General features: G+C 34.3%; 8 protein-coding genes across 17 annotated transcripts in view; 3 read left to right on the top strand and 5 right to left on the bottom strand.

The window, feature by feature from the left end:
* Positions 1-607: 607 nt before the first annotated feature.
* LOC18105171 (uncharacterized) lies at positions 608-5,570 on the top strand. Its single transcript, XM_006375205.3, has 9 exons — positions 608-922; positions 1,051-1,096; positions 1,192-1,269; positions 1,579-1,631; positions 2,338-2,421; positions 3,420-3,472; positions 3,584-3,648; positions 3,744-3,802; positions 4,926-5,570. Exons 1-9 carry the CDS (start codon positions 653-655, stop codon positions 5,013-5,015), a joined length of 798 nt encoding a protein of 265 aa, XP_006375267.3. The 5' UTR covers positions 608-652; the 3' UTR covers positions 5,016-5,570.
* A 1,003-nt stretch (positions 5,571-6,573) lies between these two features.
* Positions 6,574-8,459, bottom strand: LOC18105169 (GATA transcription factor 4). Of its 3 annotated transcripts, none has more exons than XM_024584886.2 (3): positions 7,639-8,459; positions 6,985-7,537; positions 6,574-6,824 (listed from the first exon to the last, which is right to left on the bottom strand). In XM_024584886.2, the coding sequence occupies exons 1-2, from the start codon at positions 8,089-8,091 to the stop codon at positions 7,019-7,021; spliced, it is 972 nt and encodes a 323-aa protein (XP_024440654.2). In that variant the 5' UTR covers positions 8,092-8,459; the 3' UTR covers positions 6,574-6,824; positions 6,985-7,018. The 3 variants fall into 3 exon arrangements, with proteins under 3 accessions (XP_024440654.2, XP_024440655.2, XP_006375265.2); XM_024584887.2 differs by having other exon boundaries at positions 6,990-7,537; XM_006375203.3 differs by lacking the exon at positions 6,574-6,824 and having other exon boundaries at positions 6,844-7,537.
* A 5,610-nt stretch (positions 8,460-14,069) lies between these two features.
* On the bottom strand, positions 14,070-19,862 carry LOC18105168 (T-complex protein 1 subunit alpha). Its single transcript, XM_006375202.3, has 17 exons — positions 19,551-19,862; positions 19,390-19,454; positions 18,841-18,930; positions 18,641-18,727; positions 18,467-18,526; positions 18,277-18,327; positions 17,878-17,973; positions 17,152-17,217; positions 16,696-16,913; positions 16,389-16,485; positions 16,042-16,128; positions 15,748-15,882; positions 15,474-15,578; positions 15,242-15,370; positions 15,042-15,145; positions 14,606-14,696; positions 14,070-14,506 (listed from the first exon to the last, which is right to left on the bottom strand). The coding sequence occupies exons 1-17, from the start codon at positions 19,621-19,623 to the stop codon at positions 14,420-14,422; spliced, it is 1,641 nt and encodes a 546-aa protein (XP_006375264.1). The 5' UTR covers positions 19,624-19,862; the 3' UTR covers positions 14,070-14,419.
* Positions 19,863-20,391: 529 nt separating this feature from the next.
* Positions 20,392-23,863, top strand: LOC18105167 (probable plastid-lipid-associated protein 11, chloroplastic). Of its 6 annotated transcripts, XR_002977668.2 has the most exons (6): positions 20,392-20,938; positions 21,017-21,082; positions 21,195-21,297; positions 22,876-22,969; positions 23,142-23,374; positions 23,482-23,863. XR_002977668.2 is itself a non-coding variant. In XM_024584749.2 (4 exons), the coding sequence occupies exons 1-3, from the start codon at positions 20,469-20,471 to the stop codon at positions 21,292-21,294; spliced, it is 636 nt and encodes a 211-aa protein (XP_024440517.2). In that variant the 5' UTR covers positions 20,392-20,468; the 3' UTR covers positions 21,295-21,297; positions 23,142-23,396. The 6 variants fall into 6 exon arrangements, 3 of the variants coding, with proteins under 3 accessions (XP_024440517.2, XP_052302737.1, XP_024440516.2); XR_002977669.2 differs by lacking the exon at positions 23,142-23,374; XR_002977667.2 differs by lacking the exon at positions 23,482-23,863 and having other exon boundaries at positions 23,142-23,396.
* A 16,337-nt stretch (positions 23,864-40,200) lies between these two features.
* LOC18105166 (uncharacterized) lies at positions 40,201-42,687 on the top strand. Of its 3 annotated transcripts, none has more exons than XR_002977679.2 (3): positions 40,201-40,510; positions 40,940-41,320; positions 42,448-42,687. XR_002977679.2 is itself a non-coding variant. In XM_006375198.3 (2 exons), the coding sequence occupies exons 1-2, from the start codon at positions 40,413-40,415 to the stop codon at positions 41,235-41,237; spliced, it is 396 nt and encodes a 131-aa protein (XP_006375260.1). In that variant the 5' UTR covers positions 40,201-40,412; the 3' UTR covers positions 41,238-41,451. The 3 variants fall into 3 exon arrangements, 1 of the variants encoding a protein (XP_006375260.1); XR_002977678.2 differs by lacking the exon at positions 42,448-42,687 and adding an exon at positions 41,676-42,350; XM_006375198.3 differs by lacking the exon at positions 42,448-42,687 and having other exon boundaries at positions 40,940-41,451.
* Positions 42,688-52,454: 9,767 nt separating this feature from the next.
* On the bottom strand, positions 52,455-53,901 carry LOC18105165 (metalloendoproteinase 4-MMP). Its single transcript, XM_006375197.3, has one exon. It carries the CDS (start codon positions 53,793-53,795, stop codon positions 52,722-52,724), a length of 1,074 nt encoding a protein of 357 aa, XP_006375259.1. The 5' UTR covers positions 53,796-53,901; the 3' UTR covers positions 52,455-52,721.
* Positions 53,902-56,223: 2,322 nt separating this feature from the next.
* The window catches only part of LOC18105163 (uncharacterized), a 9,215-nt gene continuing 4,490 nt past the window's right edge, over positions 56,224-60,948 (bottom strand). The window contains exon 7 of the mRNA XM_052446794.1: positions 56,224-56,596. The gene's annotated coding sequence lies outside the window, so the exon portion shown is untranslated. The remainder of the gene's footprint in view (positions 56,597-60,948) is intronic.
* Positions 56,978-60,082, bottom strand: LOC18105164 (ankyrin repeat-containing protein ITN1). The gene is made up of 5 exons (XM_024585003.2): positions 58,658-60,082; positions 58,267-58,389; positions 58,026-58,070; positions 57,477-57,946; positions 56,978-57,305 (listed from the first exon to the last, which is right to left on the bottom strand). Exons 1-5 carry the CDS (start codon positions 58,686-58,688, stop codon positions 57,066-57,068), a joined length of 909 nt encoding a protein of 302 aa, XP_024440771.2. The 5' UTR covers positions 58,689-60,082; the 3' UTR covers positions 56,978-57,065.

Raw genomic sequence — 60,948 nt, 5'->3', positions numbered from 1 at the left:
TAAGTTACGGATTTTACAAATTGACTCGGGTTGTTTCTTGTTATTTTTTAATTGATTTTTTTTTCAATTTCATTCATAAATATGAAGTTGAATGAGAATTGAACTTCATAATTTGTTTTGCATACATTTTATATGAGGTTATTATTATATCATAATTTGAATTTTGAGTTTGACAAATTGACCCGAGTTGATCAAATATATTATTATCTTAATATTAAAAAAATAAGGATAGTATATTGATTTTTTTTTGTCAAACTATATTTTTTTTGTTCAATTTATATTTAAATCATCAAATCAATTAAATTACATTACATCAACTGTTACATACTTTAATTTTTATTTTTATTAAAAAATATACTAGAAATGTTTGAATATTTTTTTACGTATAGAAGTTTTTTGATCTTGATCCACCGTGTAATACGGGTGAATCTATGAAAAAATCTGAATTTTAGTCGAAGTCCGTCTGGTCCGTGCAGATGAGCAAAAAATGGTCGTTCACGGGCTCACGAACTAATTTATGGCCCAAAATATCATCTAGACCCGAATAAAAATGAGGGCGGGTCATCCAGGCCCAAATCACCACTAACGCAAGCGAATCGATAAAATAAACTCAGAACATCGTGTTTGATCGAAGCCAACCATCGCTCCCAAAATGGCGACAGACGTCGAATCACCATCACCACAGGAGAAGCCTAGCACCCAGCGGCCACCACCTCCATCAGCAGCAGCAGAAACTTATTTGACTTCGATAATAAAATCGAAGCCAGTAGAAGAAACCGCGCCATGGATCGATAACGCAATGCAACAAGCTCTTATTTACCAAAAAAACATCCAAGACTCCCTTGACACTGCCATAGAAGCTTCAAAATCTCGCTTTTCTGAAATCACCTCGACTTCTCAAGCTCATTTCAGCCAAACGATTGTAAGCTCATTATTTCATTCATAAAATTTGCACTCATAAATGTACATTATATATATAAATATATAAATTTATACGCATTTTTTTACTTGACTGTGAATTAATTGTATGATTCTTTGCAACATGTTAAGTCAGAGATTGGTGTTTATGAGGGTAAATTATTTGGCAAGGTTAAAGGTATAAAAGAATTCACCGTTCACGTTGTAATTGGAGTTCAGGATTTTTATTTATTGTTTGAGGTTTTAAAGTTCGGTGAAATTTTTTTTTGGTAGAGGAGATTAATGTTGCAGCTTCGCATCCGTTGATTACGAGCGCTGTTGCTGTTGGATTGGGACTTGTGGCTCTTAAAAGTATGATCCTCAAATTATTTGCTCAATGAGTCAGAGCTTACCTTTTTTTGTTATTTTATGAGATATCTGCCATATAATGCAATGAGTTGTTAATTTGTTGTGTAAGGAGCTGGAACAAAGCTAGCTAAGATTGAATGTGAAATGTACTGAAACTTTGAAGTTAGATAATGTTTCTGATTTGTAATTTAGTGTCAAAGAATGATTAGGTTCAAGAACATATAAGAAGCAGTCTGTTTTTTCCTCTGATTGTCTCCGAAACTTGTTGGTTCTCTCACTCTGATGGTTATTGCTACAATTCATGCCATGCAGGACCAAGACAAATTTTGTACTACAAGACCTTGCGTCTTTTTACGAGTGAAGAGGTGAGCACAAGACTCCCCGCCTTTTGTTTTCTTTTTTCTGTCCCTGTAAGAGGCATGTAACAAAAAAGGCAACCAATTAGGCTCTAAATAGCCTAATTAACTCCCATCGTGCTCCTTCAATAACAACTTCTTTGTTTAGTAACCTGTTGTAATGGGGTTTCTCTGCACCCCTTCACTGGCAGATGGCAAACCTGCTAACGCGAGGACTTACACTCCAAAGGTTGCTAAGATGGTCACGAGTCATCTGGATCTCAGTTCCTCCATTGTGAACTTGTAACTCTTGAACATGTACATGCACACTTGTATAGGATATGTGTCAGTAGGATATGTAAGGCTCCATGTAAAGGATACTAGGCTTGAGTAGACATCTCCCTGCAAATGTAACTAAAACTACCAATGTTTGCATTATGTGAACCATTAATGCTATGCTACAAAATGGAGTTCACTGCATCTTACACAATGTTTTTCAAATTCCCTTATTGATGATGGGACATGTAGTTTTGGTGACTTTATCCCTCTAGTCAATATTTCTTTACTGATTACTATTCTGATATACTTTTGATCCAATAATTCAACTTGCTATCCGTTATGTTTACAACTCTACAAGTGCAGAAGCACCGTCCTAATGTGTAAGCAGTTGTGGTGAGTGCAGTAAACATGTCTGTACTGAACAGAACTTTACTTGCAACCCTATTTCTTGCCGCAGGCCTTGCTTTCCCAAGCTGATGCTAAAGTAAAGGAATTGCAACAGTCGATTAGCCTCCTGAAGGCTGAAAGTGAGAATTTGAAGGTAATCTTTCCCTCACCTATCATTTTTTCATGATATGTTATCAATTTTGTGTTCAAAGTGCCTTTTTTTTCCTTTTAATCTTTTTGGTTCCATCGTGTCTGAACTCTAAAAGCAGATAGCTGTTTCCTGTGAGATTTTTCCTTAGTTCAAAAATATCTCCCTCTCAACATTCTTTTCATTTTAATTTTTAAGAACAACCAATGTATGGTGACATCAACTATGCACTCGGGCATTTATTTAGTGGCTATTCATGGAAGTGAGGGCTCCACTTATGAACTATAATTACATTTAATGGAGAAAATGGAATTTACATTCCATCGCATCATGAATTTGTGATGCATTGTATGCCTCAGTGAAAATTTGACAGGAGCCAAATATACTGATTTTTATCTGTTGCAACCTCCCCACTTCAATAAGAAAAGACGAACGAAGAACACATTTTGACAGAAAAACAAACTGCTGAAGAAGTTTTATATACCAACAGAGCTCTGTCATTAATCTGTATGGAAGATGTCATTATACCAAATACATGTGCATACATTAAGATAATGCATTAGTATTTGCAATCATGTCAAAATATCAGCAGGAATGGAAAGATGCTCCATCTCAACAGCGTCCCTGCAATATAAACAGATTTGAGGGAAATTCTTTGCCCTACCAGGAGGGATGGAAGACAAGATTGCTCCTGATAGGGCTTGGTGTTGGGAGTGGGCTCTGATGGGATACAGTACATAGGGGAAAATTAACGTGGTCTCTCTTTGGGGGTGCTAGTTGACAATCGAACTCTTTAAGAATTAATTAGTTATTAGATTTATGTTGGTGAGGAATTCCAGTCTTTGCCCTGTACCTGCTGGGGACATAGTACAGGATGAGGATGGGAAAAGAGTTGAGAATAGGAGTGGGGACAGATAATGCATTCCTCATCTCAATCTGTCTGCTGCTATTCTTAGTTATACTCTTCAACTAGTATCCCGTGACATACAGTTACTGATTTTCAGAGGAGGGCATCGTTAGCTGAAGAAGAATTGATTAGGGGAAGGACGAAGCTCAGGTTTGTGATTTCAGAGAAAGGGTTTCTGATGTTCACTTTTGAAAAGCATGGAAGGGAAATTTTCCATCTGGCTGATCTATCCTGTGGAAACTTTGTTCTTTATTGTTACAGGCAAGCAGGGAAGCAGATCCAAGGTGTAATTTGCTCAGCTTACAAGATTGAAAGACAAGCTACGGGTATGTAAATGCCACAGCCCCCTTAGTGTTGTCATTAAGCAAAAAAGTTGGACGGATAAAACATTTGTTAATTCAAATATGCTTTGTTGCATCAGGTTTGAGGGATATTCTTGGGGAGTTGCCTAGAGCAGATGCATCTAGATTTCAGTCACAAGTAAGTATTTCAGATAATAACCCTAGACATGCTTTCCACATGTATACATATATATATTCTATCAAGATTTGAAAAGGGTATACAAAACTCCTGCTTGGTGTTCTGTTATTGCTGCTATGGGAAAAAGAGCCTTTCATAGAGGTCTTACCTCCAGAAATGGTCTCCCTCTTGTTGCTGTTGGTTCGCATACATAATAGGGGAGGGGGTTGCGTGTTTGTAATTTATCATGGTTTATATCTTAATTTGAATGAAAAAGAAAACAATCTTGCTGAACTCATATTCTTATACTCTGCAGTGAAGTTAAAATGCAAGAAAAATCTGTTAGGTATGCATTTGCACATAAATATGTTATAACATCATCGGATAAGTGACGATGCATTTATGTGCAAATGCATTACCGTAATTTTACCGTCTATACAGATTTTTCTCACATATTACTCCATTGCAGTACCGCTAAAAGGCAAGATTTTAGAATTCCAGGTAAAACCTATTTGGGCCTTAAGGAGTAGATCTAATTTAAATACTCTAATAGAATAAATGCCATCCTGAAAACAAACTACTAAATGTAAACGTTGGTTTTGTTTTGACTCCAGCAGTTGTTAAATCCTACCCTATACTTTTATGGAATGACTAATTAGTAATTACCCTTCATTTTAACTTACTTTTTTTTTTAATATCAACTTGCAATCTTTAACTACAGTTAAGATTTTATTCATATCAATTCTAAATGTATAGGCCCAACAAAAATTTAGTAACATGCGTAGTTTAGTAAATGATATTTAATGTGATGTTTTAATTAGTCAAGTTATTTGTGAAAATTATTATAATAGATTTTAAAATTTTCGTAATTTACAAGTACATAAATAGTTTAAAGCTCATAAAAAATATATAAAATCATGTTCATCATAAAAACATTTGATTTACATTTTTTTTAATATAATTTTGTATTATTTTAGTATTTTTTTTTTATTCAACTACACTATAGCTTCTCAAGCTGGTATAAATAAAACGGCAAGTTGATTTGGCTTACACTTTTCTTTTCGTTTCTTTTCCTTTTTAATTATTTATTTTTAAATCTAAGCTATTAAATTTGTTTTTAATGGATGATCTGATCGGCTTGCAGGTTTCCAGCTTAGCTTCTGAGGCAAAGCAAGAAAGGAATGCTTTGTCCAAGATGATCACAAAAATCAGTAACTATAGAATCTCAGTTTGAGAATGCTATTTGCTCGCTGTCTATGTTTGCAATGTATTGGAGTTTTAACATCACAATTCACAATCACGTATCTTCCATGCAAGATATGGCATCACTTCTTGGAGATTTTTGAGTTTCGATTCTGCTTTTTGTTAGAAGCAAAAGCACTGTCGATGGCACATCTTTCATCGGCCGGGAATTATTTCAGTGTATACATTGGATGAATACAGATGTGAAAGAATTCCATTGCGAATGGATATACTACAGGAGTACAGCGTAGTCTGTCTTCCCAAATTGTATTTTAGCGTTCGTACCTGAACATTCCGGTGGATGTTTCAACTTGCTACCGGTCCACTAATATCAGGCGCGATGCTTCGGCAGGCTTCAATATTTATGTTAGTGTATTTTGTAGTCTGAAAGCCCAGATCTGTTATAAAAATTATATTTTTATGCGGGAGAAAAGTGTATAAAACATCTCAGACATGGTAGGTACGCACGCTTGTTTACCATGCGTGCGGAAGAAATCTGTCAGCAAGATGGTTAAAAAAGTTTTAATCAACCTGCCACTTTCATTTTTTTTTTTATATTCTCATAAATAAAATCATGTTTTTTTTATATATATATAAAAAAATCATATTACGGCATGATTGATGTTTCAAGCATGTATTAATACAGAAAAACTAATCAAATTGATGTCTTTGTTTTGAGACATGTTCTTGTTCTTCGTAATTTATATTTCTGGTTGGAGAGCTTCTTGAGGTTGCCTATCCTAAAGGGCATGGGAAATTTGGAATTTCTGTCTTCCAGAATCAAAATATTTGTATCACGCTATTACTGTTATTGAAAAACATGTACAGGCATAAATGAGATGCAGTTGTTGTTAATTAACTCATGCAAGCATATTTCCCTTCTACCCTATGACAACCACCCTCTCTCAAAACTGGTTTCCTACTCTAACGTTAGACGCATGTTGGTTTTGGTCTCTTTTGACGTTCATATACTAGCTGAGATGTTATAGACACCCTAAGATATAACGCGTTTTAGAAATGTTTTTAAAATTTATTTTTTTTATTTTAAATTATTTTTTTGATATAATTATGTCAAAAATATTTTTTTAAAATAAAAAATATATTATTTTAATGTATTTTAAAAAAAAATACTTAAAAAAATAACTTTTACCACACTTCTAAATACCCGTTTAAAACATATGGGTACTAGTTGGTACACTACACTTGAATGTACTACTTTCATCTACTAGATGAGATTTGATAGATAGACTAAATTTTTGACTACTGCTTCATAATCAAACTTGATCCATTGGGCTTGATGTCACTACGAGGGTGTTTGGCTTGGAGGTGTGGTGATTTTTTTTCAAATGTACAATATATTTAAGTGCAAACCACACCTAACCACATCTTCAAAAGCTAGAAAAACATCCTTTTTATTTAAAAAAAACACAAGCTACCTCTCCTTCAAACACACCCTCCATACTCTTTTAAGTAGTTCAAAATTACAAATGAAAAACATATTGATTATGCATGAACACATTGACATTAATTCAAAGCTATTTAGATAGCAATAACCCAATGTAAAAGTGATATTATTCTCTTGAAAAATAAAAGACTAATTACTCTGTAGATGTTTCAATTGTTAAAGTTCAGCTCTTTACACTTTCTAACTCATAGCAACCTAAAAAAAAATTAAAAAAAAATAAAAGAGTTTTTAAACAACGCCATCAATTTCTATACCAACTTTCTTTATTGTGACCGTTAAGGTTGTTGTATTGGAATCGATCACTTGCAGAGCAAATCCATTTCCGTCCGAGTAGAGCTGCCATCATAAATAACAGTTGAAACTTTAAAACCAAAATTATGTTAGAAATGATTAAGTTCAAGATCCAATTACCAACAACTGACAACACTAGAGTATTTTCTTTCTCAATTCTTTTAACAATAGAAAGGAGCTTGATAAAATAACCAGCAGTTACTACCCTACAGATTTCAAGCCGCTGAGATCATGACACGTTAGCAAACTTCATAGCCTTGGTAACCGTGCTGCTGCTGCTGCTGCTGCCGCCCCACCGTCATCTCTTTCTGTCTTCGGAGCTCCAAAACTTTACGGTGCGAGTTCGAATGCCGAGTCAACACAAAAGTCGGACTCGCTGCGGGTCGATATTCTGGTACAAGCCGACCCGACTTATACCTGACTCCACAGGCATTGCATAGCGTTTTTGGACCCAGCGGACCCGTCCTCCACTGAGGAGTCTTCTCAGACGCGCAGTGCGTGCACCTCCGCACTGTCCCCTCCTCCGCCGGAGAATGCGGCGCTCCGTTGTTTTCCTTCTTCAATCTCGATTTTCCGGTCACCGCAGTTTCGAGCTCCGGCGAGGAGGACGTCGCGGTGGTGGCGGTGGCTCGTGAGCGTTTGCTGCGAGATTTGTTGCAAAACGACGTGTCGGTTGGGATATTAATGATGCTCGGAAAGTCGGAGAACGAGTCCTCCACGAATTGCGATAGCCACTCTAGCTCTGCCACGTCATCGGTCTGCGCAACAAAAAAAAAAACAGAGATAATAATAAAAACATTTCAGTAAAATTATATTGTTGTATATAGTTTAATTAAAAAAGAGACGAGGAGTGGCCTACTGGGACTGAGAGATGGTCAGTGAAGTCAGTGGAGAGAGAAGAAGGGTTATTAATATAGGTGGAGGAGGGGAAGTGGTGGTGATGAATGGAGGAGGTTTCAGGTGGAGGAAGGTGGTGGTGGTGGTCGATGGAGGAGGAGGGTGAGGAGAGGAGGTCGTCATTAGAGAAGTCTAAAAGGTCATCAATGTGGAAATAATCAGGTGCAGTGGTGGTAGACAATCCTCCATAGACATCCATTTTTGGTGTTTTTATTGACGCGGGCTTAATTTTCTCTCCCTCTAGCTCTTTCCTTTTGGAGAAGAAAGACAAGCGAGGAAGAGAGAAACCCAGAAGAGAGATTAGCCAGAGAAAACTGAAGATGGGTTGCTCTCTCTCTCTCTCTCTCTGAGGGGTGCAAGATGGCAGAGAGATTGGAGGAATTTTAAAGGGTGAGGTAAGAGTGGAGTTTTTCATGCAACGATGGACACATGGATACACATGGTGGCTTGACTAATGTGAAGGTACGGTGGTTAATGCATTTATGCTGCCTCTAGGCAGGCTTTTTAATTATTTTAGTTTATGAGCTGACTTGATTACGGTGTAATGCCAGTTATGGGTGGCATTAGTTTCTGTGATTAAATAATTAATTAGTTACTTAAATATAAGCACTGAAAACAATGGTCGCTGATTGGCTATAAGTAGTGTTGCCATTGAGGGTTAGGCTGTAGTTTTTGCTCAAAATATGGTGGCCTGTACATTTTTAACTGCGAATGCCAGTCTATGAGCTGACTTAATTATGGTTTAGTGGTGTTTTCGAGTGGATTTTTATGCAGGAGGATTAAATACAATAAAGGTAATAGCATTGTAGGTGTGATTTTATTTTATTATAAGCTTAAATAATACTATTTAATGGAGCGGTACGTATTTCCATCACTTTTAAATCTAGCTGCTACATCTTTAATCTAATTAAATTAAAAAAAAATACTTTCTAGTAAAAAAAAATTTGGTTTGATTTATAAAAAAAAATTTTTCTTTTATTTTAAACGGAAAATACTTTTTAAAAGTTATGAAAAATTTAGAAATGTCATATTATTTACTGATTATATCAAATTTGGTCCTCAAACTTTTGATTGCTATATATATATATATTTTGTTTTGAATATTTGTTTTTCAATTTCATCCCTTAGAATTTAATTTTTATATTAATTTTGGTTCTATTTTTATAATTTTTATTTGCTTTTTCCTTATCATTTTTTAATTGAAAATTTTTATCTATCAAATTTGGTCCTCATTTTTTTTTATTACTTATTTTATTTGAAATAATTTATGAAATGTTAATTATTATTTTTTAATTTCTTCATCTTTTAATTTTTTTTATTTTTTAGATTTGATCTCTATTATTTTGATTATTATTTATTTTATTTGAGATAATTTATGAAATTATATTTTTTTTCAATTTCATTCTCATTCAACTTTTTAATTTGTAAGATTTGTTTCTTATTATTTTAATAAATTTGAAAAAAATAAAACATTAATAAGTTATTTTCCAACTTATTTTTCATGACATAACCAAACACTGAAAATTATTTTTTAACTTATTTTTCATTACACTACCAAACATCGAAAAATAATTTATTTTCTTGAAATTCATTTTTTTAGAATTTACTTTTTTAAAAAAAAATTATTTTTCAGTAAACAAACTGGGTCTTAATTATATTATATTGATGCCTACCCTCTCCTACTTAAAAGGATACTTATCAATTGAGAAACGGGGAATGGATCTAAGTGCACCTACAAGAAGTGTCCAAGAAAATAAAGAAACTAGCGAGTTCTTTTCCTGTTTTTTTTTTACTATAAATATGCGTTTTATATTAATGTTTTTTAAAAATGATTTTTATCTAAAAAAATATTAAATTGATTTATTTTAATATTTGATATCAATACATCAAAATCATTAAAAAATATTAATTTAATATTTTTAAAACAAATATATTTTAAAAATATTAAAAAACAAAAACTATCATATTCTAAAATGAATAATAAAAAAATGAATTCAAAACAAAGTTCAGATTTAAATAGGTTAACCAGATAATTCAGTAAAGCTATGTGAATTGAAAATTTTGAGTTTTTGTTTTTATAAAAACAATTTCTTTCCAGGTTTTGTTTTTTAAAGGGTAAGATCACCAAATCAATTCTCGATTCACACCTGAGCCTTGAATTGAATGAGCATCAAATTATATATCTTATAAAAATGGTTGAAATAGATAAACTCTCCGCCCCCTTGACGAGATACACACACAGGCATTAGAACTTTATCGTGGCAGTTCTATATTTTCTGCGTCCACTCCATCTCCCTTGTTGCTTATCTTATTATTAATCACCCGTCACTCATACACCTTTCTTGCGTCGGCTATAGAATTTAGGAGGCCAGACTACTTGTACAACAACGTACGTATGTGTAATTTTACTTCACATTTACTGTCGGGGATTTAGAAGAAGTACTCATACACAACGACAGTAACAAGTTATGGGGTTGTTTGCAAACGTGGTTTAACCGTGTTTTTTAATTTTTAATTAATTCTTTATTGTTAATAAATAGTCCTAATGTGCTGTTTGAAAGATGAATTTTAAAAATAAAAAAAATATAATTTTAATGTATTTTTAAATAAAAAATATTTTAAAAAATAAATCTTACTCTCTGTCCAAAACAGACCCTTAATCTCCTTTCTTCTAAAAAGCAAATACAATTTAATTAAAAATCATTCGCTACTAACCACTGCATGATCATAGATATATAACCTGTAACAACTAATTAAGCAAAAAACCTCAGTACCATCCTCTTTTTTGAAACAATGTCTCGTGAACAATCTCAGGAATTTGAAGTCTGCAACAAATGTTGGACATTGCAGCAACATGCATTACGTTCTCCATGCTATATGTTAACGATTATGTTACACTAACCAATCGACTACGCATATATAAATTCGATACATTTTCAGTGCTCTCAAAAATCTGTCACTGCCCCAGAGTAGCAGAGTTGACTGGACTCACCAGATGAAACAAGAAGAAGGAACCCTGCCTGCTTCGAATTGAATAGGAGCTCTTAACGAAGCAAACGAGCCTGTGTCCAATATTGCCGTTGCGTTCAGCTTTATGGATGCCGACGCCGTCATGCCAGTCCTGTCTTTCCCAACTACGTACATTTTCATCAAAATAGTTTGACCGATGATCCCTTTTGATCTTTATATTCCAGTTTCGATCCTTGTCTTCCGTTGGCCCCAGCTGGTTCTTTAAAAGGAGGATCCACTTTTTAAATTATGTTTTGAATTTTCCTTGAGCTACTAGTTTTCGGATAGAATTACATGAGTGGGGAGCTAACTACGAGGCAAACCAATGTGGATTTCATCTATACCAGAGAAGTTTAGCTCCTAAATATTTATTCATTAGAAAATGGAGAAAAAGAGAGGATAATCTATGAAGTGTTTGATGGGAAGGAGTCATTGGAAGTTTCTGGAATTAGCATGGGAAATTTAAAATATAACACCAAAGTGAAATATTGATGTTTTATCTGGATAAAAAAGGTTTGGAAAACCTCTAATTTAACCCCCTCTTTTCTTATTTTTTTCTTCTTTTTTTTTAATAGTCACTACACCACTATACAGACTATCAAATATTTAGATATAAAAAATCTAGTTAAACCTTTTGATTTTGTCAGTTTTGAAATTTTTTTTGTTATTTTTAGAACTGGTCGACCGATTAAAACAAAAATAATACAGTTTCATCATGTCGCTTTTCAGAAACGTACGTAATATAATAAAACTATTCTATTTCACCGAAACTTTTTACTTCTATATCAATTCACCAATATTTTTAATTTTATATGCTAATTGTCTAATTTATCGAAATAGAATCAATATCTTACAACTGCAACCAGCTAGCACTGTCTTTGTCTAGAGTTTGAAGTGGGGGTGATGTGTTGTGAGAATTATTCGATTTTGAAATTGTTGAATTCTTTGAATGACTTTGGTAGTTAGTATAAAAAAATAAAAGTGCATACGTGTAAGAATAAATTACATATGCGCAGTCTCAGCACTAATCTAGCCTTGCCATGAGCAAGATTATTGATTGGCACTAAACTTAAAGATTATATCGAGTCCCTCGAGCTTGGGTTTCGATAAAATACCGAGTGTTCGTCTGTCTGCATGTAGATGCTAGAAGACTTTGCAGCTAACTTTGGAATTGTTTTAGAGCTCAGACATGCATGCGAGTCAGTCTTGTCCCCTTCCAAGCAGAAGTGATCGCAGAAAAGTTTTGCAATTTGTTACATGATGGCAACAAAACAACGACATGCACAATTATTTCAACTCTAATTTGAAACAACCTGACATTGATATAGATTTGAGCTCCTTCCATGGATTCTTTCTTCCTTTCTTAACCTACACGCAAAATTTGCTAGCCCCATTTCCTACAACTAATGCTTGGCTGCCTCCATGGAACCTTCATTTTGAGTTTTCAATATCAAGTAAGTGATTCCTTGAATTTTTATTTTTTTGACGATAATGCAAGCCCACTTTAAAATAATCAAGAGACAATCTAGCCCTGAATTACAACTCTTCTTGCATAAATTGTCTCTTTGTCTATTAGCACTGCCACACAGAACCAGTAGTTGGAGATCCATGCTTAGAGTATAGAAAAAGTCAGAATAAGAAATACTTAACAAGGCTTTGGCATTGATGGGAGAAGACCTTGAATCACGTGACATGATAAGGTGCGTTGATCCCACAGCAAAGGCAAATGCACGTGGATGATCATGTGCCTCTGTATATAATATAAATTCATCATGGTTTATATAAGGCAATCCCTAACCTGTAATCTGACAATGTCGAGTGTGATAAATAGAACAATTAATTAAAGATAAATCACTAATTTATCTTTAATTTCCACAATAAATATCATTATTATTTAACTCGATTCAATATGTCGATCCATCTATAATCTAGGCTAGTATAAAAAAAATTAACTCGAAATTGATTTAGTTTAACTCGGTTAAGTGACAAGCCAACTTGTAACCCAATATAATTCCAGATTGATAATTAAAAATAATAATATTATTAGCCAAGATTAACTAATCAGAATTATGATCTTGATCTTGCTCCGAATCAATCCAAGTAAATATAAGGAGAATATCATCATAGCTAGAAAAAAAAAACATGGAAAACAACGAATTTAGTGCATATCATCTTTACATGTAGCATAAACACAGCAATTTATAACAACGCAGTGGAGAATTTTTCAATTATGTATCTTATTCGAAATTAGCTGTCCAGATCCCAAAGGAAAATTGCTGCAAGAAAGGGACTCCATGTGTGGCTTCACTTGTAGTATATTGATGAACTCACATGAACCATGTTTAATGGTTTTGTCGGTGGATATGGGCCGTGACTTCCTTAAATAAAATATAGGAAGCATAATACATAAACTTCATTCGAAAACAACTCAAAAAAAAAATAAAAAATCATTGATGATTTGATTCCTCAAGTTGCTACTTATTACATCATCCAGATCAATTGTTTTTATTAAAATAATATTATTTTCTCCTCCTTTTTTTTTTACTTGATGCTACCCAATTGAGTTTATCATGTCAATTAGGTTATTATCAACTGAATTTTAATGGATAAGTATCTCATCTTATTTAATTAAACATGTAGCTAGGATTAAACTCCAGATTAAAGATCAACCTATCCCTCCAAAATACATTTAAAATTTCTTTTCAACGAACGAATGATTCCCTTGACAGAAACATGATCAGATGGCAATATTTTTTTGCTAACGAACAGCTGGACACGAGAATCTAGCGACTATCATAATCACCTTTATTTGGTGCTGGGTTTTTGAGTTCAAATACAAGAAAGTGCTGCTGATAAATGTCAGTAATTTAACAGAGGTGGTCACGTGAATCAGCGAGTTAAGTAGCAAAACAACGCACGTGGAGGCCTTTATTATTTAGACGAGATGGATTCTAAATGATAATGCTGCGCGCAAGGGTTCTTTCAGTCTTACTTGCCGATCCTTTATTTGAACAGTGGTCAGGCCAGTAGTAAGTAAGCTTATTCAAAACCAACATCACATTTCACTCCACTGGCAAGACTTACAAAGGTCTTGAGATTTATGATAAAATACACGGGCCGGAGACCATGTGAACTTGTCTTGTTCAAGAGACAGGCTTCAACATCACATTTCACTCAAGCTGTGGTGACGAAGAGAAGAGGCATGGTGATTGCCAGTGAAAACAATGAAAGGGGTAAAGAGGCGACCAAAAACAGTTTTGCAGAGGATATGCAGACTCTAAAAATACAATATGCATATTCTAATAGTTGTTGGAAGACCTGCTCAAGGCTTTCTTTTCTTTCCTTCTTTTTTCAGACAACAAATCGTCAAGATGCACGAAGTCAGACAAGGTAAAAGAGCTCCAGCTTATCATAAGCCGCGATCATCAGTCAACACCTTTCAAATACAGAACAGGTTCCAGGGTCCAAAGGACCTTCGGCTACATCTAAGCCTACAGCACTACAGCTTCAGAGTAAGAGTAGAGACTAGGTTGCCACAAAACCAGCACAAATAAATTCAAGGGCGATAACAAGGAACCAAATGCAAACAGATCCCTTTCAGTGCCATGCCAATTACAAACAACACAGAACCCATCGCCCACAACCCCCTTTGTCCTCTCTCCATGGACAGGAAAATTTTAAGAAAATAAAGGAAACCGAGAAAAATGATATATGGATCTTCAACTAGACTGTCCCTATTGCTCATCATTCTGGCTCTCATCTTTGACAAGCTTGATCATGTCATCGATCCGAAGAATAGTTATCGCTGCTTCAGTGGCAAACTAGCAAACAAGAGAAAATCATTAGAATTTTGTGGTGTAGCTTAATGGCAAGACTTCACTTTCAACATATTACTGCATTTGCATTTCCACAATTGTTACCTGAATTATCTTCACTTTGCTCATGGCAGGCTCAATTACTCCAGCTTCTAAGTTGTTGCGAACAGTCCCCTTTAAAAGATCTAGTCCCATGCTGCAAAAATGCCATAAAGATTCAGCAAGCAAGCACCCCAAAACTATAAAAAAACGCAAAGGTGAAACAAAGGAAAAATAAAACAAAAATCCAACTTTTCTACGGATTTTCTTTCTCCATTAATGGAAGAGGACATCATATACAATTACCTAAGCTGACAATAATGCGATTGAAGATCTAAATTTAACCCCTTACCCATCCCCTCTCTGTGCCTAGAGAAGTGGGTTGAGGATGATGGGAACAAATAAGTGAATCAGAGAATACTGCTCTTAACATTCTCACACTAGAACTTTGCCAGGCTTTAGAAAACAGCAAATATATCTGAGAGAATAAAACTAAGAGAACCTGGACAACTGCTTTTTATCAGCCTTTGTTTGAGCTGTGTGGTGGTAAGCGCGTAGTTTAGCAACTAACTCGGTGGCATCCTTAGCAGCATTGACAGCAAGCACCTGTACTAAAACCAGTCAGCATTTCTACAGAAAAGGTTCCACATTGGCGCCGTTAGGAAATTGATTATCATATAGTAGCAATAATCGATGCCACACCTTTGGTATAATTAATAAAGATTCAGCAAACTCAGCAATTGCCAACTGTTCTCGTGATCCCAGAGTTGTAGCAAGGTACTCCAAATACACAGATAAGGCAGACTCAACCGCCCCTCCTCCTGCTACTACCTGCAATGGCAATGCCAGGGCAAGGCTTTCATTTTTCAAGCGCCTAGCTTTTATGACTCCTAAGCAGAATTCAAAGATGTGATTAGACAGAATCCAAATTTACCGTATTAGATTCAAGTGTCCTCTTAACAATAGATAAGGCATCATGAAGTGCCCTCTCCATCTCATCAAGCATATAATCGTTTGCACCTCGGAGAACCAAGGAGACCTAGGTAAAAATAATAAACCAATAAATCAGACAGCTTGTTAAAGAGGATCATGTTTTCCATTTGCCGTGTACAACCATTCTATGTTAATCAGAGCTCCAAGGATTTAGTATAGGCCATGCATAAATAACTGTTCAAGTTCATAAGGCTTAAATAAGTGGAATCACATACTGCACTAGTATTTTTTGTCCCCTTAATCAGAATAACATCATCATCAGCAATTCGCTCCTCTACAACTTCATCAGCATATCCCAGAAATGATGGCTCAAATGTTTCCTCCCCTTCCATATCAGCAAATGTTGAAACCTATGGACCAACCAGTGAGAGCACAGGGTCAACAAGATAATATTGGTATTAAACAGCATACTCGGAGTGGCTGAATGATCTTTCTTTGAAGGACAAACAGCCAAAAACTATATATGTAAGATATTGACTGGAATGATTACTCAGAGCGGAAGAACATACCAATGTTGCACCAGTTGCCTTGGCGACATGGCGCATATCCTCCTTCCTAACACGTCTCACAGCAATTGCCCCAGCCTCCACAAAATACTGAAATAAATAGTAGTGAAATTACATTAACAAACAAAAAGGTAAATAATTACCAGATCGGAGTAGCACATAGATTTACAAGCATATAAATCTAGGTAGTGAATATCTGCTGAGCCAATTATGGGCAAATTAATCTATCAGACAACATACAGCTCCCAGAAACTAGCCAATATCAGAATAAAGTAAAGCACAACATGGTGATTAGATAACAGTTGTAACAATGCTGACAGCATTGGGAAGCACAATTCACAAATGCTTACCTTAAGGGCCATGTCATCAATTCCTTTTGTAGTTAATACAACATTTGCTCCAGCTTTCAAGAGTTTCTCAATGCGTTCCTTTGTCATATCAGCTTCTCTGTGAAGAAAAGGGTAACATCAAGTCCATGTTAATACAAAATAAACAAAAAAATACATGACATGATCATTATCATTATTATTTTGATTGCCAACAACAAACAGCAGGGTTAAAAAATCAATTACACAACTCCAAAGACCAATTACCAAAGCAAACTGGATATTGTAGTACATCTATTAACAAAGCAACTGAAGTCTATAATCTAATTACCTTTGACGAATTTTATCAAGCTCCCTAGGATCAGTGACCAAGACTTGTACACCCAATTGCATCTTTGTCTTCTGAAGATTGAAGTCAAGGCACGCAACTCTTGCAGGTGCGACTTTCATAAGCATTCCTTGAGCAGCACGACCGGTATTTAGAGCATATCCATTCAAAAGGTAGCTATCCTTCACACTCTTGCCATGAGCTTTCAAAATATTGATGCCCTAAGAAATCAAAACAAGCAACTGGACATTACAACCATCACTAAGCAATGCAGATTGGCCAGAATCATCTTAGTGGGATGAACATAAAAATCAACCGGTTTCATAAAACAATGTACAAACAGGAAGCTCAATGTAAAGATTCGCAATATCACATATTGTCTGCATACATTATAAGAGCCAGTTACAAGATATAAAGAGTCCTTCACAACCAGCTTATAGTACAAGAAAAACTACTGACCTTGATGGGGTATCTGACTTCCCCTCTTACATTGGTCATCTTTACTGATTGTACAGCGTCAACAACCTGTAACAAAATGCAATTTATAGATATGTCAATGTAAAGACATTAATTTTCCAGGCCTTTTATCTTGTCTAAGCCAGCATAACATTGAAAACAAAGTGTTCTGTCAGTTCTTTCCAGAAAGTACTATACAAAGCAAGGCCAAAACTACAAAACATCTATGAGCAGGCATTTCAAAATCAAACATGCACAACTAGACATATTAAGTTGCAAAGAAATTTAACATAATAACAAGTAGGAGTTGTATTCACATGCTTCCACCCAAAAACAAGAGAAAAAGGAAGAAAAAAATTGCTAAAGGAAGGACCAGCAAACAAAAAAGACACTGGCTGCAGTAAAATCCAATGTTTTATGGAGCTATCAAATGCTGCAAACTAGAGAAGTTAGTCTGACAGAAGACAGCAAAGTACAACGGCCAAAGTAGGAAAGTAGGTGTCTACAAAAACACATTAGCTGCAACAGAAGGTCTCCAATTAACTTTTATCCCAGAGTGTTAATCCATGCTAAGGCACTATGGAATTTGGACAAAGAAAAGCCCAGCACATCCAACTGGTTTCGGGCAGATGAAACCATACAGCTCCTTAATATAGAATATAAACTCATTAACAAGTATCAGTTATGACCAAATGTATAATTCTCAGGAGAGCTCAAAATCAAGCATACCAAATTAGCAAAGAAGTCACTGTCACCGCCTATCAGCTTTGAGGACATACTTGTCTTGGCACAGTTTACCAAAGAGTCTTTTCCAAGCTTTTCAACCTGATAAAATCACAGAACAATGTAATTAAGAACATGACATAGTGGACAGATTGCCCAGTGCATGCTGTACCAGTTGGAATATAATGCATCAAATTCCATAACCAACAAATGAAAAAATAAACGCAGAAATTCTATTCAATGTTCACATGTTAAGAATGAACAGTGTTTCATCTATTCCATATTGTGTGGTAAGTGTAACACAGCTTATATTGCTGATGCATCAATATTCAAATCAACACTATTTGTGCAATTCTCACTACTCTTTAGTTAAAAAAAAAAACAATATTGAAGGGAAAGGATTACCTTCACTGCCAATTTTTCTTCAACATATTTGCATGCTTCCCTCATAGCAAGCTGTCCAGATTAGATACAAACAAATACAGGTGCAATGTCAGTAACAGACACAAGCAGAGATAAGATATAGTAGCTCTTGGTGTTTGCACAAATAGATACACTTTAAGAATGCTATTCATGCCGGAAAACAATCACTTACTCTATATCCACTGATTATAGAAGTAGGGTGAATCCCATTCCTCACTAGATCATTTGCTCTCTGCAAAAGAATATCATCCAATCATATACTTCAACAACATCATCCTTTTAAATTATAACACACAGGAATAATTTCAACAGAAAAAAAATGAAAGGGTCTGCTAGCTGCAATTACCTTAAGCAACTCTGAAGCTACAATAACAACTGAAGTTGTCCCATCTCCAACTTCTCGGTCTTGAAGCTCAGCCAACTCCACAAGCACCTGTAAAGCTCAAAATTGTAAATATTAAACAAACATGATAAGGGTAATTAAACAGAGCAGTAACTTCATACACGTTATAAAAAAAGAGCAGAATGTGGACTATATCCATCCACCTTAGCAGCCGGGTGCTCTACTTCTAACATCTTAAGAATAGTCGCACCGTCATTGGTAATCGTTACATCTCCAATATCATCCACCAGCATCTGCAGTGGCCCAATCATCAACAAATAAAACACCAAATAAGTATTCCATCCCCTAAAAACTATATAGAATAAAAACACAAAAACAAATTTATTCATTGGTGCAACTTTTTCCAGTGACTTCAACAGCTTTTTTATTTCATAAAATTGGAGGGTCATTTTTTACAGTTCACTTCAAAGAAGTTGAATAGCATCCATCAGCAATGAATAAATGCAGGGAAGATTAGAAAACTTTATTTTACACAAAACTAAAAATGGTTAGAAATGCTGTTGTAAAATTAGACTAAAAATAATCTATTTTATATAATTCTCTACCGAATTCGATGTCAGTTTCAATTTCAATAATAGAAAAACAAACAAATTATATTTTTAGGTTTACAAAAATAGCAGCAGAGGCAACAGCAGAAGTGAAAAGCAAAAAACACAATAAAGTAATAGAAATGAAGAGAAATGCGATCATACCTTGTCGAGGCCAACAGGACCGAGGGAAGATTTAACAATATTGGCGACTGCTTGACAAGCCATCACTGTAAATCGCCAAAAAAATTAAAAATCGTCAGTGGAGTGGAGTTTAGTGACGAATAATATAGTGGTAGTTAGCTAAAAAGAGAGAAAGAGAGTACCGTTTTGAGTGCGAACGTCCTGGCCGGACTGTCTATCGCCGAGAATATCAAGTGTCTGAGCGGCGATTGACATATTGGTGGAAAAAATGAAACCCTAGATCGGATCTGTTAGCGAGTAGGGAAAGAGAGAAAGAGTGTGGTGTGATTTTTAGCAAGTGAAGAAGAAGCACGAAGTTCTCTTCTATAACTCTACTGGAAAGGAGGAGAAGAGACGGCTCTCTAGAAAGGAGAGTGCGAACTTATTTTAAGAGTTTGCACGGTGTCGTTTTACAGTGAGCTGCTGAGTAGCGTTCCAAGTTTTAACCCTAAAATAAAAGGACGAAGGGGTTTCTCAGGACGGTTTCTCGAGCTTTTATTTAAAATCGTCCTTTTGAAATTCTTGGCTTCCCTCCAAGGCCCAAGCCCATTCATCCACGACAAGTGTGTATGTTTTTTTCTTTATAAAACAAATATTTCATTAAATATAAATAATAATTCTTCTTCCCTTTTATTTAAATAAATATAGAAATAGGCTGGTCATATTTCATTAAAAAATGGCTTTCCTTATTTTTTAGAACATAGATAATATCAATTTCATTATTTAATTTCAATCATGTCATTATGAGTTTTTTTTAACATTATTTCTTCAATTATTAAAATTTTATTTTAATCCACTTATTTTTTTTATAGATAATAATTATGGATATTTTGGAAATAAAGGAGTTATTTGCCGAAAGACGGGCTCTATTTCGAAAGGTGACTTGAATTTTATGAATGTCAGTGGGCCCTACTGGGTTTGTTTGGGCCTTGAACCAGCTGATCCATTAATGAACAAAATATCGTTTTTTCTGGTATGGATTCAACCGCCATATTCACTTCATAGCGCTCAACGGCTCAAGTCTAAACCACTCTCCCCTTGTAGGCTGTATCCCTTTCTCCATGGCCACATGTCATTGCCTCCTTCTCCCAGTTCCCTTCAAACCTACCATTATCCCTCCTAAACCCATCTCCAAAATCACCTGCTCGTCAATCACAACCCAGTCACAATCAGCCAAGCAACACCTCCTTACTCTAATCTCCGATCAACACCGTGGCCTCAAAACCCAAAATGATCCCATTAAAAGATCCTCAATTATCCAAGCCATTGATGCAATGGCTGATCTAGGAAAAGATACAGTCACCACTGATGACTCACTTTCTGCCACTTGGCGGTTGCTTTGGACCACAGAGAAAGAGCAGCTTTTTATCATAGAGAAAGCTCCATTGTTTGGTACTCAAGCTGGTGATGTTTTGCAGGTTATAGATGTTGAAAAAAGGACTCTTAATAATGTTATCACTTTTCCACCTGATGGGGTTTTCTTTGTACGCTCAAGTATTGAAGTTTCTTCCTCTCAAAGAGTGAATTTTAGGTACTCTAGCGTTAAAATTTAGTCTTTGTAACTGTTTCAATATTGATTGATAATTATTTTCTTTTAATTTTGTTTTAGATTTACAAGTGCGGTTTTAAGAGGGAAGAATTGGGAGATACCGTTGCCGCCTTTCGGCCAGGGATGGTGATTGTTCTCCAAAACTGGAATTCTTTTTACTACGTGAATATGATTCTATGAATATTAATATGATGTTTTTTTTTGGTTAAGTGATGTGTATTTGTTTTGTTCTGTAAAGGTTTGAATCGTTGTACATTGATGAGGAGATTAGAGTAGTGAAGGATATCAGGGGAGATTATTTAGTTGTTGACAAAGCTCCTTATGCTTGGAAAGAATGAAAGGTAAAAAAATGTGGTGATTTACTTCAATCTCACTGTCATTAGAATTGCGAATGGCTTTATCTCGTTGATTATTTCCGCAAACAAAACTTTTGTTTCAAGATGGGATTGCAAGCATCTCAGATTAATAAGGTTTTAATCCTCACAGTCCAGCTACTCGAACATTTTTTTGCTATCCAAATAGGCCACTGATTGTTGTGCTCGAATTATGTATTTATGTGGATAATAGAACTCTTAGCTTGTTCATGTTCTTGTCACTTGTTTTTTTCGAAATTCGAGTGTGCGCTCATTTGTCATTGAATTGTCATGAAAAAATTGTGCTTGGAGTGCTTTCTTTTTTCTTTTTTCGTAATTGTTGCGGTGGAATGCATAAATTCTGTGGTAATTTTACTCTTTAATCTCACACTGAATAAGTGATGTAATGTTTGGAAATGGCAATTTATTGTCCTATTGGTGAAGGAGAGCTTGAACATATGTTGCCTAAAGAATTTGGAGTGAGTTGGGAAGTGGAATGTGCCATGGACTCAGCACATGTAAATTCAGGAGAAATTGAGAGAGGTATCTTTGGTCTGTGACCTCAGAGTTGAAATAACGAAGGGATAATATTTTGTAGACGACTGTTGGATGAATGGTAAAAGTTGTCTGGAATTCTTATAAGAGTTTGCTAAAAATGATTGGCAATAGATTTACTAAAAGGGAAAAAAAAACAGAAGACTGGTTTCATCAATAGCCAGGAAGGAAAGAATGATGGTTTGTTTTACAGTTTTTCTCTCTCTTTATTTTCCCCTTAATTGTTTCAAGCAGTTTTGTTTGTCCATGACTTTCATTTACACTATCTGGTATGGATCTTACTGTCGAAGAGTTCTGAATCTTCTATTTTACCTTTTAGAGCTCCTGCTCACCAAAAGCTGGTATTACTTTCACCCCATCATCCTGAATCAGTGAACAGTGGGGTGTGATGATAGGACCCTCCTGAAAATTTATCTCACGTTGAAATTATGCAATGGAAAAAACACATTCTCTAGGATGATCCTGCCGTTTGACCATGCTTCTCCCCATTGCTGCTGTTGTCTCTCTCGAAGCTAGTCTGACATTTAGAACCTACATTTAATTGCCATTCTGCAGTTTCTTTGTTACTGCTTGTGATGTATGTTTCTGCACTGCAATTTTGCCTGATGTTGCTTATTGATTAACCACAGTGATGCTTGAGATTGGTTGGAATTCAGGGGAATTTGAAAGTTAGGATTTTCTAGCTGTATACGACAATTCATACCGGAAGAAGTAATATGTCCTTTGGCTCTAAGGACTGAAGCTTTTAGAATGAAGAATTTTTATTTTCCTAATCATGTTTGTACCTAAACTTGATTTTTTTTAGTATGCATGGTGCACGATTTCTTTTCGATCCGTGGCATTTATTATCAGATACCCACGTGTTAGCAATGTCTATATACTTTTAATGCTTAATACAATCGAATAGCATCCTATTTTTTTTTTTATCACTGTGTTTCAGGTTATATCTTTCCCTTGCCCTGAAATTTAAAAGAAATTCCCCAAAAAATTGAAAATGCCGAATATTTTCAGGTTCTGATCTGAGTTGTGAAAGGATAATCATGGAAACTATTCAGTTGTGGAACAGGCTTCTCATAATTGGACAGAGCTGTATTGTATTAATTTGGTAATTTACCACTTCCATGCTGCAGCTATTATCTCCATGAAACTATAAATGTTCTGACATGCATGTACACTCATTTACAAGGCTTGGTTGTTTTATGCAAGTGCTATAATACCTCTATTTAATGCCTTTCTGTTTTTACTATGCCATTTATTTCTTGTTTATGTGTTTGTAGTGAATGTTCTGCTTCTTTAAATTCCATCTCGCCTCCAGCACCTTCCAAACTTTCTGTCTGAAGATAGATGGAGATGGTTGAAATCAACTTTGGAGACTCCTTGTATCACACTTTCTCTCTTCACTATACTGTAATCAGATTTTAGAGCCCCTTCAGCCAAGTCAAATCAAAGCAAGCCATGGATAATTTATTTGCCTTGGACTCTGTACTTGCAGATGCTTTATGCATTACTAGTATGAGTGCATCTTTTCTTTTTTTGTGTGTCTCAGAAAAGTAGACATTGTCTTGTAGGATCAGTAGAGGTTAAACTTGTTCATATTGGGTCTTCTTTTCCATGCAGTCATAATTTCTTATGATGTGTGAATGAAGCGGAAGATGATGTCTCTATCTCTCTTGCTGGTACGTGTGCTTCTCTCCCATGTGTCTCTGGTTGTTGCCATCTCATCTGATTCCTTGACAGTTAAGCCGAATTTCACAAGTAGTTTTGGGCAGTCTTTTCGAAGATGGTTTTATTTGTGTTTCAAGGCTATTCTTTCTGTTGAGAAGATTATAACATTTCATTATTCTCGGCCTATTTTGTGTCCCACCACCCTTTTCTTCGGTCTAAAATGTGAACCTCACTGCTCCTGTCGTTCCCATGTGTTTCTCAAGACCATCGAGGAGGAGTTCTGGCTGTGATCTTCCTTCTAGGTTTAATTTCAAATCAATGCAAATTTTTGGTCTTTCCATCTAAATATTGAAAAACTATCAGGAATATGGATGCCCGCATGTCCAAACAGGTCCGACCACATGACAATCCTTTCTGCTTATGGATTAGGTTGCTGCATAGCTAGGAAACCATTGTCTCGTGACCTGTTGCCAAGTGCTTAAGAATGACAAGCTCTTTCAAGGGAAATTTAGATGTGCGTCTTGCGCCGATATATATTTCTCTCTCAAACCTGCTGCTTTTTTGATGACTTCCCTCTCGTTGAGTTGCTTGAATTAGTTGAAAGAAGGTTCCTGAGTCGGCTGTGAACACAGTCACAGATTGGCATTGCTGTGCTTTAATGGCACAATTCCAAAACTTGGATACAGTACCCTTAAGCAGTTGACCCCAGGTTGCTTTTCGGAGGTGCATATACGAGGCCCTTGCTGCATTTAATGGCTGTGCCGTTTATCTTGTTTGATCCCAGATAGGTATTTAACTTTCTAGTTCCTAATCCCCTGAAAAAGCACCTTCATAAAGTTTGATGCAGTGAAAGGCTTTCTTTTCACGTGGCTGTTTTTGCTCTCTTTGGGGCTTGGATCGTTCTCCTTATGCTGGGATTCTCTGTTTATATCCATGAAGTGCTTTCCTATTGAACCTATCCGCATGTATTATCTTTTGCTTTTCGTACCCTTTTATGATTTCTTCACCTCACCTTCTATAATGGGAGCAAATTCCTGCCAATGAAGTTGTAAATGTACGAAAGCTGGAGCTACTTATGTCCAACCAGCGGAAATCACACAAAACCCAAAGGTAGAACTTGAATGATAGTTGTCTAACTATGTTTTTTTTTGAAATATTTGATTTTTTTTTATGTTTTTAAATTGTTTTGATATATTGATATCAAAAATAAATTTTTAAAAATTAAAAAAATATATATTATTTTGATATATTTTAAAATAAAAATATTTTAAAAAACAAGACAAACACATTATATGCCACCAACTGTTAGATTCACCATTTGAATTCTAGACACTTGTAGGGGTAATAATAAAAAAAAAAACCAACATAAAATTAACTAAAAAAACCAACTTGATACATAAAAAAAAACCCAAGTCTATTATATCAAAACCTATAAAAGAATTCAAAATTTCCAACTGAAAAACCCATATATTAATTCAATTATTTTAAATAAAAACCAAACCAAACCGTTCATTTTAAATTGTTGAGTCCGGTTCATTTTTTTTTTTAAAAAAACTCAGTTTAGTTAATTTTTTTTTTTTGTCTAAACTAAATCAAACTAACCTATGCACACTCCTGAATTATGGACAGCTGGTTACTCGTGGCATGGTTGTAGTACCATGCCTCGTCAAATCTTGATGGATTCGAATAAACTTGGAATCTAAGCATATTTTGAGCATGTCGACTCTCAACGAAAAAATAAAAAGTTTACATTGATCAGAGAATAATTAGTTATTAGTTACATCCTGGATTTATAACCCATCAAAAATAATAAAAATATTTTTTTCTTATAAGTATATCTATTTAAAAAAAAATAAATCCAATAAATAACTAACAGATATGCATAAAATCACTCCCGAGAATCTTAAAATTTATACATGGACTCTCAAGAATTCCTTGCACCTATAATTCGTGGATGCATTGCATTTTGTACGGAGAATCTGGATAGGCCCGAAGCTTTCACGAGGCCGAATCCAGTGGGCCCCGCCACTGATGTATGATTCACATGTAATGCGGGTAATGGGCCCAGATTGCATGAGACATTTTAGTCAATTCTCCTGGTAGGTATTGTGGACCCGTGAAGACATAAGAACTTTATCAATAACTTTGCTCGGGTCGGGTCCCACCATGATGGGTGCAGGGTATACTCGGAGGGTATTGGAGTACGGAATAAATCCCAGAAATGCGAAGCAAAGCGTCCGGCTGTTGGGCTTGTGGGCACATCATGGCAAGTGATGAGGAAGGAAGGAAAAGTTGTGAATAGAATTTCTGGAAGGGAAGAGGCCAGCAGAGTGGTGGGTGGATGTGGACCTCAAAAAATGAGTGTTTTTCTTTAAAGGATTTTTTGTGGGGCTGACTTGTTTCTTAGCCTCATATATATGTCAGGCCCAAGGACTTTAATAGCAGGAATGCACGTCTGCCTGTAATAATTTATTTTTTTGCTGTGAAGTTGCGTTCTGTCGACAAGTTTGAATTCAGATGTTCGAGCCTGAAAACGCGAGCAAACTCATATTTTTAAAATTTATTTTTTTTTTGTTAAAAATTAATTTTTTTTATATATTTTGAATCGTTTTGATGTGCTGATCTCAAAAATAATTTTTAAAAAATAAAAAATATCATTTTGATGCATTTCGGCACGAAAAACACTTTGAAAAATAACCGTAACCACAGTCCCAAATAGACCAGATTCGTTCTTATTTGGACTGCGTGAATAATATCCATATGGGATATTTGAAAATGAAATATGTTTCTTAAAAGTTTTAATTTTTTTAATTTAACATTAATTTTTTTTATGTTTTTAGATCGTTTTGATTGTTGATGTTAAAATTAATATATTTTTTTTAAATTATTATTTTGATGTATTTTCTAGCAAAAAATATTTTAAATCGCAACCGTTACCACACTCTCAAAGATTTTCTACTTTCTACACTACCTGTGTATTTTTTTTAATATAAAAATTTAATTTTAGGTTAGAAATTTTATGATAATTTTTAGTATTGTTATTAAATCAAATATAGCAAATCAAACTTGAAAAATCTTTGTATCATGTTGTATGCTTTGAAACAATTTTTTATTTAATAATATATTAAAAAAATATTTATATTAACTTGAATTAACAGATTTAGTAATTTTTATTTTATTTTAATTATATGATAAAAATTTCAAGCCTAAAGATTTTTTAATAGTTATAAATCTTATTTTATTACAATATAATATTCTTAGACATTTTTAAAAAACTATAACAAAAAAGAACTTGAAAAGTGGTCCACGTGGAAAAAGAATAAACATTGAAGAAAAAAAAGAACAAATAATTTTTTTAAAAAGAGAATGAAAAGAAAGAAAATTGGGCAAACATGGACATCAAGATTCAACCATACTTGGGGAGACGAACACACTTGAAGTTTATCACTTTAACCGCTTGGATATATGAGCAATTACTAATTCGCCCTTCTTTTATTTAAACAAAACCATTTGTTTTTTTAAAAAAAAACATACGCACACGTCATATATCAACTTAAATTTTGGCTATTACAATTTTTTTCTTTAAAACCTCACTTTAAAACCCATTTTTACCTACAAAAACCTAATAAACACTAAAAAATCAATTTATAAACCTAAAAAACTCAAAACATGGTCAAAAAATATAAAATCAAAGTAGTTAATATCTTTCTTTCTCGATTTTGATATTTTTTTCAAGAAATATTAAGGTTTGAAACAATCATCATTGAAACCTTCTCATCGGATAAAACTTATATATTGATATTTAAATTAATTTTTTAAGTGGTTGGAATCATTGAAAACTCACTCTCAAATTCAAAGATTAAGAAAAAAAATAAAATTAGTAACCATACTCGACTAAGTCACGTTAAGGTTTTCCTTTCCATGTAAACAAACCAACTTGTTTGAACATTTTAGCTAAGAAACATGGTCATTTACACCTCCCATTAGTCACTACCTAAAGAGTGACTGCTCAAGGCAGCCCCCGATTGTATCTATTTACGGCCCGTTGCATGATGGATCTTAGATGATGTGAGCTGCGCAGATATTGGCAAGACACGTGTAATCACAACTGCACCAGGCTTTTTCCTTTGAATAATAATTATGATCGAAAGTAAAGTTCTTATTAAACCCCGTGCTGACTAGATATAAAAAAAAATCTAATCTATGATTGATTTAGTTTAATCTAATTGATTCAATGAACTATCACATAACATAACACATTGTTTTGATTTATTTTTAATTTTTTTAATTGATATGATCAACATACTAACCTGTATTTCAAGTGTTGTATCGAGTTGATCCCATATCAGGTTTAATAACTGATGGGTCATGATTTCTATAAACCAAGTCCATTTAAAAAGCCATCGCACGAAGTCACAACCCAAAATGAGGCTATGTCTTTTTTGGTGCCCAACCCAACTCCACATTGGGTCATGCATGCGTCGGCGCCCAGGACCCTGTTGGGTTAGGGACCCAACAGCACCCAACTCCACGTTGGGCTATGACGCGTTCGTCCCCGACCATTCTCGAATACAGTCACAAGCTGAACCCAACTCATACTGGAAAAGTGTGTGAATATTGAACCTAACGCTCCTCAGGTTGAGTGCATGGCTAAAATATATCTCCACATTGAGCCTCTCATACTCTAGGTTTGGGTTAGTAATTATGATACCCATCACATCCTATTAAATATGAACAAACAACCTATGCTTATATTAATTAGATATGATGGTACAAGCAATAGAATAATATTATTTTACTATTATGAGATTACATCTCTATCCCTCCTACGTTGTATGAAGTAGGTCAAGCCAGGTAATATAAAAGAGGAGTGAAATATACAGAAAGGGGTTCGAAACCTTATACTCTGAGACAAAAACACATTCTCTGCTTCTTCTTCCTTAATTCTACATCTTCTTAATTCCCCTTCCTCTTCTCTATCTTCATAAAAACTCATTAATACTTTCATTAATGTCTTTTGCTACATAAAAATACATGGTACTGACTTGATCTTCGGCACACCCACAGGGGACTTTGTGCAAACATTTATTCTAGAAGAGTTGATATTTTCCTAGAGAAAGATTTGTCCAAGAAAAAGCCTACGTGTTCTTGAAGTGGAGGTCATTGAATTCACCATAAATGATGTAGGGGATTCTAAAAAATAATTCATCCTAAAATATTCCAAGTAACTCCTTCGATAACTATATTTGAAATTCATTTACCACGTATGACACATGTATATAAAGGTTAAGATGACACTTGAGATTGAATAATGAATCTTAGTTACCGCTATTAAAAAAACCTTATTTCTCTATCTTGAAACAATAAACCATGCAAGGATACCTTCAAAATTATTGATGCATGACAACTGTATCTTAATTGATGTTTTTTTCTTAAAAAACTGGTAAATTGTTGCTATCAAGCTATTGTCATATAGGCAGCTGTAAAATAGCTTTTCTGGATTTCTGAACTTCCATTGATTTGTTCTTTTCAATCTGGCCTCATGGGGTCTTTATAGAAGTCATTTGATTTGTGCCATGATCATGACATTGCCTGTACCATAAGTCTGATTTTCAATTAAAAACTGAGGCAGTTCCTTCCTTTCATTATTAACTTCAAGACCTGGGATTTTTTTAAAATTAAAAAAAACCCTACTCCACGATTTTTCTTCATTGCAATTCATTTCTTAATTTGATTTCGTCGATCATCATTTAATTCGAAGAATGGAAATGCAAAATAATTTATGTCATGAAAATATTATTCATGCATTAAAGTGCAGTCCGTCCTTGTTAGACACTACAGTTTTAAGGTAATGATTCATCATTTGAACAAGACAAAAAATCTGGGATATGGCTTTTCTGCTTAGGTTTGACTTATTGGTTGGAGATGGGATAATAACTAGTAAAATCACAGTTAAAATCCTATTTCTGATGAAATGTGCAAAAATCGCTCTCTTCCATTTCTATGAGCTATCAATTAAGTTCATGAGTTCTGTTTCAAATAAGAATGATAATCTTATTAAGTTAGCTATGATTGTCTGAGACTTATCTATACTGTATAAAAAAATGGATCCGAGTTCTCAAGAAAAATAATAAAAAAGGAACTTTCTTATGTGCTTTCTAGCATAGTTAAGATCATACTCCTGTGTGTCCAAAATAACAGAATATCGTATTATTTTATTTTTAACTAAAATGACTTGTTTTTTAAGTGACTTAAGTGATTCGTGGTCTGGAACTTGTTAAACCAGGCCACCGGGATGACCTACGTGGGCTGGTTTCAGAACAGTGCTTTCTAGTAACTTGTTAAATCCATTAGTAGCATTTCGTTTTACAGTACCTTCTGCCTCGTTTAGATGTTTGGAACGACATGAATCGTAACTTGAACGGTAGAGGGCTCTCTGAAGTTACAGATGTGATAAATATATATATGTGAGTGGAGATAGGACAGCAGAGGCTAGAGAGAAACATTTGTGGAATTCTGGTGCAGATCTTTGGTGGTCCCGCTGATCCATGGTTATGGGGAGTGAGGGAGGAGAGATTAAAGGAGTGGTGGGGTTTGTGTTTTTCTTTAAGGACACCCTTGCCGTGTGGTTGCCGTGTTCTATTGTTTAGTACACATGCATGGTGTCCTTCTGCCGAGAGATTAATTGCCCTCATGTTAAGTTGCCAGCAAGTGCTTGTATTTTGAGGACATGGCGACCTCAAAACCTATTTCTATTTCATAGTCAATTAAACTTAGTGCCCCTAGCTAGTGCCTGTCTCCCTGCTCACATGGCTTCGATTCGATGGAGTCGTGCCCATGTAGCATTTCACTGATGGTATCTATGTCAAAATATATAATCCTATATGCTCAGAAAAAAAAAATATTAACTTCTTAGTCAGTGAAAACTTCGAAGTTATACAATGGATTTCAAGTTATAATTGGTATAAAAAAAAGGCACGAATCCATTCCAATATAGTACAAGTTAAAGGCGCTAAGATCTTGACAATGAGTCTAATTACCCCATCATCTGATGCAGGGGGCCAGACAAACAGCGACGGCTTATAAATCTTTAATCCCTATATCAGCTTTGACCTCTTCTGCTTCTTCATCCTTGTTTCTGTTTGGTCAGCCTTTTATATATAGTTACCTTGCTCCACAGTTTAGTAGATCCTTTATCATAGTTTCAAGTTTTAACTGAAAATTTATCGTCAAAAAATAGACTTGGTGATATAGCTAGCCTCTCATAAATCAAAACACGGGGACAAAATGTTAGCTGGTGACTCGGATCCTACCTGTTCATTTGCTTTTTCATGACTATTAAGCTGCTCTTTTTAGCCAATCGTTGTATAACCTTGATCTTCTGTTCCTTGGCATCCATTTTCTTGTAACAAGTTGTTTCTTTCATAAAAAAATGGAAACGAGAACACATTTAACGCATGGCCATCTAAGTTCTTGGCACCTATGTGATCTTTTGCATATGCGTGACTTGTTTCGTCAGCTTATTGTTGGGACGACTCTGGCGCCATTCAGAGACCAATATATGGTCCCGCCGCTTCAATTCAAGGATAGTAAATTCTGGCTTGTCTTTTCTTTTCTTTTCTTTTCTTTTCTTTCCCTTTTCTTTTTAATATATAGAAAGTCCAATGGATCGACCCCTTATTGAAATTACTCCATGATTGAAGAAAAAGAAACCAATGCTCAAACCTAATTTTATGAAAGCTACCGAAAGCAGAATCTTTAGAATAAATCTTCTTGCATTGCTTGTCATTATAATAAGACAAGATTAAACGGTTTATTAAAAGATAATTGTGGCGGTCGTTTCAAGCATGTAACTTATTTGGCCCCATTAGATTTTCTATTCGATTTACATCAACCTTTTTGTCTTTTGGTGGTTCTTAATCTATATAATTAAAGCGTTTGTCTTCCTATGATATTAAGCACACGTCAAGAACTAGTTGTTCCATTTCCAAGAGGGTGTTTTGTTATAGCCATTAAGAATCGAGGGAGGCTTTATGTTCAAACCATAAAAAAGATATCAGAATTAGGATGATCAATAAACAATCTAATTATAAACCATGGCGACTTCATCAATTGCAGCTAGTTTCTCTTCTTACTTGGGATCTGTGTCTTTCACTCATATCCTATGTGAAATAAATCATATGACTGATGGTCTTGCAAAACAAGATGTGACTAGAAATTATGACTTCATGGCATGACTTCGATTGTTATGTATATTTTCTTGCTGGAATTAATCGATCCATTGATGCTGTCTGTGGAAGATACTTCTACGGTCTTTCATGTTGCTACCGGTGTGGAGTTTCAAGCATTGAAGAAGTAATGGCATGGTTTTTTGATTTTGTTTTCCTTGTGATGTTGTGTTTTCTGGTTCTAAGTCTGCTTATGTCTTCTGTGGGTATCTGCAGATTGTTTTGGTTTTCTTGTACGCCTATCCCCAGGCGTTATCATGCTTTCTCCTGCTTATAAAATAAAATAAAATAATAATAATAATAATAAGAGAATTGGCATACCACTAAGGATAAGAGAAATAATGGTATACCACTACTCTCATTAATTATGCCTTGTACTTTTCGTTTGAAGGATATTCACGGATGATATGAGAAAATTTAATATTATCGAAGTTATAATTACTTTTTAATGTGGGTTTTAAAGGCATATTTATTAATTAATTTATACAGGATATACGATAATCTTTAAAACATGAAAAGGCCAAGCAAGATAATACAAAAAATAAACAGTTTGAAGTGTGAAGTCCCCCCCCCCTCTCTAGCTATAAACTTCTCTAAGAGTTTCAGCTGGGGGCTGCCATTTTTATATTTTTTTTGTTAGAAAAAAATGATTTGATCGACGGCATACTAGCTACATGTTAAATAACTAGTTTATAAAGCTAAAAAAATGATAAAAAAATCTCGTCTCACAAACTTATTATCTCTTAAGATCTCGTATGATATTTGAGATCCGATCAGCTCACCAATTCCATAGACTATAGAGTTCGTCCTACCGTCTCTTACTTTTTTATGCAAAATTTACTGTATACGGACTTGACTTTTAAACACCATTTCAAAATTAACTTTGTATATATTTTTTATTTAATATTTTTCTCCATTTATATAATGCTTTGTATTTATACTTTCGAACTTGGGTTTATCTGATGACGTGTGATATCTTTTCTGTTCAAAAAAGAAAAGAAAAGGAGATGCACAGGTTTAGATATGGTAGCTCACATATGCATTATGCTTTTGTCACCTGTGAATTCGTTTTCTAATCGCACCTGTGCTTGAGCTGTGGAAGTTGATAACTGTCTACTATGTATGGAGCCCCATACATGACGTCCTCACTGCGTATGCATCGAAGGAAGATGTAAAAAATATGCTAAAGGCCTTCAACTTTGTATGTTTCTATTGGCACCCTAACTCATTTACTAGAAGAACCTAATTTGTATTGAATATTTTATTTTATGGGCCATTTGTATTTTGATCAATAATTTAGGCAGTTTAACATATTTTATTTTAAAAAAACTGGATGAAAACTAATGAATTCAAATATAACGGGTCTAAAAACCTCTCGAAAATTTAAAAAACCTATAAGCATGGTCTAGGAGAAGAGTTCAACTCCTATCAGAATCCAATCCTATAAGCTTAGTCTAGGAAAGAGTTCAATATTATGGACTCAACTTAAAAGAAAAGTTCAATTCTCATGCGCTCAACCTAAAAAAGAGCTCAATTTTATGGGCTCAACCTTAAAGAAGAGCTCATACCTCATGGGCTCAGCTTAGAAAATAGTCAAATCTTATAAGCTCAATCTAATAGAAGATGAAAGAGTTCAATACCTTGAGCCAAACATAGAGAAAGAGCCCAACCTCAAGGGATTATTCTTAGGGAAGAGCTCAACGCTATGAACTAAGCTAGATTATGAATCCTACTCTCTCTACACCTTCACGTGTATAAAAATCATCCAAGATCATATTAACCCTCATTAATACTATCAGGATAAAATTACACTCTAACCCCTCATCTCCATAAAAAGACAAGATTTATAAGCTATAAATTACCTATGAATTCTTCAAGCTCCAGGTTCACAGTCTTTTTATTTTCAACTTTTTAGCATATATATTTTCAGAGTTTATATCTCTAAAATATCATTTGGGTTTAGCGGTGGTCACACACCCAACAACACTTGGGTCTAGCCAGCGCCAGTCCTAATAAGACCTGGGTCTGCCAAGCGTTAGACCTATAGCGCGCCTTAACCGGGGCGTGTTTGGTGTTGACGCATGCTAATCTAATGCACCCGAAAATATAAAAAAAAATATATTTGTATGTTTTTTCTTGATTTGATATTTTTTTTATACACACACTGATAAAATCTTGATTTATCATATAAGTAACTGTGTTGCCAGAAACATACAAGGCAGACATATGTAGAAATTGGATAGATTCTAATTATCAAGTTCTTAACCTTGCATAATTCCGTACTTGTTAAATTAAATTAGAAATATTAACAAATTCCGATAGATAAAAAATTAAGACTTTAAACGTTTGAAGATACACATGTAGGTACGTTAATTAGAATATGGGATAAGAATCTAAGATTTTAAAATACTAATGAGAACATAAAGTACTTAGTCCATCCAATTTCTATCATATACTAACTATTTTCAATTTTTATTGCCCTCTTTTACTGTACTGTTACTAGATAATATGTAATAATTAACACATATATTAGCTTGATGACTGTGTTTTTGAGTAAAGTCCGAAAATCCCAGTGACTTCCGATATGAATGTCCGCGACTCTCTATACTAACTAACGGCTTTAGCAGTTCTGTCGTTGGATTTGTTAAAAAATAATATAAATTATATCTTGAAATCTTATCTAACAGCTTAATTTTTTTTAATATGGTATCAGAGCCTTGATAACCAAGTGGTCACGAGTTCGAATCTCACCACCCCTATTTATTTGATAAAAATTAAGCATAAGGTAATGTGGACCTGTGCAAGTTTCAAACCCGAAAGACTTTCACTTGAGGGGATGTGTTAGAGAATAATATAAATCATATCTTGGGACCTCACCTAACAACTTAAACTATTGGGTTGAGATAGTTTTTTAACAAGATTATTTTCGTATATCTTTCGTAGTATAGATTTTTTTTTTGTTTATATATATATATATGTGTGTGTGTGTGTGTTTGTTTAAAATGATTTTTTTTTGTATTTTCAGATCATTTTGATGTGCTGATATCAAAAATAATTTTAAAAAAATAAAATAATTTTATTTTAATGCATTTCTAAATAAAAAACACTTTAAACCACTATCGTTACCACAATTCTATTATAATCCTAGATACACCCTAAATCTATAGGCAGGTGTGGCTCAAGCAAATGCATATATACTCTATATTATCTTTTTATGATTCTGGGGAGGGGTAGATAGAATATAATCCTGCTTGTCTCGATCAAGGTCGGGGTGCCTGAGCTGTATATTTCCTCGTCATGATAAATATGCCACATGAAACTAGTTACTGAAAAAGGAAAAGTGCTGTATCTTTCGATCGGGGGCAAAGATGGGTAATTAAGAACCTGCTTTCAATATATAGCATATATGCCAATAATTAAGTTATATATAATTGAAAAACAGCACCAAAGTGCCAAGCCCTCTTGGCGAGAACAAAACAAAGCCAACAAGAGGGCCACAAAAGAAGACGACATGAAAAGAAAGAAGAAAAGAACACTCTTAGCAGGGACCAGCAACTTGAGAAGGCGCCTCATCAGTTGCCACGCAACAGAACGAGAGGCCAGAAAACAATGAGTCGAACCAAGAATCCAGAAAAGAGTATGAGCAATATTATTGGCAGTAGTTTATCCTCTTGTTCCTTTTCTTTTTTGATGAAGATCCCTGCGCCAGACGCCAGTACTGGTCTGTTTTGCCTGCAGCATGCATGGTTGGTGTATGTTCCCTATCCATGTCTTCTACCTTCTGGGTTGCCCTCTTGAAGTGCTTCAATAATTCTTCCATTATATATATAATTCATTCTTTTCCTATGATTATGAATGGTTTTCTTATAATTGTAGACGAATAGATATACGTGATTGCCTTGATGATGGCAAGTTGCAAAACTTAGGGAGGTTGTACAGCTCGTAGGGATGAAAACAATTATAGTTAACAATGATAACCGTGTTAATTAGCTTTGGCTATGAAATGTAAACAACAATTAATTTTTTTTGTCATCAATCGCCAATAATCTCCCTCCTAACCGCTAATTAAAAGCAGATGTTAGCTTTGCCAAATCCACCTAGCTAAGCCTTTTTTCAGCCTCCATCACAATCGCACCATCAGTGTCCATCGATCGGCCCCACTTGCATCTGCCCATTTTCATCAATGTCCTCCTCGCATCTACAGAACCTGATGCAATGCCTTTACTGGCTAACAAATAATCAAATAATAAATCTGATCCTCTTCGATCTACCCAACTTGTCACCACGTTTTTTTCCTTTCAATATCTTGATGCCTAGGTAAAATTTACATTTGTAAGAGTTTAAGTTTCGTTAGGTACTGTTGTTATTGAGTTCACATAAAATAATTTTTGAGCTTTTATTTAACAACATATATGAGTTTTTTAATTGAAATAAATCTGATATATATCAAGATTAATTTACAAGCTACGCACGCTAGTATTAGAATATGCAGTTTAAAGAGAAGTGGAAGTTTAAGGAGAAATAACTTTTACGTAAGAGAGTATATTAAGAAGTTAATATAAAATCATTATTTCTGGATTTTTACCTATGAACTTATATTTTTTTAATTGAGATAGTTATTTGATATGTATACATATTTGACTGGATTATGAACAAAAAAAAGAAAGTGAAGTGTTAATTAATATACAAAATATATAATTAGATTCTAATATCCAGGGATAAAGTCAGAATATTGGGTTTGGGCCGGAGGGTCAAATTAAAAACAATTTATAAATATGTATTAATTAATGACGTGAAGAAAATATTAGTGTTCATGCAATAGCGTGCCGTGCACCTCTAATAAGACTAAAATAAGACAAACCCCTGTTTGAAATGAGATTTTTATTTATAATTATAATCATAATTGATCTTAGCCTCATCTGAGAAACTTTAAAATATTTTGGGTGTAACTAGCAATGAAATGTTAAAATTGAGTGTTTGGAAAAATCTCTCTTTTGCCAAATTTATCAGGCTTTTAATTTCTTTTTCTAGAAGAACGATAATTCTAGCCTAGCTACCAAAGTGTATATATATATATATATGGTATGTATTTTCCAACCCAAGCCTAGCTAGCTATGCTAGGCTAGGCAACACATGAGCGAGGATGGCAACTTATTGGATGCTCATCAATACGATTAAACAAAAAGCAATATATCAGGGAATTCCTTTAGCATTTGATCAACTAGACAGGAGATAGCCGTTTCGATGAAGACTAAAAGTTACAAGGATTTGACAATTTCTCAGAAAAAGACTGGCCATAAAGAGAAATGAAGACAAACTACAATTGTTCAATAAAAGAGAGTAAGCATGGCTACAACCATGGCTACACAAAAGCATACATGACACGTGAAGTTGGATATCTTTCAACTTCATTCTCCGTCAGCTGGTGGCCATGGTTTCATAACCATGATCGCTTCTCTTTCACGACATTAAAATTTTAATAAAGGCGGCATTCGCTAGCTACATGCTCTTAAGTGCTATCAAAAGGGAGGAGTAAAGGCATAATCTATTTATAAAAAGGCTTTGAATGCCAAAAAGACGTTAAAGAGAATGTGATGGGGTTTAATATGTACAAGTATTTTCATCATTTAAATATTTTTTAATTTATATGTTATAATAATAATAAAATAAAAAAGACGGTGATCGATGATGGAGATGGAGCTACGGGGCATGCCTCTCCTATATATATTTTTTATTTTAAAAATAAATAAATAGATAAATTTTATTTTATATCTCTTTCTCTTCGATTAAATACATTTTTATTTTATTATCTTTTTATTTTTTGTTTTTAAATAATAACCAAGCTCTCTACGTGAAGATTGAAGACGAGCTAGGGAGAATAAGATGAGCTTGACCTCCTATATAATATAGAAAAAATTAATTAAGATTTCACATTATCAACCTAATTTTACATGATAATAATTTATTTAAATTTAATTTCTAAAAAATTCTCATTCACTATCTTATGGATTCAATAAATTCAGTAAGAGAAACTTTTGGTGAAGTTAATTAGTACACTACTCTTTCAAGATACTCATAATTAAATAAAGATATAATTAATTAATGTTTAGAGTTGACTAAGTATGATCATCTCTGCTCAAAGTATCTACTAATTTAATCTTCCCACTTATGCTAATTGAGCACAAACAATATAAATTAATATGGGCACCAAAATTAATCTTTTAATTCATGGCTCCCACTAATGCTAATTTGAACAACTTTGGATTTACAAATTTACATTAATTTAATTTAATTCAATTCAGTGATTCTGAGATAGAAAAGTCTATAATTCAAGCCATGCCATCAAAATACTTATCAATTAAGTAACTACTAATTTCTTTGCAGAGCTGGTTAAGAAATCCAATTAATTAAGTTATTAATTGGGGGGCACCAGATCGTCCTCTCTCATCTGTGATGGAAAGAGCCATGCCCCACGTGCGTGATGCTTATCAGCTTTCACTAACTACGGTGTTCTCTATCACACGGTAGTCCTGTCTCCTACTTAATCTTGACCATTAAATATGTAGAAGACTCGTTGAATTTTTTTTAGCACAGGTGGGCAGCCTCTTCGAGAGTTTGGATGCTTGTAATCTCACCTTTTCTCGGCTTCAATAGCTGTGACGATCCCCCTCTCCGCCGAGTTTCATTTTTAGATTCTTTTAAAATATATAATAATTTATTTTGATTGACTTGTTCAACTTAACTAATTTATAGCTTGAGGTTTAAATTAAATAAGTATTTAATAACTTTGTTTTTCAATCTTAATAACAAGATTAGACATAGTACCCAACATTACTAAATAATAAATATCTGTTTGGAATATTTACGAGGCATATTGTTTTTGAAAAATATTTTTATTTGAAAATATATTTTAATAATTTTTTTATATTTTTCTAAAATTAATATATCAAAATCATAAAAATACTAAAAAATTAATAATTTTATTTTTTTAAAATTAAATATATTTTTAAAATACTTAGGATGCTACCTCAGCATAAAACTTCAACAATTGAAGCGTGCATCATGCAGGTGCGAAGCATAGTAACAAAAGTATTTGGGCAGCCTTTTCTATTGTTTTATGATGATGGCTATGGAGTTATAGACTTCTCGTTTAAAGGTATTTGATATAATGACAACTATATCCCATCCTTTGTTACATACTACAACAGTACGACGTTGACCAATTATCTTTTTTTTTTTTCTAAGACTTCTCTCCCTTCCATTTTTACCTCCTGAGAAACACAAATCCACTCTCCCTGGATGGCACGTGTATCCACTCTACTTCTTTCAGACTATTCTATAATAATATTTTTTTTTCTTTTTTTAAATAAAGCATGTAAACAAAAATAGTTTTTCTTCTTATCCTTGATTATCTTGTTTACTCGGGGCTACAATTTTCTGTACACTTGAATTTGAATATTTCTTGTAACAAAAATAATTATAAGAATACATCTAATAGATAAAAAAATACTGTAAATAACCATTTCAATATTGGAAAATCGGATGGTTGTTAGTAAACATAATTGAATTTTAAATGCCTCTCAAATAGATATAACCTTTTTTAGGTGAAAATTAATAGTTTAATTACTCGGGCTAGATAAAATAAATCGTGTAAAATTGATTTAAGAAGCACTTAAAAATCATAAAAATCAATAAGGAGTAAATATCATGCAAAATTATTAATCTCGGCTTGTGGTTATGGGTTGCCTGATTTAATTTGAGTTAATTAAATTAATTTGAATTTTTTTAAAAAAAAATTAAATAATATTATTTATTAAAAATATTAAAAAATCAAATTGAATTTTAATCGAATCCACAAAGTTACGGATTAACTAGCAAATTTTTAAAATTTAATTAGACCAACTTTTACTGATAGATTATTTAAGAATGCAATTGAAGTCAAGTTTTTTAGAGATTTGATTTTTTTTATTTAAAATTAATTTTTTTTATTTTTAAATTATTTTGATGTGTTATATAAATTTTTTTTTTTAAAAAAATAAAAAATATTATTTTAATATATTTTATAAATAAAAAATACTTTAAAAAAAAATTATTATTATACATCAAAACACCTTGAAACCTTTTAAAATCAAATCTTGAATCGAGAATCGTCCAGGTCTGATAACACCGTGACCATGTGGGAAAGCGCGTGGTACAAATTATAACCGCTAAAGATAAAAGGCAGAAGCATGAACCAGAACCAAACAGAAGACAGGAAAAAAGAATTAAGGTAAGAAATGAAATTAAAGCAAGCAAATTCAGTAGGGGGCACAATTGTCATTTTCCCATCTTAAAATTTAAGGTTCACATCTCTCTCTCTCACTCTCTTTCTCCTAACTGAAAACGACTGCAAGCAACCTGTGGTCTACCTGTGTATATATTTCTTTTCTTTGATCTCTCTTCTATAATTATTTATCAATTATTTTCCTTCTGTGGGATTCCCACACCGCCTCAAAACCCAGTGTTCTTGCCCCCCCTCCTCTCTCTCCCTCCTTCTTTCTGTTTATATACGTGTAACGTGTTCTTCTTCTTCTTCTAGTTCACAATCTCTCATTTTTTTCTCTGGGGTTCTCTTTATATTTTCAGTTTTATCGAATTAAGCTAAGCTTTGATCAAATGGTTGATATTCAAACAGTATGTTGCATGTGCGGCGACGTTGGTTTCCCTGACAAACTCTTCCGTTGCAACAAATGTCGCAACCGTTTTCAACACTTGTAATGCTTTCTTTCTTTTCTTCCCTTTTCTAGCTACCTAGCTCCTCATCACAATTATATATGATCATACATGTCCATTTATGGAAACATATCTCAATCTTTGCATCATCATCATCACCATCAGCTTAGTTTGATAGCTGCCCATAACTGGAATATTAATCTCTTTTTCACCCAAAGATAGATTTCCCCAGGCAAGTTTTCTTCGGTTTTAAAGTACTGGGTTGTTCTTCCTGGGTTTAATCACTGAGGTTAAGTTATCTTTCCTATCCTACTGTAAATTGGAAAAAGAAAAATGGATTTCCACGCCACACCCACCAAGCACCAACTACCAATACTACCACCTAATCATCATAATCATGGGCATACTTACCATCTCATCATATGATCATACGTTGAAATTTTGATTTTTTCTTCTCTCTTAAAATATAGGTATTGTAGCAATTACTACGGCGAATTTTCAGAGCCAATTGAACAGTGTGATTGGTGTCAAAGTGAAGAGAGAAATGCAAGACATGGAAACTCTTCAAAGAAATCAGGAGCTGAACATGATAGCGGAACACTAGTCACAAAACGATCAGAGTATTCAGGTGATCATAAAATCAAGCAACATGATCGCGAAGAGAATAGCACTACTAGTAGTGATCAAAAGGGAAAGAACCCAAGTGGGATTCCTTCTCCAAGGCCTACTACACGCAGGTACAAGCTTCTCAAGGATGTCATGTGTTAAAAGAAAAGGAGTGTCCACAGGGCTGTTCCGAAAGTACTTCTTTGGTTTTGTGCGTTGATAGAGTGGAAGAAAGCTAATTAATTGTAAGTTGTTCAGCTTTTTTAAGTGTTTTTTTTTTCATCACGAGTTTTGGTTAATTTGTGCTATGTTTTCTGTAAGCTGTTAATAAAATAATGTAAAACTTTCTCGAATCATCGATGGCTCAAGTTCTTAATCTCGTTTTCTTCATCTTTTTTTTTTTTTTTTTTACAATTCCTCCGGTGATAGTGATCTTTATTTGTTTAATTTGATAAATGTAATCAGCTATATTTCTTAATACGTATAAATTATACAACTAATTAAAGTTGATGCATAAGCATGAGGGTATTATTGGATAACTTGTTGGTGTCAATTGTTAAAGAAATATTTACTGATGGGTGTATTCTGTGAGTGATCTAGCTGGCTGGTTGGGGGTTTTGGTGATATCGGAGAGTTTTTCTGTAGGGTTTGTCTCTGTCATAGCTGCAGTACTGCTATTGGGAGGAGTTGCACCTCCTCCTCATTTGCTTTGTTGAGTCTCTTAAGGAGTATTCAATGCATTCGGATGTATTCCTTTTAGGCCAAATAATTCATATTTCACAGTACCTACACCCTGCAAGCTTTTACAGATTCATTGAAGGCCTTTAATAGCTAGGCCCTCTATTATTGTTGGCCAAAGTAAGCTTTAAGCGGGGAAAAAAAAACAGAAGAAGAAGGAGGAGAAGGAGGAGAAGAAGAAGAAACATAGCTCTGAGGGGAAAAAAATACAGTTCATGGTTGTGAAAATAAATGAATATTTAATGCTTTCTGAGGAAAAGAAGTTCATACAATACGGGCACAAGAGAAAAGGGAAAAGATAGCTGTTGTGGCCAGGATCTATGCCTTTCATTCAAGTCCTGAACTGTTGATATTTCTTTGCAAGCTTGTACTGTGTTGACCCGTAGTTGTGTGAATTATCTCCAAATTAAAGTACACAAACCGATAGGTTTTCTCTACAGTATCTGTTTTGGCTATTTATGACAAACCACCAAGGCCTCCTTCACACTGGTAATCTTTAATTAATTGAGAATGGATCCATGACCTTTATCTACCAAATTTCTTTCCCTTTCTTCTCCTCTCTTACACTTGTTTAATTTCTATATATTTGCTTGTATATATTCTCTCCTTCTTATCAATATTTCCTCCGTTTCAGTGTGATTGTGCTAGGTAACTCATGCAGCCTGTTAACGTAATCTTCGCCATACGCTGCGTCAATTATATTCCATCCACTTGCTAATCTCCTCAATTTTCCTCCTATCATCTCCTCTTCTTTCTTCTCCATAAGGCTAGCTTGTCTGACCATGTGACCTCGTTTGAAGACGAAGGAATCTTGCTGTAAATATCCCATCATGACCCAATATATCTGTCCACCTTTTTCTTCAATTCCAAACTATCATCGAGAGTCACATGGTTTAACTCCCATACGTACGTACCTTCGTCTATTCTGCACCAGGAAAACTTGCAATTGTTTTGACAAGAACACGAGATACATGTTCCCAAGCATAGATTTTATCAAAAGGAACCGCATATTTTAGTTTATTTTGTCAACTCAGCATTCTAATAATTAATATCTTAACTTATTTTTTATCAAAACTTTTTAGCAGCAGTAGATATATACATAATTTATAACCCTGTACTTGGTGGTTGGTATGAAAAAAGATATCTCAAAGCAAGATTAATACATGTTCCTAGAACAAGGTTGGTTGCACTTTCCTTGAAAACGTCTTTGCTGTGAGATTAATACATGTTCCTAGAACAAGGTTGGTTGCATATTTCTAGCAAATCACATACTCCAAACGATGCCATCAGATCATAATATATACCAGGCTTTTTTTTCCTGAAATTTGCCTCTTGTTAATTAATGACTGCCGTTGAGTAATTAATAAGCTGATCTAAAATTTATGGTATACACCAATACACTTTCCACCATTCCATGTTTCCCAGCAGTGAATCAACATGTGAGATTAATTCGTATTTCTCCAAACTCCTAATAAAGTAAGAGTGTGGACTTAGGAGTATAATTCAATGAGTCCGGTTAACATAGAGGTCCTTGAAACACTTGTTAAAAACCATTTAATGATTTAAACTTACCTACATTAATTTCCTTTTTATTTATAGAATGTAGTTTGAACTCCTGAAAATATTAACGTATAAAATAATATTTTTTCTGATTTCTTTTTATCACAATCTAATAATAAATAAATCACAATAAATACATTATTAAATCGTAACTGCGAACACGCTTCTAAACACATTCTAAGTCTCTTAGCTATAATATTCACGTTTTAGCTGAGAAAACTTTCTTTTCCAAAGTAATGTACACTCAAATATTTTTTCCATGTAGTTTTAATTTTATTTACCTAGTGAAGTTATGTCATGTAGGCTCCATCATATGTATATGTCAGCATATTATATCCTTTTATAGTTTGCAATATTACACTTCTCGGCCTAAAAAAAGAACACGCACACAAGCATTCACGACCCCTCTTTCTCCCACATTATTCCTTTAACAAAATCTCCGTTCTTTCTCTTCCAAAGCGCCCACCACCCCAAAGAAAATCTTCAATAGAAAAAGCATCTCTTTATAGAAAATTCTGTCTTGTAAAGTATCTCTTGAAGACATGAAGTTGTTGTGTATTGCGTGTTAACCTTAGCCAAGCTTTATGCTAGATTTCGGGTTTTAAATGGGATTTTTTTTTGTATTTAAATGTATTTAAATAGCTAATTAACAGATGAGTACTAGCTAACTGCATCAATTAATTCTTATATTGTAATGGATGTGTATAAATCGAATACCATGGCTGTGAATCAAATCCAATAATTAAACTCTTGGTGCTTGGTATACGGGAAGATTTAAAAAATAATAATAAGGAATCCTAATCGTGGCTTTTTTCTTAATAGAATCTAAGAATTCTAGCGTTTGGTTTTCATAAAACTATCAAATTTAATTGTCCCATCGATCACAGCCGATAATATTGGAACAATAACCAGACTACGTACATGCACAAATCAAGAAACGGTGAAAAGATAGAAAACTATCAAATTAATTTCAAGAATCTAATGTTCTCCAATACCACCATGAAAAGGAGAATTTTATGTAGGAATGTGATTCCTTTCCTGGAAATTTAAATATTTTTGTAGATGATATTTTGTGGAGTCTTTTATGACAATATCATCATTTGTATCAAATACCATAACTTGTTTCCAACTACATGTCTATCTTGTAGTATGTTAAATGGTAATTTTATTATTTTAATTCATAATAAACTGTATTTTGGTCCATAGTGTTAATTTTTAATATATACATATCATCGGAGAAAATAATTTTAGTACAATAATGGAGGTTCTAAAATTCAAACCCTTGGTTGCTTGTTCATAAAAAAATATAAGAGTGTGATTGGTTCTAAGATCGTGCAACCCAAATTCATGTAAGCTATTTAGGAACAATTGATGCGTCTTGAGACTTTGATAAGGAAAGAGAAAAAAGGGGAAAAATACTCTATCAATAATCGATTAAATAAAGCTATGGAAAGCATTGAAATGATTGAAAGTTTGTACATCTCAGGCAATAAAATGGAGTGAACGATCGAAAGTTGTCGAAGAAACTATTACCATTCTAAAATGGACAGTAACAAACACTCCTATGATGTGCGACCTACACATTTATGGCTAACTGATTGGTGAAATATTTTGATCTGGGATTAAGCAGTAGCTACACCTTCATGAAGGCAGTCAATTCTAAGGCACAGAAGATTACAAATATGTCATATAATGTGCTGATTGTGTTGGATCGATGGAGAGGTAAGCAAGATGTGTTGGTTATGAATTTAGATGATTATGATATCATTTTTTATCTTGATTTCTTGAGAAAAACCAAGATTGTTTTGATTCCATATCTGAATGGAGTTATGATTACAAGTGTGGGTTGCCCATGTTTTGTCCCATATTGCAATATCCCAATGACAAATGCCACTAAAGGTGGAAAAAGCCTAATCTCGGCCATTGTCATTGAAAAGACATTGTAAAAAGGTAGGGATTCTTGTGACAGTAGTGGATGAGAAAGCAAATTGCTGTAATGAATTGCCGAAGACATTGCTAATGTGCTACAACAATTTGAGGATGTGATATTGCCTCAGCTGCTGAAGAAACTCTCACAAGGAGGGCTATAGATCATCGCATTGAGTTGGTGCCAAGCCATCATCTCATCCTCCCCACCAAATGTCACTTATAAATTGTTGAGGAAACAGTTGGGAAAGTTAATTGATTTTAGATCTGTCCATCCTTCGAAGGCTCTTAACAGTGCTCCGGTTTTGATTAAAAAAAAGTGGATGAAAGTCTTCGCATGTGTATGGACAATTAAACACTAAACAAAGTGGTAATTAAAAATAAATATCTTATTCCTTTAATTCAAGACTTATTGGACAAATTGTGTAGCTTCTATCTTTACAAAGCAAGAGTTGCGATCTTGGTGTTGGTAAGTCAGAATTGTTGAAGAGGATGAGCACAAAACGACGTGTGTAATGAGGTATTGTACATGCGAATTCTTGGTTATGTTGTTTGGTTTAACAAATGCTTTAGCAATATTTTATAATCTTATGAATGATGTCTTGTATGACTTCCTAGACAACTTTGTTGTTGTTTATTTAGACGATATTGTAATCTATAGTAAAAGGATGAAAAATCATGCAATTCATCTTTTGAAAGTCTTGAATAGATTGAAGGAACATGAATTATTTGTAAAGAGAGAAAAATATGAGTTTACAAAGTCTGATATTATGTTCCTAGGCCACTTAATTGGGGAGGGACGTGTGAAGATGGATCCATGGAAGATTCAAGTCATTGTTGAATGGTCTGTACCAAAGACAGTCCCGGAGTTAAGATTTTTTTTTGGGCTTATAAACTATTACAGATGATTCATTGAGGGCTATAGCAAGAAAATAGTTCCTCTTTCAGATCCTCTGAAGAATAATCAGAGATGAAAATAGTCAATTGATTACTATCAAACCTTTGAGAAGTTGAAGACAACGGTAACATTAGCTCTAGTCTTAGGGCTATCTGATTTTAATAGGCCATTCAAAGTGCATATCGATGCTTCGAATAGGGCTATTGGGGGAGTGTTGGTACAAGAGGGACATCCGATTGCTTTTGAGAGTCAGAAGTTCAATGATGTTGAACAAAAATACTCGATCCATAAGAAAGAAATGACGACAACAATGCACTGCCTTGGTGTATAGAGAGTATACCAATTGGGATCGAGATTCATTATTAAAACCGACAACATTGTTATCACCTTCTTCAAGATATAAAAAAGTTGTCGCAGTGGCAAGCTTGGTGTCAAGAATTCTTGGCCGAATATGACTTTGTATGAAAGCATAAACCAGGGAGGTATAATCAAGTTGCGGATGCACTCAGCATACATGAAGTAACTGCTACCATTTTTACTATTATCTAGGTGGAGTTAGATACGTTAGATCGACTTCGTCAAGCTGTTGGGGGAAGATGCAGCGTACAAGAAGCTAATTGATCTTGTATAAGAAGGGACAATATAAGAAGCTAATCTATGAAAAAAATGGTTTGATCTTTGTGCCAAAAGGAGAGCTGCAAAAGTATTTGATAACGAAGACTCATAACCCGTAGTAGGCCGGACTTCCAGGTAGAGAAAGGATGCATGTTTTTTTGTTCCATACTTATTATTAGCCAAAGATGTATGGAGACGTATAACTTTACATCAAGACTTGTCTAATGTGTCAGCAAGACAAGACCTTATGACAATGAGAGGCAGGCTTGTTACAACCGCTATCGATTCGAGATAAGCCTTAGGTGTCAGTTTTGATAGACTTTATTATTAGGTTTCTGAAGGTGGATGGCATAAACATGGTAATGATATCGTAGATAGATTCATCAAGTATGCAGTATTTATGGCTGCCCTGATAATGTGTATAGATGAGATTATCGTTGGGTTATTCTATCGAAATGTGGTAAAGTATTTTGGAGTGGCTTCTAATATTGTAAATGGTCATAATATGCGATTCACGGGCAGATTCTGGAGAGTGTTGTTTAACATGATGAGGACAAGACTGAAGTTTTTCACTGCCAACCATCCACAAACCGATGGGCAGCTTGAAATGATAAATGCTTTTCTTGAGGAATATTTGAGATTCTACATGACAACAATGCAACAAAATTGGTTGGAATTGTTGGATAGTGCACAGTTTTGCAATAATCTTTACAAGCCCTTGGCAATGGAAGTAAGCCCATTTAAATTGGTTTTGGGACACAACCCCAAACTTCTACCAAGATTGTTGTGCAAAAATCAGGTGGTAAAAGTCTAAGTGCATATAGGTTTGTGATGGAAAGACAAGAATTGTTTAAGCAAGTCCAAGATAGCTTGTGTATGTAAAGCTAGAAAAATGATGTTGAAGTATGCTAACCAGAAACAAAGACTGCTGAAATCCAATAAAAGCGACAAGGTGTTGCTCAAATTAACTCAATAAATTAGGAAGAAAATTTTGGAAAAGTCAAAACATCAAGGGTTGATGCCAAGATATAATGGACCTTTCAAAATCATGGAAAAAATAAGGGTTATTGCCTATAGATTGAAATTTCTAGAACAACTAAAGCTTCATCCAACTTTTCATGTAATCTATTTAAGACCTTTCCATGAAGATCAAGAGGATCTAAAATGAAGAATGTCATAAAGATCTCCTTCAACGATTCACAAATAGTTTAACAATGGTATTGTCAAGATCATAGATCATCGTCAACTTGGCCAGCATAGAAAGAATCAAATAACTGAGTTTTTAGTCAAATGAGAGAAAAACTTGGAGGTTTTGTGAGAAAAAAACACGGATTTATGGCAATTCAAAGAAAAAGTACAAGAATACCTCACCTTTATTCCGATGAGGATATCAGACTCTTCTAATGAGGGTAGTCTGTTGGAGTTATAAGCATGAGGATGCGCTAACAAATGCATGTTACCTAAAATTCGACATCAAAGGATAGTGGCAACCTATATTGGGTAATGGTGAATTTGGCAAACAACGTATGTATTGGTTTTGTGTGAGTCATAGGTTCTTGACTTGGCATGAAACTGGACTAGGATGATGGACTTTTTAAGGTAACAAAAACATAGCTAGAATGTCAGTAAAGGGCTAGCATTTAGATAAACAGATTATGGGTTATAATTACAGTAGTGTGGTGGGTAGTTATGACAGTTATGATCATGACATCTTGGGAAAAATGGATGTACAAATCATGGGGACATAGCTGCTGAACATGGGGCATGACTGAGATTGCTTCTCAAAACACTAAGATCATGAGATCATGAATCAAAATCAACCATTAAATTCATGGGAACATGGGGGAGAAAATCAGTAGATGTCAAGTATTGCCAACCCTGAGACGAGGTACTTATAGCTCAAAAAAAAATGTGGATACAATTAATTTAAAAACACCAAATATTCCTGCAAAAATAGCATAAAAAATATTTGGGTATGACAAAATGAAGTGTAGTTTTTATTCTAAAAAATATCAGTTCTTTTTGTTATCATTTGTGTATGTCGACAATGCTTGCAACAGGTAACTAGCATATCCTTCTCGGGTGGTTTTCCGTGGATTGTGGAATGGTGATCGATGAAAACATACAATAATTGTAGGAAGAATTTCTTCACAAAATCTTCTATGATGATTCTGCATATGATTGCTTGTTTGTCTTGCAGGAAATGGTTGAAATTGCTACGATTAAACTTTTCACTTCCATCTTCTTTTCGTAATTATGAAATTAATGATCTCTTGAATCCAATAGAAACAATCCCCTTTAGTTGCATAAGAAAAATCCGAACCGTAGTGCAGCCAGGCATCGCAGGATGTGGGGTACTACTACATATCTTCAGTCACGATGTAATCAAAATGTCGGTTATCGTCATCCGTTCACTTGTTGGACTAATAAATTAGCCACAAACATGTTCGTGGCTCCTGACTTGAAGTGATTCTGGATTAAAAATTTGCTGCCGAGGACACATGGATCTTCTCTTCTACCAACACATGGATTCCATTAGCGTAGAAATGTCAACTCTCAGCATCCGCCATTTACTAGTAGTGTCCACTCAATTATACTGACGAAGTGTTGGGAAAAGATGATCCTTTTTCCGATATGAAATTAGACAAGATCACAGCCATTGTCATAGCTACATGCCTTTGTCAACCTCTGCTAAATTATTGTTTTTCTGTCATTAACAACATGGTACCGCTAAAGGCAGATTAGTGGGTATTGAGTGGGTTAATTGCTGCTTCTTGCTCTTTCATTTAGGTTTCGATTGATTTAGATTTTAGAAAGAAAGAATCATGAAAGAGAAAACATTTCTATGAATTTTATGATTATGGAGAGGATATTTGATTTAATATAGATATTTTAATAAAAGTATGTTTGGGCTGAAAGGGTTATAAAATGACGAGTTTGTATGATTTTCAATGATCATGTCAAATATGTATTAAGATTATTTTAAATAAATCAATTTTATGTGTTTTTATTTTGATACTAAAGTTTTTTCCTTTTTGTTATTGTGGCTGTTGTTATGATTTTTTTAATAAAACAGAGTATAGATAAATTTTTTGTTTATAATAATCAAATGTATTAATTAAAATATAGTTATTTAGAAAATAATCCCTGAAAAAATAAAATATGATGAAGTGTACGTGCATGTGCATTTGTCGTGGGAGAGAATGGCACCTAGGTTACACAGTTCACGAGATGATAAAGAGTTGGAGTCCTCTCTGTAGAGAGCCTCTCACCATGGCAGCTTGATGTATGTGTTTCGCATAAAAGAACATAGAAAGTTAGGGGCCGTTTGCCCAAAAAGAATGCTGGGAATCCAGTGAAGAAGCATGTGATGCTTTTATGTATGTAACTCGAAATGAAATGACATATATGGGGCAGCATCAGGTTGGGCATAAAGTTTGACAATTTGTGTTTTTTTTTTTTTTTAAATGATAAATTTAATGAGGACTTGTTTCTGACATGAGAGATTTCTGTTCTTTGTTTTTATTTTTTATTTTTTGCTCAATTAATGTTCACGGGTGTTTTTAACTCAATTTATGCGAGAGTAAATCTCTTTTATATACGTGATGCATTTAGGATAATAAAAATTTTCTATTTATCCTAAATTCTGATTTCAAAAAATTAGAAAAATAATAAATTTTCTTAATCACTGTACTGATCATTTAAAGTTATTGTAGGGTTATTTTTCAATATATCATATCACGAATATTGAAGTTAAGTGTGAGAATTATCCAATTAGATGATAAGATGCCATGACGAGTACTTTCACTTTAAGCTGAAGATTTGATAGATATCTTGTTTTTCATTCCATATTAATTAAATTTTTGGATTTTAGATTAGAAATTAAATAAAGGATTTTATCTCATAGTTTTAAGAATATAAACATGCATGGTTAATTTCAAGTTATAGATATTTTGTTCTAAGATTGTGATCTCAAAATTTTTCCTAAATAATATTTTTGTATTATCAATATATATACATATAGCTGCTGCTGCTGCTTCTTCTTCTTCTTCTTCTTCGTGGTGTGCGAATATGCTACAGTACTTCGGAGCTCATTTCTGAAGCTAATGGCCGGCATGACCTCCAAGTCAAGGCCGCCCATTTTGATCACATACACAAAATTAATTGGATAATTAATGTCTGGTGAAGACTCATCTCTGACCATTTTTTTATCTTTATTTTGAGAATGACTCATGTCTGACTTTGACATTGACTTATGTATCTGATACTTTGGAGAGTCATGGTGCCCCATATATATTAATTATATGTTAATTAATAATATAAATATTAGAAAAATCCAATATGAATTATGGTTTGTTACCATACGGATGGTGGAATTGAACAGTCAGTCGCTAGTTTGGTGATCCAATCATCATTTCGACAACTTGAAGGAGACGTTTGCTAGCTTTTGCTTTTTCAGGATGGCTTTCTTTATTTCATTATTTGTGGGTTTAGTTGGCATAACAAAAATGATTTATTAATAAGTTAAAAAATTTTAAAGTTAATGAGAAATTTACTAAAAGAGACCATGAATGCTAAATCAACATTAATCTGAGACGGGGTAAGGTATTTTAAATTGTTTTTAATATTTTAATATAATAAATATTAAGTTCGAATACATTCTCTCAAATGAAACTATTTTAGGTTTGAAATTTGCATCACCCACAATTAAACTCACATCATCTTGTACTATTGATTGATTTTAATTAGAAGAGGGAATATGGGTGGTGAGATTCGAACTCGTGACCGTTTAGTAATTAAAAGTCTAATATTATGTCAAATAACAATCTTAATTTAAAAGTTTAAACTGTTCTATAAAACTCTAAGATATCATTTACTCGTGACCGTTTAATAATCAAGACTCTGATATTATATTAAAGAACCATTTTAATTTAAAAGTTTAAACTGTTTTATAAGACTCCAAGATATTATTTATATTATTTTCAGATATTTTTAATCTCTACTTTTTATCACATTTATTAAATTCAAACTAGCCTTTTGATTCAATGTAGGACATGATCAATTTGTCCTTAACTCGGGTTGATTTTTTTATAATTTTTTTTAAAACTAGATTTTAACTTAAAAAATTGAATTAATATCATTTTATTTAACTCAAATAAGCCCGCTAAATCAATAATACACAGCCCTTAAAGAGGCCGATTTTCATTACTATGCTTCCAACTCTCTTACAATGGGGTTGTTATCCAAGTACCAAACTTGATGAAACTAATGTATTGTATTTTTTTAAAAAAAAAAAAAGCGAATTTGTTTAGGTGGGGATCAATTGAAACAGATATATTGATATGATTGGACAGATTAAATTGCATCTAATCAATTATAGCCTTGAGCCAGTTGATTCCTTACAATATATACAAACAAATGGCTTATTGTCTGAGAGTGTACCCAACTTTCCTTTTCCAATTCTGCACGAATGCATATATTCCTAGTACAATAAGGGGCACTAGCAAGTTAGTTTAGCTGATAAAATCATTTGATATCATGATAAATTAATAATGGTGGATCGATTTTTTTCTGGCATAAAGAAATTCCATAAGCTGGATACAACTATTCTCATAAGCTTCTAAATGAGCAAAAAGGAGAAATTTCTTGTACAATTACCAGTCTTAAACTCATGTATTAATATTTAAAATTTCTGACAAAAATAAAACATGAAAGATACAAGCTGTGCATACGCAGAAAGCAATTTGTTCGTTAGTATTACATCAAATGTATCTGCAATCAAGGCACTGTGTATGGTCCCAAAGAATAGTTGAAAGCTAATGTATGTATATATTGTGTTAATGTTGTGTGTGAAAGGACTATAATGCTCCTACCAGTACATATAATGATGATGATCATGACAATAAAAATCATGCAAAACTTAGCATCAGTGCCATAATCAGAGTGACCCACCACTGAGATAATCTGATTCTAATTAAATCAGCAGCCTCATTTGTTGAGATATCGGACTCTAACAAGGACCCAAGTGTGAAATTAGGGTTGGATCCATAAAGAGCTTGCACTCCTTGTATATCATCAACGCTCAAATCCAACTTCTTTTTTCTAGGTTTCAAACTAGGGTACATGACAGCCTTTTCATCAGAAGAGTGGCCCAATCCTAACAGATGACCAATCTCATGGACAGCCACTGATTCCAAATGAACAGCGACCTTTGACTTCTCCAAATCAAAATCAATGGCCCATGTTTCCCTTGCATCAAGATGAAATCTCCCGCTTTCAGGTGAGAATGAATGAGCCAAAACTCCTAAAACCCCATCGAATGGTTCTCCATCGCCATGATCTCCACTATAAAACCCTATTTTAATATCGGCGAAAGCATAATCATCTGTCTCCACAAAACTCACTGGTATAACTGAACCCCATTTTGCAAAAGCACCTTTAAACACTTCTTCGATATCTGACAAACTCAAAGAGACGTTGATCAAATTCTCTTTAGAAAACGAGTACGTCAAAGTCATTGGTATGGAACGCGTCCACCGAGGTTTTCCAGGAAAATAAAAGTAATGTCTAGATGCGTGCAATTTGTGAAACATTGTATCATCAGGCACGCCACACCTTGGTGCCATGATTTGATTTAGCGTATCGAGATCGAGCTTACCAGTAGTTTGAAGGCCGAGTTTAGCTTGATATCGAACAATCGCTGTTTCGAACCGGTCATCGAATATATCTGTTATGCTCTTCAAATCTTGTGATGGGAGATAGCCAAAATGATGGAAGTATCTTTTGAGCTCCGACATTCCATTGACATGACTGCCTTTGCCCGCATCGAGGAAGCTCCCAAAATTCTGCCATGTGTAGTTGGGATCTTTGACCGTTACAACTTCTGCTGCCGGCGTGGTGGTTAATGTAGGTGTTGGCCTAGCGGCAGAGCATGGTGTCTTGTAGTGGAGAAAGAGGATAGAGAAAATGTAATATAGAAGCATGGTAAGGTGATCAATTGATGTTGTGGACTTTGGATATTGCAGGTAAGGAGGGAAGCTTTAATGGAAAGGAAGGGGGCGAGATTGGTAAATTATGGCATGGGCGTTGGGTTTTGTTGATGATTAAGAGGTTGAAATATACTATAGGAACATAATTAGAGTAAGACTTGTGATAGAGAATTGAAATAATGTGAAGTCGGAAAGGAACCTTTCATATTAATTTGAATGACTTGATGTTAATTAGCAAACAACATTCAGTGTCGTTTTCTCTATGTTACGTACTAATTAAGACATCTGACCATATATTTATGATTTTACTTGTATCCTTTTCTAAAGTTCTTGTTGGGATAGAGATTAAAGAGGGGATAATTATCAGCACCAAGTTCTTCATTGGGAATCAGAATTACAAGAACATGCATGATCAACTGTTATCTACTTTGTTGGTGTACAAGTAGGACCAGATTTGTTCACCTAGTAATTAATATCGATCATCAGGCTATCGCTTCTAAAATTAGCTAATTCACCTGGAAGATTTCTTGAGCTTTAGTTTTGTATGTTCATGATCAAATGACCACCCTAGAACATTCACGTATTGCAATCTACTTAATACTGTTTTGTACTTTGAGTTCATCATTTTTGCATGAAATTCATGGAGATTTTTGAAACGGGGTTGAAATCATGTTTTTTAAAAAATTAAATTTTTTTATTTAAAATTAATTTTGTTTCTATGTTTTCAAATCGCTTTGATATAGTAATTTTAAAAAAATTAAAAAAATATTATTTTAATATATTTCTGAGAAAAAAACACTCTCAAACACCTCTTTAATTAAAAGGAAAAGATAGGTTCAACAATAAAAATCAATCATGACTCCTCTATTCTGCAAATTTAGTCAAATCAAACCTCATGCTTTATATTAGATGAAATTAAATCCTCAATTTAATTCCAATAAAGGATAATTTAAGGCCAAATTAGAACTCAAATTAATCATTTTTAATTAAAAGTAGAGGGATTGATTTGATCCGATTAAAGTAAAAAATCCCAATGATCAAATGCAATAGGTGAAGGTAACACGTGTCGTGGTTTTTTTCAGCCATGTGACTCAATGGTACTTGTACATGTTACTACAAATTAAGGACTTGAAATTAAGACAAGTTTAAGAAAGTAAGTAAACTACTTGTGATAGACAAATGCCTAAAAAAAAAACAAAAAACATGTGGCAGAATCACGTATTATTTCTTGAATATCAAAAGAAAGTAGGGAATTGGCGTGTGTGTTTCTATTAGGACATTTGGATGCTACCTAGAAGATAAAAGTCCATATTTCAGGTCTAACTAACTCTCTTCGAATTGGGGTGATGCCTCAAGGCTAACAATTTGAAGCAACTAGTCGTCAGTGGTCGTTGGAGTGCATGATTGTTGCTGTTGTTAGGGGCCTCTGTCTGCCTCTCTCTGTCAGGCTTGTGGATGACTCAACATCCAAACTCTGAGGAAGTCACCAACAGCGCTAGCTAGCTACTGCATGTTTCTTTGAAGCATTAATTGGGCGTGCATAAGACTCAATCTTCAATCCCTTTTAGCCCGCACCAGTCCCAGATTGGGTACAGTTTCTCGGAGACAAATTCGATGAGATCCGAATCGAATTTCTCAACTTATCCTTGGCTTAGGAGTCCTTTTCGTTCTTTTTTTTTTTTTGGTCAAGAATGCTATCTAGCAATATTTTTCAAATGAAAATATGAAATCATTTTATTTTATTTCGGGGAACCAGTATTCAAAACTATTAATTTGTGTAGCCAATTAGTGAACTTTTATGAAAAAGTAAAATGGATGCTAACTAAATTGGTGAGAGAGAAATAAGAAAGAGAAACCGGAGAGAAAAATGACATTTTTTCCGTCCAAAAAGCAATAAGAATTTGAAGAAATTTTAGAATACCAACTATAAATATTTACCTGTATAAGGAGGAGAAAGAAACATGAGAGAGAATGAAAAAGATATTTTTAAGTTTATGTAAAACATATATTTAAATATTGTTTTTCAAAGTGTTTTTTTCATGAAATTATATTAAAATAATAATTTTTTATTTTTTAAAATTTATTTTTGACTTCTATACATCAAAATAATTTAAAAATATTAAAAAATATAATATGAAGGAAAAAAATTCAAATTCTTACATAAAAAAATTAATTAATTTCTTATTTTTCCCCAAAAACCAAACAAACCCATCAAGCCTAATCTAGAACCAACTTCCGCAACTTCAAGAAATAGTTCAGGAGAATCTACTGGGCTTGGCCCTTTTTCTTTGCAAGTGTTCGTTTTTAAGATAGCTTTGAAGTTTAAAGCTTATCATCATCCATTATTCCTAAGTCCTGCAGTAAGATTCGTGACAAGAATGCAGAGCAAACAAATTATTGCTGGACCAATAATTCTGGTTTACCTAGCTAGACGTGCTTAAAACCAGAACCAAATAGCAAATAGTAAGTTCGTTTACATTTTATTTTATTTTTTCTGAGCAATAAACACAAAGATGCTTAAGCAGAACAGATGCTACAGGAGGGAGTAGCAGAAAAAAACAGAACAGTAGATTCAATTTATTAACCAAAAGAAGATAGCAAGTGAATTGACCACGTTGTTGGCCTCACGTAGATGTTGACGAAGGAATCTTCAGTAAACACAGCCACTAGAGATTCAGTGGAATTGCAGGTAGACTATAACAGGTGATTGATAAGTAGGACCGTGTGATAAAGAGTATCAGCTGCTAATACTCTCTCATACAGTTGTTGGTATGAACTGGCACTAATATCCCCACCTTAAAATCAAAATCCAGAGTAACAATCTGATTCTGAAACTTGCTTTTTCGGAAATAAATATCGACACTGCTTTCTCTTGCGAAACAGTAAAGGGGCACCAAACCAAGGGAGGGACCTCCTCATTGCCTTACGGATGCCCTTCGTGGAATGCATGAATGCAGCATAGAAACGGAACTGCATCATTGCAAACACGGAGACGGGAAATAACGCGGCAATTGAAATCAAACCTCCTGTCATCAATTGTTTCCCTGATTGAACGATGAGCAAAATGGTGGCAGCGAAAGCAAGCATGGTCGCCATCACGGAGAAGAAGAGCAAAGTGAATCCAAAAGTCAGTTTTCGAGGGATCGAGTAACGAAAATCTTTGTAATCAAAAGAAGAAGTGAGGATAGAGAGGAACATCACAACTGAGGTCAAGGAGCTTGCTAAGGCGATAACATCCATGATGGTGAAAAACAAGAAAAAGTTTTAGTTGAGGAAAATTGGAATGCCCTTATCATTTGAACCACCAGGTACAGTGTAGGCAGCAGCAAAGACAATGGTGGCAACAAGAACAGCTACAGCTGAGCATGACTGAGAAGTTTCCTTGGCCCATTGCTGTGCGGCCAGGAGTTGTTCTTTGTGCATATCATTGAAGAGCTCCTCTGCAGTTTTTTGCTTAGAGTCGCGGAGCTTGGCATAATAAGAAGGGATGAGCTTCTCGACACGCTGCATACAAAAGGAGAACATGACAGCAAACTCCTCAAAATGAAAAGTTATACGAAATTGGGATTCAATTCTAAATCACCCAGGATGATTCCAATTTATCTTGGTAGGTTAAAATAATATAAACTTTTTCTGATACAATGATCTAAAGATACTGGTACGAAAGGGCCTTACTGTGAACCATTTTGACTCTTCGTGTAATTGTAGTGCAGGACCATGCTTGCTACCTACAGAGTAATACTTGTTGTCTGCTACTTGATGCAACAATGTGTAGCCATCTTTGTCAATTCCATAGCTCATCCTGTTCGATATTATCCGGTTACTCTTTATAAGATGGAAAATATCCTTGCGTCTGTACTTTATAGCTACATGCAATATGTTCTTCCCTTCTTCGTCAAGAAGATCAAGAAAATGAGGCTGCTCTATGAGCATTTCAGAAACAACCTCTAGTATTCCTGTTTTTGTTCCTGTAAGCAAAGGATGCGAAGGACCAAAGAAAGGGGATCCAGTGCTCGCTCCATACTGGCCCTGTACAGCAATATCTTGATCCCACGAAACATCACTCTTTATTAGCATTTTTGCCAGTTGCAAGGCAGATTTAAGCTTCCTCTTATTTTCCCAGATTCTTTCCACCATCGGCCACCCTATTCATTAGACAAGAGAGAAAGATGAGAGGTGATCAGCATTTTGAGTTTGGTTGGCATTTCAGGTGGGGAGAAATACCTTTGAAGGAGAATCTGCAGATTGATCCGTTGATCCATTCTAACACTGCAAATGAACAGCCAATAGTAGTCAAATATACGAAGGAATGAAATACCAGACTAGATATATTCTGATTAGTTATATTCTTCCCAGTTGCATTTCTTAGGGAAGACTTCATTCTACCAATAATGTTACTGTAGCTTAAATTCTTCAATCATTAGATAGTCCATAAGAGGTTAAACTAGGTTTGCTTTTCCTGTACCTCCGTGGACATGGTAGCTAAATCGACTATTCATATTCCTCCTTTGGCCACTCTCCATAGCTTCCCAAACTCTTGATGTATCTTCATTGATGGCCCCATCACACTGATCTTCAGCCGGAAGACCTTTAAAATACTCGCATGCAAGTCAATCAAATCTTCACAAGGTTTAAAATAAGAAGAAAAATTTGGAGTTTTAAAATATCGATGACACTGGTGACAGCCTGGAATTTTAACATTAAAAGAAATTCAGGTAAAACACCTTGCTTCCAGGAAAAATATACTGTTAAATAAATGTCCAATAATATTATCTAACAGCAAATAACCCCTAAAAGCATTAGATTCATGTTTTTCTAAAAAATTAAAACAAGCAGGCATTTAGTTTAGAGCATACACATGTAAAGGAATTGGCTGAATATACTCATAGAGTGTCCACTCTTGAAAGCAGAAGGTATCTCGGTCAATAAACCAAGACAAGTTTTCCCCCCGCTGTCTGTCAACTTGCTAAGTGATTTATCAAGTTTTTAACAGCAGCACAGCAGTTTCTGCAATGAAAAGCAAAATTATTTTTATTATTTTTTGCGATTTTTAGCATGAATATATCTCAGCATTTAATTTGAAACAGAGAAGAGAGGAGACCAAAATTCTCCCCTACGACTGCAACATGAAGAATAGATTGTCCATCATTCCTTTGGCGATGAACTAATAAAAGCTCATCATTGACTATGTGTGCAGGTTGACGAGCCAAATACTTGACTATTTCAGTCTGACCAAACGCAGCAGCTCTAAACAATGGGGTCTCGCCTTGCTTGTTTTTCATCAACATTATATCTGTTTCTCATTTTCTGATTCTCCCACAAGGATTTTCTTTGATTCCTCCACCAAGAGCTTTACTGCCTCAGAGTTTCCTCTGCTGGCTGCTAAATGAAGTGGTGTGTGTCCATAAACATTTGTAATACTAATGGGATGTTTATGATCCTGGGACGTAGGCACATCCTGTGCGTAATCAAGAAGACACTTGAGCAATTTCTCATCTTTACTGTAGACAGCCATATGAAATGCAGTATCTTCGGTGAATGACATTGGAGTCAACAGGCGATCTTTATGTTTCTCATAGAATTCAGCCAGGCTCTTCCAGTCTTCCTCCAAGGTTGCGATGTAGGCTGGCTTCATTTCTGATGGAGTTCCCATCTTGCTCTCTCTGTCGAATTGGTTTTCTGCTTGAATTCTTACCAGAGGAAACAGTTATGAAACCATATTAATTAATCCAAAAAAAAAAAGGAAAAAAAGCACCTAACAATGCATAGATATTCTACAGGTATTCCAGTGAATTACATCTATGCACTGACTCGGAAGTTACAAATTCAGTGTGGGAAAATTCAAATATCCTAACATCAAATTCATAGAATAAATGAATAATTAACCAACAAATGGCAAGGGAACAAGAGCCAGCGCAGACAAACCGTTTTGCTAGTTTATGCTATTGAATGACACCGAATTTCAGAAAAAATAGAATGGTCTCCTTTAAAGCCAAGTAAAAACGGTGTCCCAACGCACTTAATAAATAAAGAACAAAAGAAGGGCATCTGCACTTCGCATGCTTAGCTTGTAGAGCTACAACACCATTAAAATCTTCAGTTAAAAGTTAGGATTGTTATGTTAAGCAATGCTCTATATCTTATGATGTAAGCTCCAAATCATCATCAGATCTTCCTCTTTCCTTTATTTATTCCTGCTAGATAATGTGATGAACACGATCATTTAAAGACGATTGTGATGCTTTGCTTGTTAATTATGTTTTGTATCCCATGGAGATTATGCTCTTCTTTCCATGTCCATTCCTCACCGTGGCTATTCAACCATTGGCAGGAGTAAAGCACAACGTGTAAAACGACCATCTGGAGCAAGAGGAAGTCAAGAAAGAAACAGATAGAATCGAATTCTGTACCAAATATGAGTGGGACTAAAACAAGCGTCAGATCCCCCCCACTCTAAAATGCACATTTTGGGCCTGAAAATGGGAAAGCATCTATGGGGCAGGCTGGGCTTTCAAATTCAGCATGCCTGGAAAGGACCGGCGGTTATTTCAGTCCTGGATTTAAAAGAATAAAAAAATGGACCAGGGAAGGAACCACAATTCAACCAATAATTTAGGTTTAAAGTTTAATTGTTTTTTAAAGTATTTTTTAATTAAAAATATACTATAATACTATTTTAAAAAAAATTATTTTTAAAATTAAAAAATTAAAATATCTGAAAAACAACAAAATTAATAAATTTTAAATTAAAAAAAAACGCAAAAACAAACCCTCCTAACCCAATTCTATCTTTTATTTTTTTAGGCATGTGGATGACTCAATATCCAAACTCCGAGGAAGTCACCAACAGCGCTAGCTAGCTACTGCATGTTTCTTTGAAGCATTAATTGGACGTGCATAAGACTCAATGTTCAATCCCTTTTAGCTCGCACCAGTCCCAGATTGGGTACGGTTTCTCGGAGACAAATTCGATGGGATCCGAATCGAATTTCTCAATTTATCCTTAGCTTAGGAGTCCTTTTCGTTCTATTTTTTTGGTCAAGAATGCTATCTAGCAATATTTTTCAAATGAAAATATGAAATTATTTTATTTTATTTCGGGGAACCAGTATTCAAAACTATTAATTTTTATAGCCAATTAGTGAAC

This window comes from Populus trichocarpa, chromosome 14, assembly GCF_000002775.5.
Source record: "Populus trichocarpa isolate Nisqually-1 chromosome 14, P.trichocarpa_v4.1, whole genome shotgun sequence".
NCBI classification, from domain to species: Eukaryota; Viridiplantae; Streptophyta; class Magnoliopsida; order Malpighiales; family Salicaceae; genus Populus; species Populus trichocarpa.
This window is presented reverse-complemented; position numbering and strand designations above follow the sequence as displayed.

What these genes read in the sequence shown, in the direction of transcription:
- LOC18105171 (XM_006375205.3), top strand. Translation starts at nt 653, where the DNA reads ATGGCGACAGACGTCGAATCACCATCACCACAGGAGAAGCCTAGCACC. An exon ending in CTGAAAGTGAGAATTTGAAG is followed by an intron (nt 2,422 to 3,419) that starts GTAATCTTTCCC and finishes ACTGATTTTCAG; the next exon opens with AGGAGGGCATCGTTAGCTGA. An exon ending in CATCTAGATTTCAGTCACAA is followed by an intron (nt 3,803 to 4,925) that starts GTAAGTATTTCA and finishes ATCGGCTTGCAG; the next exon opens with GTTTCCAGCTTAGCTTCTGA.
- LOC18105169 (XM_024584886.2), bottom strand. Translation starts at nt 8,091, where the DNA reads ATGAAAAACTCCACTCTTACCTCACCCTTTAAAATTCCTCCAATCTCT. An exon ending in CTGACCATCTCTCAGTCCCA is followed by an intron (nt 7,538 to 7,638) that starts GTAGGCCACTCC and finishes TTTGTTGCGCAG; the next exon opens with ACCGATGACGTGGCAGAGCT.
- LOC18105168 (XM_006375202.3), bottom strand. Translation starts at nt 19,623, where the DNA reads ATGTCAATCGCCGCTCAGACACTTGATATTCTCGGCGATAGACAGTCC. An exon ending in TAGCTTCAGAGTTGCTTAAG is followed by an intron (nt 18,527 to 18,640) that starts GTAATTGCAGCT and finishes ATTCTTTTGCAG; the next exon opens with AGAGCAAATGATCTAGTGAG. An exon ending in CTTGATAAAATTCGTCAAAG is followed by an intron (nt 16,486 to 16,695) that starts GTAATTAGATTA and finishes TTTTCTTCACAG; the next exon opens with AGAAGCTGATATGACAAAGG.
- LOC18105167 (XM_024584749.2), top strand. Translation starts at nt 20,469, where the DNA reads ATGGCCACATGTCATTGCCTCCTTCTCCCAGTTCCCTTCAAACCTACC. An exon ending in TCTCAAAGAGTGAATTTTAG is followed by an intron (nt 20,939 to 21,016) that starts GTACTCTAGCGT and finishes ATTTTGTTTTAG; the next exon opens with ATTTACAAGTGCGGTTTTAA. An exon ending in CCGCCTTTCGGCCAGGGATG is followed by an intron (nt 21,083 to 21,194) that starts GTGATTGTTCTC and finishes TGTTCTGTAAAG; the next exon opens with GTTTGAATCGTTGTACATTG.
- LOC18105166 (XM_006375198.3), top strand. Translation starts at nt 40,413, where the DNA reads ATGGTTGATATTCAAACAGTATGTTGCATGTGCGGCGACGTTGGTTTC. An exon ending in CGCAACCGTTTTCAACACTT is followed by an intron (nt 40,511 to 40,939) that starts GTAATGCTTTCT and finishes CTTAAAATATAG; the next exon opens with GTATTGTAGCAATTACTACG.
- LOC18105165 (XM_006375197.3), bottom strand. Translation starts at nt 53,795, where the DNA reads ATGCTTCTATATTACATTTTCTCTATCCTCTTTCTCCACTACAAGACA.
- LOC18105164 (XM_024585003.2), bottom strand. Translation starts at nt 58,688, where the DNA reads ATGAGTATATTCAGCCAATTCCTTTACATGT. An exon ending in CAGCCAATTCCTTTACATGT is followed by an intron (nt 58,390 to 58,657) that starts GTATGCTCTAAA and finishes AGTATTTTAAAG; the next exon opens with GTCTTCCGGCTGAAGATCAG. An exon ending in AAGAGTCAAAATGGTTCACA is followed by an intron (nt 57,306 to 57,476) that starts GTAAGGCCCTTT and finishes TTTTGTATGCAG; the next exon opens with CGTGTCGAGAAGCTCATCCC.